Below are 55,982 nucleotides of genomic sequence, written 5' to 3' on the forward strand. Positions count from 1 at the left end.
TCTCTCTCTCTCCCCTCTCCCTCCTCTCTCTCTCTCCCCCCTCTCTCTCTCCCCCTCTCTCTCTCTCGCCCCCCCCTCTCTCGCGCCCCCCCCTCTCTCTCCCCCCTCTCTCTCTCTCGCTCCCTCTATATACAGTCTTACATTCTCCCTTTCACCTCACCCCACCCTCCCTCTCTTTCTCGCTCTCTCTCTCTCTCTTATGCAGTCTCACATCTGTCTCTCACTTCCCCACCCCACCCCACTCTCTCTCTCTCTCCCTGTCCTCTCTCTCTCTCTCTCTCTGTCACTTGCTGTGTCCCATCTGTTCGCTGCAGAGGGATCCCACTGAGAGCCCAGCTGGGTTTCGCGAGCTTCCCTGTGCAGTGCTTTGTGTTGTTAATGGCTGCTGTGAGTGTGTGATTGGCCTGATGGTTGTGCGGGGTGACAGATGTGTTCAGGGCGCCCGTCAGTTCCGCTGTCCCCCTGTACACAGCCCCTACAGCTCTGTGAGCCCCCTGAGCAGAGACGCCATTACAGAGGCTTTCTCACAGCCCAGACAAACCAACGTGGGCCCATTCCTCCTGCTTTACCCAGTCTCTTCATGTGGCTCTCATTCTAACCCAGCTCCTCTGCACGGCTGAACCAGGCTGGCTCAGAAACATAGAATCCAGAGTCCCTACAGTGCAGAAGACGGCCATTCGGCCATCGAGTCTGCACTGACTCTCTGAAAAAGCATCTTCTCCTGGATCCATCCATCTCTGCCCTGGCCCTATCCCCATAACCCTGTTCCTCTGGCATGGCCAATCCACCCTCATCTGCACATCTTTGGCTGTGCTAAATTGCCCGTAAGTATACAACCTGCCTCACCTGCACATCTTACGGGCAATTTAGCATGGTCAATCCACCTAACCTGCACATCTTTGGTCACTAAGGGGCAATTTAGTATGGTCAATCCACCTAACCTGCGCATCTTTGGACACTAAGGGGCAATTTAGCATGGCCAATCCACCTAACCTGCACATCTTTGGTCACTAAGGGGCAATTTAGCATGGCCAATCCCCCTAACCACATCTTTGGACACTAAGGGACAATTTAGCATGGCCAATCCACCTAACCCGCACATCTTTGGACACTAAGGGACAATTTAGCATGGCCAATCCACCTAACCCGCGCATCTTTGGACACTAAGGGACAATTTAGCATGGCCAATCCACCCTAACCTGCACATCTTTGGATACTAAGGGGCAATTTAGCACGGCCAATCCACCCAACCTGCACATCTTTGGACAATAAGGGACAATTTAACATGGCCAATCCACCTAACCTACACATCTTTGGACACTAAGGGACAATTTAACATGGCCAATCCACCTAACCTACACATCTTTGGACACTAAGGGACAATTTAACATGGCCAATCCACCTAACCTGCACATCTTTGGACACTAAGGGACAATTTAACATGGCCAATCCACCTATACATCTTTGGACATGAACCTTGACTTGTTTGAGTTGCTTATCAGTTACTCAACCGGATGTCCCCATTTTCTTTCCTGGCGGCACGGTGCTTAACACTGCTGCCTCACAGCACCAGGTACCCGGGTTCGACTCCCAGCCTCGTGTTGCTGTCTGTGTGGAGTCTGCACGCTCTCCCCCGTGTCTGTGCGTGGGTTTCCTCCGGTTTCCTCCCGCAGTCTGAAAGACGTGCTGGTTAGGGTGCATCGGCCGTGCTAAATTCTCCCTCAGTGTTACCCGAACAGGCGCCGGAGTGCGACGACCAGGGGATTTTCACAGTAACTTCATTGCGGTGTTAATGTCAGCCTACCCGTGACACTGATAAATAAAGTTTAAAACTTTAACCCCTTCATTCTCCTTCAAATTTCTCATGGCAGCTTTCCCTCCCTTGTGTGAATGATAGGTTATTGCTGGGTGGGATGTGGGTGCGGTTGTGTTGTATGTGATCTCTGTGTGTGTTATTTTTGCGCGTCGCCCTGGTGTAGGTTTGAGGAACCGCTGGTAAATATCCTAACCGAGCAACACCGGACGGTAAAGGCCCAGATCGAACAGCTCCGACAGCGGAAGGTCAAGCAGCAGGCGTTGGTGGCGGAGTCCAAGCCTGCCTGTGGGAGGAGCCCTCAGCCCGAGACCCTGACCCTGGACCAGAATCAGAAACGGCAACTTCAGCAACAGATGCAGCAGGTAGGTGCGGAGCCCTGAACATCCATCCCCCCCCCCCCCCCCCCCCCCCCCCCCGCCCCCCGCCCCTGCCCCCGCCCCGCCCCCACCCCGCCCCGGCCTGGGTCAAGCTGGGAAGGTGCCCTGAGCCCAACCGAGTCAACTTCCTTCTGGTGCAGTGACAGAAGAGTGATCTGACGGGAGATATTCGACTGTGGAGGGCATCGCAACGTCACCCGAAATCCCCCTCTGGGCGGCTCTCTGAGGATCGAGCATCCTGGGTGGTATGGCGAGAAAGCGGGAAGACGGCGCTGAGATCGAGCACCAGCCTCAGCATCCCGACCGGCCAGTCCAGTCTGCACAGACTCTGCAACAGAGCATTTTGCCCAGCCCTACTCTGCCCTATCCCCGTAATCCCATTTACCCCGCTAACCCCCCTAATTATACGCTGAGGGGCAATTTAGCATGGCCATTCCCCCTAACCTGCACATCTTTGGACACTAAGGGGCAATTTAGCACGGCCAATCCACCTAACCCGCACATCTTTGGACACTAAGCAATTTAGCATGGCCAATCCACCCTAACCTGCACATCTTTGGACACTAAGCAATTTAGCATGAACAATCCCCCTAACAGTCCCGCATGGGAGGTTAGTTAGGAAGGTTCAGTTGCGAGGTATACATGGGGAGGTAGTAAATTGGGTTAGACAGTGGCTCAATGGAAGCAGCCAGAGAGTGGTTGTGGAGGATTGCTTCTCTGAGTGGAGGCCTGTGACTAATGGTGTGCCGCAGGGATCGGTGTTGGGTCCATTGTTGTTTGTCATCTATATCAATGATCTGGATGATACTGTGGTAAATTGGATCAGCAAGTTTGCTGATGATACAAAGATTGGAGGTGTAGTGGACAGTGAGGAAGGTTTTCAAAGCTTGCAGAGGGATTTGGACCAACTAGAAAAATGGGCTGAAAAATGGCAGATGGAGTTTAAATGATGTGGAGATGCCGGCGTTGGACTGGGGTAAACAGAGTAAGAAGTCTAACAACACCAGGCTGAAGTCCAACAGGTTTATTTGGTAGCAAAAGTCACGAGTTTTCGGAACAGGCTGTCCCTTCGTCAGGTGGGTGGGAGTTCTGATTACAAACAAGGCACAAAGACACAAACTCAATTTACATGAATAATGATTGGAAGGTGATCCTTTACAGCTAATCAAGTCTTAAAGATGCAGACAATGTGAGTGGAGGGAGCATTAAGCACAGGTTAAAGAGATGTGTATTGTCTCCAGACAGGACAGCTAGTGAGATTTTGCACATCCAGGCAGGTTGTGGGGGTTACAGATAGTGTGACATGAACCCAATATCCCGGTTGAAGCCATCTTCATGTGTGCGGAACATGGAGTTTAATGCAGACAAGTGTGAGGTATTGCACATTGGAAGGACAAACCAAGGTAGAACATACAAGGTAAATGGTAGGACACTGAAGAGTGCAGTAGAACAGAGAGATCTGGGAATGCAGATACATAATTCCCTAAAAGTGGCGTCACAGGTCGATAGGGTCGTAAAGAGTGCTTTTGGTACATTGGCCTTTATAAATCAAAGGATTGAGTATAGGAGTTGGAATGCTATGGTGAGGTTGTAGGTTCCTGTTGGGGAGCACTTCAGCGGTCACGGGCATTCGGCCTCTGATATTCGGGTAAGCGTTTTCCAAGGCGGCCTTCGCGACACACGACAGCGCAGAGTCGCTGAGCAGAAACTGATAGCCAAGTTCCGCACACACGAGGACTGCCTCAACCGGGATATTGGGTTCATGTCACACTATTTGTAACTCCCACAGTTGCGTGGACCTGCAGAGTTTCACTGGCTGTCTTGTCTGGAGACAATACACATCTTTTTAGCCTGTCTTGATGCTCTCTCCACTCACATTGTTTCGTCTCTTAAAGACTTGATTAGTTGTAAGTATTTGCATTCCAACCATTATTCATGTAAATTGAGTCTGTGTCTTTATAAGCTCTGTTTGTGAACAGAATTCCCACTCACCTGAAGAAGGGGCTAAGAGCTCCGAAAGCTTGTATGGCTTTTGCTACCAAATAAACCTGTTGGACTTTAACCTGGTGTTGTTAAACTTCTTACGAGGTTGTATAAGACATTGGTGAGGCCGAATTTGGAGTATTGTGTGCAGTTTTGGTCACCTAGTTACAGGAAGGATGTGAATAAGGTTGAAAGAGTGCAGAGAAGGTTCACAAGGATGTTGCCGGGACTTGAGAAAGAGTTACAGAGAGAGATTGAATAGGTTAGAACTTTATTCCCTGGAGCGTAGAAGAATGAGGGGCGATTTGATAGAGGTGTATAAAATTATGATGGGTATAGATAGAGTGAATGCAAGCAGGCTTTTCCCACTGAGGCCAGGGGAGAAAATAACTAGAGGACATGGGTTAAGGGTGAGGGGGGAAAAGTTTAAAGGGAATATTAGGGGGGGCCTATCTTCACACAGAGAGTGGTGGGAGTGTGGAATGAGCTGCCGGATAAAGTGGTAAATGCGGGGTCACTTTTAACATTGAAGAAAAACTTGGACAGGTACATGGATGAGAGGGGTGTGGACGGATATGGTCCAGGTCAGTGGGACTAGGCACAAAAATGGTTCGGCACAGACAAGAAGGGCCAAAAGGCCTGTTTATGTGCTGTAATGTTCTATGGTTCCAACCCGCACATGTTTGGACACTAAGGGGCAATTTAGCATGGCCAATCCACCCTAACCTGCCGTGAACAGTTGGGGTCCACTTATCTAAAGGGAAGATATACTGGCAAGACAAGAAGGGCCAAAAGGCCTGTTTATGTGCTGTAATGTTCTATGGTTCCAACCCGCACATGTTTGGACACTAAGGGGCAATTTAGCATGGCCAATCCACCCTAACCTGCCGTGAACAGTTGGGGTCCACTTATCTAAAGGGAAGATATACTGGCATTGGAGGCAGTCAGGAGATGTTTGACCAGGTTGATCCTGGGTAGGGACGGATGAGGAGAGGTTGAGTAGGTTGGTCCTGTACTCATTGGAGTTGAGAAGACTGAGAGGTGACCTTATTGAGACGTATCAGATTCTGAGGGGGGGGTTTGACAGGGTCGATGCTGAGAGGCTGTTTCCCCTTGTGGGAGAGTCGAGAACCAGAGAGCAGAATCTCAGAGTAAAGGGGGGGTCTCCCATTGAAGAAACAAGGAGGAATTTCCTCTCAGAGGGGAGTGAATGTGTGGATTTCTTTCCCACAGAGAACTGTAGAGGCTGGATCCTTAACAATGGCCCAGGCTCAGATAGACAGATTATTAATCAGGAAGGGAATCGAGGGTTATGGGGATAAGGCGGGAAAGTGGAGTTAAGGAGTGTATCAGATCAGTCATGATCTCATTGAAGGGAAGAGCAGACTTGATGGGCCCAATGGCCTCCTCCTGCTCCTGTGTCTTCTGGTTTTCTCTTTGATCTGTCTCTCTGGTAACTGAGCCCCGTGGGAAGGTTCTGTTGATTTACTCTGCTGAATGGCTCGATGTAGTGACTGTGTTCTGTTTTGTTTCCCCCTTCCCCCCCACAGCACGTTCAGCTGCTCAGCCAGGTCCACCTGCTTACCAGCGTCAACCCGGGCCTCAGCCAAGAGGCAGACATGTCCCTACTGTTCCTGGTGAGTGTCGGCACCGAGCCCTGCGTTCGCAACGGCTGCTAAAGCATTGTGCTCAGGGAATCCTGGGAGTGACTGCAATCCTGCCTTGCTCCGCCCCCCACCCCCAGCCTCCCGCCGCGCGGTACAGACCCCCTCCCCTGGCCTCCTGCCTCATGGTACAGACCCCCCCGGCCTCGCGGTACAGACCCCCCCCCGGCCTCGCGGTACAGACCCCCTCCCCTGGCCTCCTGCCTCATGGTACAGACCCCCCCCGGCCTCACGGTACAGACCCTCCCCTCCGGCCTCCCGCCGCGCGGTACAGACCCCCCCGGCCTCGCGGTACAGACCCCCCCGGCCTCGCGGTGCAGACTCCCCCGGCCTCGCGGTACAGACCCCCCCGGCCTCGCGGTACAGACCCCACCCCGGCCTCCCGCCTCGCGGTACAGACTCGCCCGGCCTCGCGGTACAGACCCCACCCCACCCCGGCCTCCCGCCTCGCGGTACAGACCCTCCCCCCTCGCGGTGCAGACCCCTCCCCCCTCGCGGTGCAGACCCCTCCCCCCTCGCGGTACAGACCCCCCCCCTCGTGGTACAGACCCCCCCCCCCACGCGGTACAGACCCTCCCCCCTCGCGGTACAGCCCCTCGTGGTACAGACCCTCCCCCCTCGCGGTACAGACCCTCCCCCCTCGCGGTACAGACCCCTCCCCGCTCGCGGTACAGACCCCTCCCCCTCGCGGTACAGACCCCCCCTCCTCGCGGTACAGACCCCCCCCCTCGCGATACAGACCCTCCCCCCTCGCGGTACAGACCCTCCCCCCTCGCGGTACAGACCCCTCCCCCCTCGCGGTACAGACCCCCCCCCTCGCGGTACAGACCCTCCCCCCTCGCGGTACAGACCCTCCCCCCTCGCGGTACAGACCCTCCCCCCTCGCGGTACAGACCCTCCCCCCTCGCGGTACAGACCCTCCCCCCTCGCGGTACAGACCCCCCATCCTCGCGGTACAGACCCCCCCCCTCGCGGTACAGACCCTCCCCCCTCGCGGTACAGACCCCTCCCCCCTCGCGGTACAGACCCCCCCCTCGCGGTACAGACCCTCCCCCCTCGCGGTACAGACCCTCCCCCCTCGCGGTACAGACCCTCCCCCCTCGCGGTACAGACCCTCCCCCCTCGCGGTACAGACCCCTCCCCCCTCGCGGTACAGACCCTCCCCCCTCGCGGTACAGACCCCCCCCCTCGCGGTACAGACCCCTCCCCCCTCGCGGTACAGACCCCTCCCCCCTCGCGGTACAGACCCCTCCCCCCTCGCGGTACAGACCCCTCCCCCCTCGAGGTACAGACCCCTCCCCCCTCGCGGTACAGACCCCTCCCCCCTCGCGGTACAGACCCCTCCCCCCTCGCGGTACAGACCCCTCCCCCCTCGCGGTACAGACCCCTCCCCCCTCGCGGTACAGACCCCTCCCCCCTCGCGGTACAGACCCCTCCCCCCTCGCGGTACAGACCCCTCCCCCCTCGCGGTACAGACCCCTCCCCCCTCGCGGTACAGACCCCTCCCCCCTCGCGGTACAGACCCCTCCCCCCTCGCGGTACAGACCCCTCCCCCCTCGCGGTACAGACCCCTCCCCCCTCGCGGTACAGACCCCTCCCCCCTCGCGGTACAGACCCCTCCCCCCTCGCGGTACAGACCCCTCCCCCCTCGCGGTACAGACCCCTCCCCCCTCGCGGTACAGACCCCTCCCCCCTCGCGGTACAGACCCCTCCCCCCTCGCGGTACAGACCCCTCCCCCCTCGCGGTACAGACCCCTCCCCCCTCGCGGTACAGACCCCTCCCCCCTCGCGGTACAGACCCCTCCCCCCTCGCGGTACAGACCCCTCCCCCCTCGCGGTACAGACCCCTCCCCCCCCCTCGCGGTGCAGACCCCCCCCCCCTCGCGGTACAGACCCCCCCCCCCCCCCCTCGTGGTACAGACCCCCCCCCCTCGTGGTACAGACCCTCCCCCCTCGCGGTACAGCCCCTCGCGGTACAGACCCTCCCCCCCTCGCGGTACAGACCCTCCCCCCTCGCGGTACAGAACCCTCCCCCCTCGCGGTACAGACCCCCCCCCTCGCGGTACAGACCCCCCCCTCGCGGTACAGACCCTCCCCCCTCGCGGTACAGACCCCTCCCCCCTCGCGGTACAGACCCCCCCCCCTCGCGGTACAGACCCTCCCCCCTCGCGGTACAGACCCCTCCCCCCTCGCGGTACAGACCCCTCCCCCCTCGCGGTACAGACCCCTCCCCCCTCGCGGTACAGGCCCTCCCCCCCTCGCGGTACAGACCCTCCCCCCTCGCGGTACAGACCCCCTCCCTCGCGGTACAGACCCTCTCCCCTCGCGGTACAGACCCCTCCCCCCTCGCGGTACAGACCCCTCCGCCCTCGCGGTACAGACCCTCCCCCCTCGCGGTACAGACCCTCCCCCCTCGCGGTACAGACCCCTCCCCCCTCGCGGTACAGACCCCTCCCCCCTCGTGGTACAGACCCCTCCCCCCTCGCGGTACAGACCCCCCCCTCGCGGTACAGACCCTCCCCCCTCGCGGTACAGACCCCTCCCCCCTCGCGGTACAGACCCCTCCCCCCTCGCGGTACAGACCCCTCCCCCCTCGCGGTACAGACCCCTCCCCCCTCGCGGTACAGACCCCCCCCTCGCGGTACAGACCCTCCCCCCTCGCGGTACAGACCCTCCCCCTCGCGGTACAGACCCCTCCCCCCTCGCGGTACAGACCCTCCCCCCTCGCGGTACAGACCCCCCCCTCGCGGTACAGACCCTCCCCCCTCGCGGTACAGACCCCTCCCCCCTCGCAGTACAGACCCTCCCCCCTCGCGGTACAGACCCTCCCCCCTCGCGGTACAGACCCTCCCCCCTCGCGGTACAGACCCCCCCCTCCCTCGCGGTACAGACCCCTCCCCCCTCGCGGTACAGACCCTCCCCCCTCGCGGTACAGACCCTCCCCCCTCGCGGTACAGACCCTCCCCCCTCGCGGCACAGACCCTCCCCCCTCGCGGTACAGACCCTCCCCCCTCGCGGTACAGACCCTCCCCCCTCGCGGTACAGACCCTCCCCCCTCGCGGTACAGACCCTCCCCCCTCGCGGTACAGACCCTCCCCCCTCGCGGTACAGACCCTCCCCCCTCGCGGTACAGACCCTCCCCCCTCGCGGTACAGACCCCCCCCCCTCGCGGTACAGACCCCCCCCCCTCGCGGTACAGACCCCCCCCCTCGCGGTACAGACCCCCCCCCCTCGCGGTACAGACCCCCCCCCTCGCGGTACAGACCCTCCCCCCTCGCGGTACAGACCCTCCCCCCTCGCGGTACAGACCCCTCCCCCCTCGCGGTACAGACCCCCCCCTCGCGGTACAGACCCTCCCCCCTCGCGGTACAGACCCTCCCCCCTCGCGGTACAGACCCCCCCCCCTCGCGGTCCGGCCCCCCCCCCTCGCGGTACAGACCACCCCCCCTCGCGGTACAGACCCCCCCCCTCGCGGTACAGACCCTCCCCCCTCGCAGGACTGTCTCACTGAGGAGAATGGCTGAGGATTTTACAGTAACCAGACCTTAGGATGTATTTAAATGGGAGCGAGAGAGGGAGGTGCTGTGTACTGGAGAGAGGGTGGAGGTAACTGGAGGGTGTGGGGGAGGGTGTGGGGGAAGAGGGAATGTTTGGGATTTGGGGAAGGGGTGTCAGGGTACTGTTGTGTTTGAGAATTTGGGAGAATCTGCAGGGCCAATGGGGATTCCAGCGATGAGGACGAGAAGTTTGAGTCCAGTGCGTTGGACGCTAAAAGTTAAAGTTTTTAAAGTTTATTTATTAGTCACAAGTAAGGCTTACGTTAACACTGCAATGAAGTTACTGTGAAATTCCCCTCGTCGCCACACTCTGGCACCTGTTCGGGTCAATGCACCCTAACCAGCACGTCTTTCAGACTGTGGGAGGAAACCGGAGCACCCGGAGGAAACCCACGCAGACACGGGGAGAAGGTGCAGACTCCACACAGACAGTGACCCAAGCCGGGAATCGAACCTGGGTCCCTGGCGCTGTGAGGGAGCAGCGCTCACCCACCGTGCCACCCCATTGAAGGTCGAGGCAACAGATGTGGGATGACGGGAGTAGGGCCTGGGTGGGACTGTGGTCAGTGCAGACTCGATGGGCCGAATGGCCTCCTTCTGCACTGTAGGGATTCGATGACGAACAACTAATTGTATTTATATAGCGCCTTTGAGGCGAGGCGCTCCACAGGAAAGTTAGCCAAAGAATTGTGACACCGGACCACACGATATATTGTGGCACAGAGGTTTCCCAAGCAGCAAGTGTGAAGGAGCATCGAAGGAAGCGAGAGAGAGAGAGAGGTGGAGAGGTTTAGGGAGGGGATTCCAGAGCTTAGGGCCCACCCCAGGCAGCTGAAGGCACGGCCGCCATTGGCGGAGCGATGGGAGTCGGAGGGGGGAGGATGCTGAAGAGGCCGGGATTGGAGGAGCGCAGAGATTGCGGAGGGGTGTTGTGGTCTCCATGAAGCACAGGCCGTGTCTTTGGTCACCTGTCCCTCATGTCTCCCAGTGTGGCTCAGAGACACACTCTACCTGATTTATAAACCCCTGTGCAAGCACTGCAGTGAGTGAATCTGTACAGCTGGAGTATTGGCTCAGTGTTAATCTCCGTGTATGAATCAGTACTGAGGAGGTGATGGCCTAGTGGTATTATTGCCAGACTATTAACCCAGAAACTCAGCTAATGTCCTGGGGGGACCCGGGTTCGAATCCCGCCACGGCAGATGGCGGAATTTGAATTCAATAAAAAATATCTGGAATTAAGAATCTACTGATGACCCATTGTCGGAAAAACCCATCAAATCTGCCGTCCTTACCCCGGTCTGGCCTACATGTGACTCCAGAGCCACAGCAATGGGGTTGACTCTCAACTGCCCCTCCAAGGGCAACTAGGGATGGGCAATAAATGCTGGGCCAGCCAGCGACACCCATGTCCCACAAATGAATAACAAAAAAATATTGGGGGCGATACAGCAAAGGGCCACTAGATTGGTTCCTGCGATGAGGGGGTTGCCCTATGATGGGCGGCAGGGTGGCACAGTGGTTGGCACTGCTGCCTCACAGCACCAGGGACCCGGGTTCGATTCCCGGCTTGGGTCACTGTCTGTGTGGAGTCTGCACGTTCTCCCCGTGTCTGCGTGGGTTTCCTCCGGGTGCTCCGGTTTCCTCCCACAGTCCGAAAGACGTGCTGGTTAGGGTGCATTGGCCGTGCTAAATCCTCCCTCAGTGTAACCCGAACAGGCACCGGAGTGTGGCGACTAGGGGGATTTTCACAGTAACTTCATTGCAGTGTTAATGTAAACCTTACTTGTGACTAATAAATAAACTGGAGTTGAGAAGAATGAGAGGCGATCTCATTGAGACGTACAGGATTCTGAAGGGGTTTGATGCGGTGGACGCTGAGAAACTGTCCCCGCTTGTCGGGGGAATCTAAACTCCAGTTTATTCATTTATCAGTGTCACAAGTAAGGTTTACATTAACACTGCAATGAAGTTACTGTCTCAGGGTAAGGGGGGGCAGTCTCTGGGTAAGGGGGGACAGTCTCGGGAAGGGGTGCCACAGTCTCAGGGTAAAGGGGGCACAGTCTCAGGGTAAGGGGGGCACAGTCTCAGGGTAAGGGGGGGCACAGTCTCAGGGTAAGGGGGCCACAGTCTCAGGGTAAGGGGGGCATAGTCTCTGGGTAAGGGGGGCACAGTATCAGGTTAAGGGGGCACAGTCTCAGGGTAAGGGGGGGCACAGTCTCAGGGTAAGGGGGGGCACAGTCTCAGGGTAAGGGGGGCACAGTCTCAGGGTAAGGGGGGCACAGTCTCAGGGTAAGGGGGGCACAGTCTCAGGGTAAGGGGGGCACAGTCTCAGGGTAAGGGGGCACAGTCTCAGGGTAAGGGGGCACAGTCTCGGTAAGGGGGGCACAGTTTCAGGGTAAGGGGGCACAGTCTCAGGGTAAGGGGGGCCACAGTCTCAGTGTAAGGGGGGGGCACAGTCTCAGGGTAAGGGGGGCACAGTCTCCGGGTAAGGGGGGGCACAGTCTCAGGGTAAGGGGGGCACAGTCTCCGGGTAAAGGGTGGGGCACAGTCTCTGGGTAAGGGGGCACAGTCTCCGGGTAAAGGGTGGGGCACAGTCTCAGGGTAAGGGGGGGCACAGTCTCTGGGTAAGGGGGGGCACAGTCTCAGGGTAAGGGGGGGGCACAGTCTCCGGGTAAGGGGGGCACAGTGTCAGGGTAAGGGGGGGGCACAGTGTCAGGGTAAGGGGGGGCACAGTCTCCGGTGAGGGGCACAGTCTCAGGGTAAGGGGGGGCACGGTCTCAGGGTAAGGGGGGACACGGTCTCAGGGTAAGGGGGGCACAGTCTCAGGGTAAGGGGGGCACAGTCTCAGGGTAAGGGGGGACACAGTCTCAGGGTAAGGGGGGCACAGTCTCAGGGTAAGGGGGGACACGGTCTCAGGGTAAGGGGGCACAGTCTCAGGGTAAGGGGGGACAGTCTCTGGGTAAGGGGGGGGCACAGTCTCAGGGTAAGGGGGGGCACGGTCTCAGGGTAAGGGGGGCACAGTCTCAGGGTAAGGGGGGACACAGTCTCAGGGTAAGGGGGGCACAGTCTCTGGGTAAGGGGGGGCACAGTCTCAGGGTAAGGGGGGGCACGGTCTCAGGGTAAGGGGGGCACAGTCTCAGGGTAAGGGGGGACACAGTCTCAGGGTAAGGGGGGCACAGTCTCAGGGTAAGGGGGGCACAGTCTCAGGGTAAGGGGGGACACAGTCTCAGGGTAAGGGGGGACACAGTCTCAGGGTAAGGGGGGACACAGTCTCAGGCTAAGGGGGGGCACAGTCTCAGGGTCTGGGGGACACAGTCTCAGGGTAAGGGGGGACAGTCTCTGGGTAAGGGGGGGCACAGTCTCAGGGTAAGGGGGGCACAGTCTCAGGGTAAGGGGGGACACAGTCTCAGGGTAAGGGGGGCACAGTCTCAGGGTAAGGGGGGACACGGTCTCAGGGTAAGGGGGGCACAGTCTCAGGGTAAGGGGGGACAGTCTCTGGGTAAGGGGGGGCACAGTCTCAGGGTAAGGGGGGACACGGTCTCAGGGTAGAGGGGGTGATTGTTTAGGACTGAGATTGGGGAGAAATCGTTTCACTCAGAGGGTTTGTGACTCATTGGGATTCTCTCCCCCAGAGGCTGGTGGATGTTCCAGCATTGAATATATTTTTTAAAGATTATTTATTAGTGTCACAAGTCAGCTTACATTAACACCGCAATGAAGTTACTGTGAAAATCCCCGAATCTCCACACTCCGGCGCCTGTTCGGGTTACACTGAGGGAGAATTTAGCACGGCCAATCCACCCTAACCAGCACGTCTTCCGGACTGTGGGAGGAAACCGGAGCACCCGGAGGAAACCCACGCAGACACGGGGAGAAGGTGCAGACTCCACACAGACAGTGACCCGAGCTGGGAATCAAACCTGGGTCCCTGTGAGGCAGTAAGAAGTTTAACAACACCAGGTTACAGTCCAACAGGTTTATTTGGTAGCAAAAGCCACACAAGCTTTCGAGGCTCTGAGCCCCTTCTTCAGGTGAGTGGGAATTCTGTTCACAAACAGAACTTATAAAGACACAGACTCAATTTACATGAATAGGCCTCAACCGGGATATTGGGTTTATGTCACACTATTTCACATAAATATTTCTGCTTTTTTCCTCCTGAGTCTTTATCATGCGATCCTAGAATCAGAATTTATGTCACACTATTTGTAACTCCCACAGTTGCGTGGACCTGCAGAGTTTCACTGGCTGTCTTGTCTGGAGACAATACACATCTTTTTAGCCTGTCTTGATGCTCTCTCCACTCCCATTGTTTTGTTTCTTAAAGACTGGATTAGTTGTAAGTATTCGCATTCCAACCATTATTCATGTAAATTGAGTCTGTGTCTTTATAAGTTCTGTTTGTGAACAGAATTCCCACTCACCTGAAGAAGGGGCTCAGAGCCTCGAAAGCTTGTGTGGCTTTTGCTACCAAATAAACCTGTTGGACTGTAACCTGGTGTTGTTAAACTTCTTACTGTGTTTACCCCAGTCCAACGCCGGCATCTCCACACCCTGTGAGGCAGCAGTGCTAACCCACTGTGCTGCCTGTGATAGACTGATTTCTGGTCTGTCGGGGGAATGAAGGGATTTGGGGAGCGGGCGGGATAATGGATCTGTAGCCCAGGATCAGCCCTGATTGCATTGGGACGGCACAGTGGTTAGCGCTGCTGCCTCACAGCGCCAGGGACCCGGGTTCGATTCCCGGCTTGGGTCACTGTCTGCGCGGAGTCTGCACGTTCTCCCCGTGTCTGCGTGGGTTTCCTCCGGGTGCTCCCGTTTCCTCCCACAGTCCGAAAGACGTGCTGGTTAGGGTGCATTGACCGTGCTAAACTGATCCGAGTGTCAGAGGGTGTAGGTTAGAGAGATTAGCAGGGTAAAACGTGTGGGGTTAGGGCCTGGGGTGGGATTGTTGTTGGTACAGGCTCGATGGGCCAAATGGCCTCCTCCTGCAGTGTAGGGATTCTATAAATGGTGGAGCAGGCCTGACGGGCTGAATGGTCTCCTCCTCCTCCACTTGTTGTGTTTGTTTGTTAGACTGTGTGAGCGCCTGCAGTGAATTCCGTTGTGTTTTTCCCCCCACCTTTCAGAAAGAGCTGGCCAGCTTTGCGGAGAAGGCCAGTGAGCTTTACTCCACACAAGGGCCGGATTTCACCTCCAGCTTCGCCCCCTGCAACCTGACAGAGGCCCTGGCCCTTCTTGAGGAGTTTGACAAAACTGTGAAGCCCCGTGTGAAGATCCCGCCGCCAAAAGATGAGCAGAAGATGAACAGACAGTGTGAGTGGAGTGATTACTGTCTGGAGAAACACGTGTGTCGATACGGTACTCAACATATCCCCCTCCTCGCCACCCTCCCCATCTCTCAGACACTGTGTGTGTCTTGTCTGTGTGTGTCTTGTCTGTGTGTGTCTTGTCTGTGTGTGTCTTGTCTGTGTGTGTCTTGTCTGTGTGTGTCTTGTCTGTGTGTGTCTTGTCTGTGTGTGTCTTGTCTGCGTGTGTCTGTCTGCGTGTGTCTGTCTGCGTGTGTCTGTCTGCGTGTGTCTGTCTGCGTGTGTCTGTCTGCGTGTGTCTGTCTGCGTGTGTCTGTCTGCGTGTGTCTGTCTGCGTGTGTCTGTCTGCGTGTGTCTGTCTGCCTGTGTCTGTCTGCCTGTGTCTGCCTGCCTGTGTCTGCCTGCCTGTGTCTGCCTGCCTGTGTCTGCCTGCCTGTGTCTGCCTGCCTGTGTCTGCCTGCCTGTGTCTGCCTGCCTGTGTCTGCCTGCCCCTGTGTGTGCGTGCCCCTGTGTGTGCGTGCCCCTGTGTGTGCGTGCCCAAGGTTGCGGCCCCTGTGTGTGCGTGCCCCTGTGTGTGCGTGCCCCTGTGTGTGCGTGCCCCTGTGTGTGCGTGCCCCTGTGTGTGCGTGCCCCTGTGTGTGCGTGCCCCTGTGTGTGCGTGCCCCTGTGTGTGCGTGCCCCTGTGTGTGCGTGCCCCTGTGTGTGCGTGCCCCTGTGTGTGCGTGCCCCTGTGTGTGCGTGCCCCTGTGTGTGCGTGCCCCTGTGTGTGCGTGCCCCTGTGTGTGCGTGCCCCTGTGTGCTTTTTCGCTCTCTCGCGGGCCCTCGCTCCCCCTCTCTCCCTCTCTCTCTCTTGCGGACCCTCGCTCCCTCTCTCTCTCTTGCGGACCCTCGCTCCCTCTCTCTCTCTCCCTCTCGTGGACTCTCACTCGCTCCCTCCCCCTCTCTCTCTCTCTCTTGCAGACCCTTGCTCCCTCTCTCTCTCCCTCTCTCTCTCTCTCTCGCGGACCCTCGCTCCCTCTCTCTCTCTCCCTCTCGCGGACCCTTGCTCCCTCTCTCTCTCTCTCTCCCTCTCGTGGACCATCGCTCCCTCTCTCTCCCCCTCTCTCTCTCTCTCGTGGGCCCTCGCTCCCTCCCTCTCTCTCTCTCTCTCTCGTGGGCCCTCGGTCCCTCTCTCTCTCTCTCGTGGGCCCTCGGTCCCTCCCTCTCTCTCTCTCTCTCTCGTGGGCCCTCGCTCCCTCCCCCTCTCTCTCTCTTGCGGACCCTTGCTCCCTCTCTCTCTCTCTCTCGTGGGCCCTCGCTCCCTCCCTCTCTCTCTCTCTCTATCGTGGGCCCTCGGTCCCTCCCTCTCTCTCTCTCTCTCTCGTGGGCCCTCGCTCCCTCCCCCTCTCTCTCTCTTGCGGACCCTTGCTCCCTCTCTCTCTCTCTCTCTCATGGGCCCTCGCTCCCTCCCTCTCTCTCTCTCTCTCTCGTGGGCCCTCGGTCCCTCCCTCTCTCTCTCGTGGGCCCTCGCTCCCTCCCTCTCTCTCTCTCTCTCTCGTGGGCCCTCGGTCCCTCCCTCTCTCTCTCTCTCTCTCGTGGGCCCTCGCTCCCTCCCCCTCTCTCTCTCTTGCGGACCCTTGCTCCCTCTCTCTCTCTCTCTCGTGGGCCCTCGCTCCCTCCCTCTCTCTCTCTCGTGCGCCCTCGCTCCCTCCCTCCCTCCCTCTCTCGTGGGCCCTCGCTCCCTCCCTCTCTCGTGGGCCCTCGCTCCCTCCCTCTCTCTCGCTCTCGTGGGCCCTCGCTCCCTCCCTCTCTCTCGCTCTCGTGGGCCCTCGCTCCCTCCCTCTCTCTCTCTCTCTCTCGTGGGCCCTCGGTCCCTCCCTCTCTCTCTCTCTCTCTCGTGGGCCCTCGCTCCCTCCCTCTCTCTCTCTCTCTCTCGTGGGCCCTCGGTCCCTCCCTCTCTCTCTCTCTCTCTCGTGGGCCCTCGCTCCCTCCCCCTCTCTCTCTCTTGCGGACCCTTGCTCCCTCTCTCTCTCTCTCGTGGGCCCTCGCTCCCTCCCTCTCTCTCTCTCGTGCGCCCTCGCTCCCTCCCTCTCTCTGTCTCTCTCTCTCCTGGGCCCTCCCTCTCTCTCTCTCTCGTGGGCCCTTGCTCCCTCTCTCTCTCTCCCTCTCTCGTGGGCCTTCGCTCCCTCCCTCTCTCGTGGGCCCTCGCTCCCTCCCTCTCTCTCTCTCTCGTGGGCCCTCGCTCCCTCCCTCTCTCTCTCGTGGGCCCTCGCTCCCTCCCTCTCTCGTGGGCCCTCGCTCCCTCCCTCTCTCTCGCTCTCGTGGGCCCTCGCTCCCTCCCTCTCTCTCGCTCTCGTGGGCCCTCGCTCCCTCCCTCTCTCTCGCTCTCGTGGGCCCTCGCTCCCTCCCTCCCTCTCTCGTGGGCCCTCGCTCCCTCCCTCTCTCTCTCTCGTGCGCCCTCGCTCCCTCCCTCTCTCTCTCTCTCGTGGGCCCTCGCTCCCTCCCTCTCTCTCGCTCTCGTGGGCCCTCGCTCCCTCCCTCTCTCTCTCGTGGGCCCTCGCTCCCTCCCTCTCTCTCTCGTGGGCCCTCGCTCCCTCCCCCTCTCTCGCTCTCGTGGGCCCTCGCTCCCTCCCTCTCTCTCTCGTGGGCCCTTGCTCCCTCCCTCTCTCGCTCTCTCTCTCGTGGGCCCTCGCTCCCTCCCTCTCTCTCTCTCTCTCTCGTGGGCCCTCGCTCCCTCTCTCCCTCTCTCTCCCTCTCGTGGACCCCCGCTCCCTCTCTCTCCCTCTCTCTCTCTCTCTCTCGTGGGCCCTCGCTCCCTCCCTCTCTCGCTCTCTCTCTCGTGGGCCCTCGCTCCCTCTCTCCCTCTCGTGGGCCCTCGCTCCCTCTCTCCCTCTCTCTCTCTCGTGGGCCCTTGCTCCCTCTCTCTCTCCCTCTCTCGTGGACCCTAGCTCCCTCTCTCTCTCTCTCTCGTGGGCCCTTGCTCCCTCTCTCTCTCCCTCTCTCGTGGGCCCTCGCTCCCTCTCTCTCCCTCTCGTGGACCCGCGCTCCCTCTCTCTCTCCCTCTCTCTCTCTCTCGTGGGCCCTTGCTCCCTCGCTCCCTCTCTCCCTCTCTCTCCCTCTCGTGGACCCTCGCTCCCTCTCTCTCTCCCTCTCTCTCTCTCTCTCGTGGGCCCTTGCTCCCTCTCTCCCTCTCGTGGACCCTCGCTCCCTCTCTCTCTCCCTCTCTCTCTCTCGTGGGCCCCCTCTCCCTCTCTCTCTCTCTCTCTCTCTCTCGTGGGCCCTCGCTCCCTCTCTCTCTCTCGTGACCCTCGCTCCCTCCCTCTCTCTCCCCCCCCCCCCTCTCGAGTCTGATGCACACACTGCTCGGTTCGGATTGCCCGGGTGGTGTACCGGTACGCCTTGCCCTCTGCCTGTTGTCAGCTGCTGAGGGTGTTTCCTTTTGCCGCACAGTTGACGAATCCAATTATTTGCCGAGGGAAGTTGCTTGGATCCTGGCCACCAGGGACGTCTTCATGTACCCGGAGCTCCTGCCACACTGCGCCCTGCAGCCCAAACAGCCGAAGGATAAAGCTTCATTTAGCAAAGGCGAGGGCAAGTAAGTTCCTAGCGCGCGGTATTGGCTGGAATCGTAAGAAAGCTTACTGTTATCCGCGCACACAGGCACTTGAAGTTCACACACACACAAATCCAGAGTGGGGAGGTTATATTGGCCAAATTGGAGTCCATCAAAATTATGAAAGAGGATAGAATCTAGTTTGGGGACCTGGGGCGGCACGGTGGCACAGTGGGTTAGCACTGCTGCCTCACAGTGCCAGGGACCCGGGTTCGATTCCCGGCTTGGGTCACTGTCCGTGTGGAGTCTGCACGTTCTCCCCGTGCCTGCGTGGGTTTCCTCCGAGTGCTCCGGTTTCCTCCCACAGTCCAAAGATGTGCAGGTTAGGGTGGATTGGCCATGCTAAATTACCCCTTAGTGTCCAAAGATGTGTAGGTTAGGGGGATTGGCCATGCTAAATTACCCCTTAGTGTCCAAAGATGTGCGTGTTAGGGTGGATTGGCCATGCTAAATTGCCCCTTAGTGTCCAAAGATGTGTAGGTTAGGGGGATTGGCTGTGCTAAATTGTCCCTTAGTGTCCAAAGATGTGTAGGTTAGGGGGATTGGCTGTGCTAAATTGTCCCTTAGTGTCCAAAGATGTGCAGGTTAGGGGGATTGGCTGTGCTAAATTACCCCTTAGTGTCCAAAGATGTGCGGGTTAGGGTGGATTGGCCATGCTAAATTACCCCTTAGTGTCCAAAGATGTGTAGGTTAGGGGGATTGGCCATGCTAAATTACCCCTTAGTGTCCAAAGATGTGCAGGTTAGGGGGATTGGCCATGCTAAATTACCCCTTAGTGTCCAAAGATGTGCGGGTTAGGTGGATTGGCTGTGCTAAATTGCCCCTTAGTGTCCAAAGATGTGTAGGTTAGGGGGATTGGCCATGCTAAATTACCCCTTAGTGTCCAAAGATGTGCAGGTTAGGGGGATTGGCCATGCTAAATTACCCCTTAGTGTCCAAAGATGTGCGGGTTAGGTGGATTGGCTGTGCTAAATTGCCCCTTAGCATGATGGGACTAGCTAGGAAAAATGCATGGGGTTATGGGGATAGCGTGGGATTGTGGTCGGTGCTGACTCGATGGGCCGAATGGCCTCCTTCTGCGCTGTAGGGATTCTATGACGCAGCTGGCCTCAGGTTGAACTTTAATGCTCTTGAATCTTCCGGTTTGAAGATGCAGACGACTGAGTTTGTTGTTCCTCAGGGGATGGGCTTTGATTTGATTTGATTTATTATTGTCACAGGTATTGGGATACAGTGAAAAGTATTGTTTCTTGCACACTATACAGACAAAGCATACCGTTCATAGAGAAGGAAAGGAGAGGGTGCAGAATGTAGTGTTACAGTCATAGCTAGGGTGGAGAGAAAGATCAACTTAATGCGAGGTAGGTCCATTCAAAAGTCTGACAGCAGCAGCAGGGAAGAAGCTGTTCTTGAGTCGGTCGGTGCGTGACCTCAGACTTTTGTATCTTTTTCCCGACGGAAGAAGGTGGAAGAGAGAATGTCCGGGGTGCGTGGGGGGGGGTCCTTGATTATGCCGGCTGCTTTTCCCCGAGGCAGCGGGAAGTGTAGACAGAGTCAATGGATGGGAGGCTGGGTTTGCGTGATGGATTGGGCTACATTCACGCCTTTTGTAGTTCCTTGCGGGCTTGGGCAGAGCAGGAGCCCATACCGAGCTGTGATACAACCAGAGAGAATGCTGTCTATGGTGCATCTGTAAAAGTTGGTGAGAGTCGTAGCGGACATGCCAAATTTCCTTCGCCTCCTGAGAAAGTAGATTCACCAAAATCTTGTTGGGCTGGTACAAGAACAGAACTCGGCAGTGCAGCAAGGCTGAGGTTAAAGGGTTCGCTTACAAGGATAGGTTGCACAGCCTAGATGTGTATTCCTTTTAGTGTAGAAGGATTAGCGGTGGTCTAAGTGAACAGGCTAAAATTATTAAAGGGGGAATGGGGGGGGCAGAACCTTAAAATGAGAGCCAGGCCGTCTGGGGGTGCGGGGGAGAGGAGCATCAGGAAACACTCCCTCACACAGAGGTGTGGGGGGGGGGGGAGGAAATTCCCCAGAAAAGCTGGTGGGACAGGGAGCAATGAAATGGAGACGAATAGACTTATTATTTTTAGGTTTATTTATTTATTAGTGTCACAAGTCGGCTTACATTAACACTGCAATGAAGTTACTGTGAGAATCCCCTAGTCGCCACATTCCTGTTCGGGTAACACTGAGGGAGAATTTAGCACGGCCAATGCACCCTAACCAGCGTGTCTTTCCGACTGTGGGAGGAAACCGGAGCACCCGGAGGAAACCCACGCAGACACGGGGAGAAAGTGCAGACTCCACACAGACAGTGACCCGAGCCGGGAATCGAACCCGGGTCCCTGGCGCTGTGAGGCAGCAGTGCTAACCACTGTGCCGCCCTTGTTTCTTGCGTGCTATACATACAAAACATGCCGTTCATAGAGTACACGGGGGTGAAGGAAAGGAGAGGGTGCAGAATCGTAGAATCCCTACAGTGCAGAAGGAGGCCATTCGGCCCATCAAGTCTGCACCGACCACAATCCCACCCAGGCCTTATTCCCGTAACCCCTCATATTTACCCGAGCTAATCCCCCTGACACGAAGGAGCAATTTAGCATGGCCAATCCACCTAACCTGCACATCTTTGGACACTAAGGGGCAATTTAGCATGGCCAATCCACCTAACCTGCACATCTTTGGACACTAAGGGGCAATTTGGCATGGCCAATCCACCTAACCTGCACATCTTTGGACACTAAGGGGCAATTTGGCATGGCCAATCCACCTAACCTGCACATCTTTGGACACTAAGGGGCAATTTAGCATGGCCAATCACCCTAACCCGCACATCTTTCGGACTGTGGGAGGAAACCGGAGCACCCGGAGGAAACCCACGCAGACACGGGGAGAATGTGCAGACTCCGCACAGACGGTGACCCAAGCTAGGAATCGAACCCGGGTCCCTGGCGCTGTGAGGCAGCAGTGCTAACCACTGGGCCCCCCGTGGAGGGAGGGGGGTGGTGGGGGTCGAGTGAGGGTAAGGGCAGGGCTGGTTTTGAAGATGATTTGGGCCGAAGGAGCACATTCTAATCGCAATGGCGGAGGGGACTGAATGACCACCTGTGGCGATGTTCACTGATGCCTGTCTGCGGTCAGGGCCAGTCAGCTCCCCGTTCCATGGTTGTGATGGTCTCGGGTGAATTATACACCGCCCGCCTCCTGACCAGGAGCCACCTGTAACCAGCTCTGTCTCTCTCTCTCTCTCTCTCTCTCTCTGTCTCACTTATCTTGGGCCTCGCAGTTTGCTGGTCTTGGGTCTGAAGCACTTTGAGGGCACGGATTTCCCCAAGCCCCTGATCAGCCAGTACCTCATGCCCCCCAAGACCGACCATCAGCTCTCCGTCCGGATCAAGAACCTGAGTGTCAGCCGCGCCCCGGATAATGTGATCAAGGTGAGTGGGGCGGCGGGGGGGAGTGCTGTTTCCCTGTGTCTTACCCCCTCCAACCCCCACACTGACACCCAGGCTGGAGACTGACAGCAGAGCTTGCAGTGTGGGTGTGGAGGCAGGGTAGGATTGGTCGCTGCTGCGATGCGGCCTTCGCTTTATAGAATCATAGAATCCAATCCCGACAGTGCAGATGGAGGCTTTTCGACCCATCGAGCCTTCACTGACCACAATCCCACCCTGGCCCTACCCCGTAACCCCATGCATTTACCCTGCTAATCCCCTGGACACTAAGGCGCAATTTAGCAAGGCCAATCCACCTAACCCGCGCATCTTTGGACACTAAGGGGCAATTTAGCATGGCCAATCACCCTAACCTGCACATCTTTGGACACTAAGGGGCAATTTAGCATGGCCAATTCACCTATCCTGCACATCTTTGGACACTAAGGGGCAATTTAGCATGGCCAATCCACCTATCCTGCACATCTTTGGACACTAAGGGGCAATTTAGCATGGCCAATTCACCTAACCCGCACATCTTTGGACACTAAGGGGCAATTTAGCATGGCCAATCCACCTAACCTGCACATCTTTGGACACTAAGGGGCAATTTAGCATGGCCAATCCACCTAACCTGCACATCTTTGGACACTAAGGGGCAATTTAGCATGGCCAATCCACCTATCCTGCACATCTTTGGACACCAAGGGACAATTTAGCATGGCCAATCCACCTAACCCGCACATCTTTAGAGTGTGGGAGGAAACCGGAGCACCCGGACGAAACCCACGCAGACACGGGGAGAACATGCAGACTCCACACAGACAGTGACCCAAGCTGGGAATCGAACCTGGGTCCCTGGCGCTGTGAGGCAGCAGTGAACCCGGGTCCCTGGCGCTGTGAGGCAGCAGTGAACCCGGGTCCCTGGCACTGTGAGGCAGCAGTGCTAACCCACTGTGCCGTCCCAGTAGAGGTGGGAAAGCTCACAACCTATGAAAGATATCTGAACGAGCATTTGAAATATCAGAACATTCAAAGCTGTTGACCAAGTGCTGGAAAGTGGGATTAGTGCAGACTGAGTGTAGCATTGTCAGTACAAACCCGATGGGCCGAATGGCCTCTTCAGTACAGTATGACTGTAATTGCCCGTTGGAAAGGTGATGATGAGGCAGCACCTTGAATACAACTGAGTGTCTCGCTCGGGCCATTTCAGAGGGGCAGTTAAGATTCAATCACCTGCGTGCGCGTGTCAGCGTGTGCGGGGGAGGGTCTGGAGTCACATGTAGGCCAGACCAGGCAAGGACAGCAGATTTCCTTCCTTAAAGGGGACATTAGTGAACCAAATGGTTTTTTTTTTTATGACAATCTTTGATAATTGTCATGGTCACCGTTACCGAGACTAACTTGTTATTCCCGATTTATTTAATGATTGAATTTAAATTCTCTCCCATCTCCTATGTTGGGCTTTGAACTCCTGTGTTTGGATGATGAGTCTCAGTGTTTGGATGACTGCTTCAGTAAGGCCCCCCACCCCCACGTGCTAAAGGCTTGGCTGCCAGTGGTGGAGCGTTGGAATTGGGGGCAGTTGGAGGAGTGCGGATTCTCTGCTGGTTGTGGGGCTGGAGGAGACTGGGAGCGAGGGGGTGATGCCATGGTGGGTAATTAAAGCGAGGGCGGCGCTATCAGACTGGGGGCTGCCATACGTCAGCAAACACGGGGCAATCTGATTGTGCATCACAAGAACATAAGAACTAGGAGCGGGAGGGGGCCATCTGGCCCCTCGAGCCTGCTCCGCCATTCAATAAGATCATGGCTGATCTTTTCGTGGACTCAGCTCCACTTACCCGCCCGCTCACCATAACCCTTAATTCCTTTACTGTTCAAAAATTTATCCTTGAAAAATTCAATGAGGGAGCCTCAACTGGGCAGGGAATTCCACAGATTCACAACCCTTTGGGTGAAGAAGTTCCTCCTCGACTCAGTCCTAAATCTGCTTCCCCTTATTTTGAGACCATGCCCCCTAGTTCTAGTTTCACCCGCCAGTGGAAACAACCTCCCTGCTTCTATCTTATCTATTCCCTTCATAATCTTATATGTTTCTATAAGATCCCCCCTCATTCTTCTGAATTCCAATGAGTATAGCCCCAGTCTACTCAGTCTCTCCTCATAAGCCAACCCTCTCAACTCCGGAACCAACCGAGTGAATCTCCTCTGCACCCCCTCCAGTGCCAGTATATCCTTTCTCAAGTAAGGAGACCAAAACTGTACACAGAACTCCAAGTGTGGCCTCACCAGCACCTTATACAGCTGCAACATAACCTCGCTGTTTTTAAACTCCATCCCTCTAGCAATAAAGGACAATATTCCATTTGCCTTCTTAATTACCTGCTGCACCTGCAAACCAACTCCTTGTGATTCCTGCACAAGGACACCCAGGTCCCTCTGCACAGCAGCATGCTGCAATTTTTTACCATTTAAATAATAGTCCATTTTGCTGTTATTCCTACCAAAATGGATGACCTCACATTTATACGAGGGGGTCCCGGATTCGAACCATGATCTGGGCTGACAGAATAGAGTTTGGGAGCCCGACAATCAGTCGGACTGCCCCTGGTCTGGGGAGAGGAGGTCGGAGTCTGCTGGCCAACAGTTCTCCCCAATGACATTCACCAACAGTGGTTCGCACGACTGCCTCACAGCGCCAGGGAGTCTGCACGTTCTCCCCATGTCAGCGTGGGTTTCCTCCAGGTGCTCCGGTTTCCTCCCACAGTCCAAAAGACGTGCTGGTTACGTACTAAATTCTCCCTCAGTGTACCCGAACAGATAGCGGAGTGTGGCGACTGGGGATTTTTACAGTAACTTCATTGCGGTGTTAATGTCAGCCGACTTGTGACCCTAATAAAAAATAAATACACCCCCTGCTGCCAATCACACAGCGATACAGATCAATAAATATCCCCCTGCTGCCAATCACACAGCGACACAGATCAATAAAAACCCCCGTGCTGCCAATCACACAGCGACACAGATCAATAAATACCCCCCTGCTGCCAATCACACAGCGACACAGATCAATAAATACCCCCGCCCCCTGCTGCCAATCACACAGCGATACAGATCAATAAATACCCCCCGCCCCCTGCTGCCAATCACACAGCGACACAGATCAATAAATACCCCCCCTCCCCCTGCTGCCAATCACACAGCGACACAGATCAATAAATACCCCCCCTCCCCCTGCTGCCAATCACACAGCGACACAGATCAATAAATACCCCCCTGCTGCCAATCACACAGCGATACAGATCAATAAATACCCCCCTGCTGCCAATCACACAGCGATACAGATCAATAAATACCCCCCTGCTGCCAATCACACAGCGACACAGATCAATAAATACCCCCCTGCTGCCAATCACACAGCGACACAGATCAATAAATACCCCCCTGCTGCCAATCACACAGCGATACAGATCAATAAATACCCCCCTGCTGCCAATCACACAGCGACACAGATCAATAAATACCCCCCTGCTGCCAATCACACAGCGACACAGATCAATAAATACCCCCCTGCTGCCAATCACACAGCGACACAGATCAATAAATACCCCCGCCCCCTGCTGCCAATCACACAGCGACACAGATCAATAAATACCCCCGCCCCCTGCTGCCAATCACACAGCGACACAGATCAATAAATACCCCCCTGCTGCCAATCACACAGCGACACAGATCAATAAATACCCACCTGCTGCCAATCACACAGCGACACAGATCAATAAATACCCCCCTGCTGCCAATCTCACAGCGATACAGATCAATAAATACCCCCCTGCTGCCAATCACACAGCGACACAGATCAATAAATACCCCCGCCCCCTGCTGCCAATCACACAGCGACACAGATCAATAAGTACCCCCCTGCTGCCAATCACACAGCGACACAGATCAATAAATACCCCCGCCCCCTGCTTCCAATCACACAGCGATACAGATCAATAAATACCCCCGCCCCCTGCTGCCAATCACACAGCGACACAGATCAATAAATACCCCCGCCCCCTGCTTCCAATCACACAGCGATACAGATCAATAAATACCCCCGCCCCCTGCTGCCAATCACACAGCGACACAGATCAATAAATACCCCCCCGCCCCCTGCTGCCAATCACACAGCGACACAGATCAATACCCCCCGCCCCCTGCTGCCAATCACACAGCGACACAGATCAATAAATACCCCGGCCCCCTGCTGCCAATCACACAGCGATACAGATCAATAAATACCCCCCCTCCCCCTGCTGCCAATCACACAGCGACACAGATCAATAAATACCCCCGCCCCCTGCTGCCAATCACACAGCGACACAGATCAATAAATACCCCCCTGCTGCCAATCACACAGCGATACAGATCAATAAATACCCCCCTGCTGCCAATCACACAGCGATACAGATCAATAAATACCCCCCTGCTGCCAATCACACAGCGACACAGATCAATAAATACCCCCCTGCTGCCAATCACACAGCGACACAGATCAATAAATACCCCCCTGCTGCCAATCACACAGCGATACAGATCAATAAATACCCCCCTGCTACCAATCACACAGCGATACAGATCAATAAATACCCCCCTCCCCCTGCTGCCAATCACACAGCGACACAGATCAATAAATACCCCCGCCCCCTGCTGCCAATCACACAGCGATACAGATCAATAAATACCCCCCTGCTGCCAATCACACAGCGACACAGATCAATAAATACCCCCCTGCTGCCAATCACACAGCGACACAGATCAATAAATACCCCCCCGCTGCCAATCACACAGCGATACAGATCAATAAATACCCCCCGCTGCCAATCACACAGCGATACAGATCAATAAATACCCCCGCTCCCTGCTGCCAATCACACAGCGATACAGATCAATAAATACCCCCCTGCTGCCAATCACACAGCGACACAGATCAATAAATACCCCCCTGCTGCCAATCACACAGCGATACAGATCAATAAATACCCCCCTGCTGCCAATCACACAGCGATACAGATCAATAAATACCCCCGCTCCCTGCTGCCAATCACACAGCGATACAGATCAATAAATACCCCCCTGCTGCCAATCACACAACGACACAGATCAATAAATACCCCCCTGCTGCCAATCACACAGCGATACAGATCAATAAATACCCCCGCCCCCTGCTGCCAATCACACAGCGACACAGATCAATAAATACCCCCCTGCTGCCAATCACACAGCGATACAGATCAATAAATACCCCCCTGCTGCCAATCACACAGCGATACAGATCAATAAATACCCCCTCTGCTGCCAATCACACAGCGACACAGATCCACTTGACTGTGATGCCCATCATGGTCGATCGTCCTGCCCACAGTCACCGGCTTCTCCTGGGTTTGAGAGCCCAGGGGGTCGGAACGATGGCAATAGCACAGGGTCAGAATTAGAACTTGTGCCGTTGTCGGGGGGGAGTGGAGGGTGTTACGGTGATGATATAAGGTGGGGTTCAGTGCTGTCCACTGCCCGGTTTGCTGTCCTCTGGGATATCGCAGTGGGGAATCAGAAACTTCCCTTCTCTTCTCTGTCCGACAGCTATTCAAGAAGAAGAAGGTGGTGGAACCAATGCCAAGTCCGTTCACCGCCGTGGGACCTGAGGACAGACGGCCGGCCATCGAGAGAGAGGAGAACAAACTCCCATACTGGCTTCAGGTCAGCGCTGGGATCACCCTGACCTTCAGCTACCCGCAGCGCTCAGAGCCCCATCACACACTCCCCGCTACAGCACGGGGTTAGATACAGAGTAAAGCTCCCTCTACACTGTCCCCCATCAAACACTCCCAGGACAGGTACAGTACGGGGTTAGATACAGAGTAAAGCTCCCTCGACACTGTCCCCATCAAACACTCCCAGGACAGGTACAGCACGGGGTTAGATACAGAGTAAAGCTCCCTCTACACTGTCCCCCATCAAACACTCCCAGGACAGGTACAGCACGGGGTTCGATACAGAGTAAAGCTCCCTCTACACTGTCCCCCATCACACACTCCCCGCTACAGCCCAGGGTTAGATACAGAGTAAAGCTCCCTCTACACTGTCCCCCATCAAACACTCCCAGGACGGGTACAGCCCAGGGTTAGATACAGAGTAAAGCTCCCTCTACACTGTCCCCATCAAACACTCCCAGGACAGGTACAGCACGAGGTTTGATTCTCTCTCTAATCTGTGTAATTCTGTCCTTGTGTTTGCCGTTACAGAGGAGTTTGCCATCGATACGGCGCTGGTTGGAACAGAGTAAGGAGCCGGCCAGCTGCAGCGGTGAGGGAGCTGCGAGTGGGACCGACACGGACACCCCCTCCTTGGAGCCTGTGCCCCCCGAGGGTGCAGTGGGAGAGGGGCCGGAGGCCAGTGGGCAGTCAGCGGCCCCTCCCCTGCTGATCCCCCCGGCCCTGACACTGCTGCTGAAACCCAAACACAGCCACCTGGGCCAGAGGGAGGTGAGGTGGCGGAGACGCAGGCCGACGGCGGGCAAACCCGTCCTCATCCACCCAGCCGTCAAGAAGGCGCCCCCCAAGCAGCTGGCGCCCGTACTGCCCCTCAAGCAAGGTGCCCGACCCCCTCCCCGCCTGATCCAACCCGCCCCGCCCCCCGTCATCCCGCAGGCTCCCGGCCTGCCCCCCCTGGCCGTCACCAAGCCCCCCGCTTCCCCCTGGCTCCTCACCGTGCCCCCCGGCGTCCAGCTGGTCAGTCTGAGTGGCGGCTGCAACGTGATCGACGTCCCGGCTGGACAGACCCTGCGCGTGGCCACCATGGTGGTCAGGCCCGCCGCCTTCGCCTGTCCCGTCAGCGCCAGGCTGCCCAGCCCGGGGACGGCGAGCGGGGCACCGTCCAAGAGACCCCCGGCCCCCGGGGAGAGCCCGCTCCCCGGTGCAGAGGTGCCCGATCGCTGCGACCCGGAGAGGGGGGCGGCAGACCCACCCCGTCCTGGCGAGGGGGGGGCTGCAGACCGCCTCAGCGGCAGGGAGGGGGAGCAGGCAAAGGAAGCCCCCTGCCCTCAGTCCGAAAACGTGGGCCTGCCCCCCGAGGTGGAGGCGGGAAAGACTGAGCCGGCGGCTGACCCGGGCGACAGGCCAGGCAATTCCGAGCCCCCCGCCCCTGGACACAAGGAGCCTCCCGAGGACTCGGAACGACCACCTCCCGGGGGCAAGGAGGGGGAAGGGCCCCCCGGATCGGGGAGCCTGTCCGGAGCCCCGCAGCGACAGCCCCCAGCGGGTAAGCAGCAGCTCATCTTGGGCCTGGGTCAAGAGCTGGACATCGACGCAGCGCAGGAGACCCCCACCCAGCCACCACGACGGCAGCCTGGGCCCAGCGCTCCGGCTGGGAATCCCTCCCCGGAGGAGGAGGAACGGGAATCGGCCGCCCAGGGAGATGGAGAGGAACGGCCCCATTCCCCGGGGACGGCCGGGGCGGACACGGAGAGGCAGCCGGAGAAATCCCGCGAGAGCGTCAGCGCCGAGGAGCTGGCAGTCAGCCCGGAGGAGCTGGCAGCTCAGGCGGACAAGGCGGGGCAGGAGGAGGAGGACGACGAGGACTTCGATGACCTGACCCAGGACGAGGAGGACGAAGAGGTTTTGTCATCGGCCTCGGAGGAGTCTGCACTGTCTGTCCCCGAGCTCCAGGTGAGAGGGTCCGAGTGGCAGGACGGGAGGGAGTTCCGCCGTGGGGGCACGGGAGGGCCCTGAGGCCCCTGTCTGCCTGTATCTGGGTGGATCCTGCTTTCTGGAGGAGGCCCCCCCCCCTGCCCCCCTGGGGGTCTTGGTAACACAGACCACTGCACCACGGGAAACACTGGTCCCCCCAGTTTCACCTCTTGTGTGTGCATGCGTGTGTGTATGCGTGTGTGTATGCGTGTGCGTGCTCACCCAGTGTTTCAATGCTACATGATACAAAGACGTATAGAGGGACAGGGTGTTGACCAGGATGTTGCCTGGTCTGGAGGGCATTAGCTCTAAGCAGAGGTTAGAGAAACTCATAGAAACCCTACAGTGCAGAAAGAGGCCATTCGACCCATCGAGTCTGCACCGACCACAATCCCACCCAGGCCCTATCCCCATATCCCGACATATTTTACCCACTAATCCCTCTAACCTACGCATCTCGTAGGCGGCGCGGTAGCGCAGTGGTTAGCACTGCTGCTTCACAGCTCCAGGGTCCCGGGTTCGATTCCCGGCTCGCGTCACTGTCTGTGTGGAGTTTGCACTTTCTCCCCGTGTCTGCGTGGGTTTCCTCCCACAGTCCAAAGATGTGCGGGTTAGGGTGCATTGGCCAGGTTAAAAATTGCCCCCTAGAATCCTGAGATGCATAGGTTAGAGGGCTTAGCGGGTAAATATGTGGGGGTAGGGCCTGGGTGGGATTGTGGTCGGTGCAGATTCGATGGGCCGAATGGCCTCCTTCTGCACTGTAGGATTCTATGATGATCTCAGGACACTAAGGGGCAATTTTAGCATGGCCAATCAACCTAACCCGCACATCTTTGGACTGCGTTTGTTCTGACTGGAACGACGGAGATTGAGGGGAGACCTGATAGAAGTCTACAAGATTATGAGGGGCATGGACAGAGTGGATAGTCAGAAGCTTTTTCCCAGGGTGGAAGAGTCAATTACTAGAGGGCACAGGTTTAAGGTGCGAGGGGCAAGGTTTAAAGGAGATGTACGAGGCAGATGTTTTTTACACAGAGAGCAGTGGGTGCCTGGAACTCACTGCCGGGGGAGGGAGTGAAAGCAGATACGATAGTGAGTTTTATGGGGCATCTGGACAAATACATGAATGGGATGGGAATAGAGGGATACGGTCCCCGGAAGGGAGGGGGTTTTAGTTCAGTCGGGGCAGCATGGTCGGTGCAGGCTTGGGAGGGTCGAAGGGCCTGTTCCTGTGCTATAATTTTCTTTGTTCTTTGATAGGTAGTATTGAGGAAGCAGGGGGGTTGCAGAGGGACTTGGACAGGTTCGGAGAGTGGGCAAAGGAGTGGCAGATGGAATACAATGTGGAAAAGTGTGAGGTTCTGCACTTTGGAAGGAGGAACGGAGGCAGAGACTATTTTCTAAATGGGGAAATGCTTCGGAAATCAGAAACACAAAGGGACTTGGGAGACATTGTTCAAGATTCTCTGAAGGTTAACGTGCAGGTTCAGTCGGCAGTTAGGAAGGCAAACGCAATGTTAGCATTCATGTCGAGAGGGCTAGAATACAAGAGCAGGGATGGACTTCTGAGGCTGTATAAGGCTCTGGTCAGACCCCATTTGGAGTATTGTGAGCAGTTTTGGGCCCCGTATCTAAGGAAGGATGTGCCGGCCTTGGAAAGGATCCAGAGGAGGTTCACAAGAATGATCCCTGGAATGAAGAGCTTGTCGTATGAGGAACGGTTGAGGACTCTGGGTCTGTACTCGTTGGGAGTTGAGAAGGATATGGGGGGGATCTTATTGAAACTTACAGGATACTGCGAGGCCTGGATAGAGTGGACGTGGAGAGGATGTTTCCACTAGTGGGAAAAACTAGAACCAGAGGCACAACCTCAGGCTAAAGGGACGATCCTTTAAAACAGAGATGAGGAGGAATTTCTCCAGCCAGAGAGTGGTGAATGTGTGGAACTCTTTGCCGCAGAAGGCTGTGGAGGCCGGGTCATTGAGTGTCTTTAAGACAGAGATAGATAGGTTCTTGATTAATAAGGGGATCAGGGGTTATGGGGAAAAGGCAGGAGAATGGGGATGAGAAAAATATCAGCCATGATTGAATGGCGGAGCAGACTCGACGGGCCGAGTGGCCTCATTCTGCTCCTATGTCTTCGGGTCTAACGTGAGCTGTTTTGCAGCACACACTCTCACAGCAAGATGTTGAGTTCACCACGTTTATCCTGAGCATTCCCCTGCCCCGAGGCGGGAGGGGAATAATCCTCTTCTCATAGTTCCCAGCTGTGTCCCAGACATGGACGGCACAGTGGGTTAAGCACTGCTGCCTCACAGCGCCAGGGACCCGGGTTCAATTCCTCGGGCCACTGTCTGTGTGGAGTCTGCACATTCTCCCCGTGTCTGCGTGGGTTTCCTCCGGGTGCTCCGGTTTCATCCCACAGTCCAAAGATGTGCGGGTTCGGTGGATTGGCCGTGCGAAATGCGTGGGAGAGGGTCTGGGTAAGATGCTCTGTCGGAGAGTCGGTGCAGACTCGATGGGCCGAATGGGACTGCAGACGTTCTAGATTCTTCTGGAGTTGCCAGCGAGAGCGAGTGTTGTTTCAGATTGCGCGCAGAGAACCCGCATGATGACATTGATCACTGAAGCTGCCTGTCTGAAATTTATCACCACTGGAGTTTGGCCATTGCTGTGCTTCCCTGGATTAACCTGTGACCCCTGCCCTGATAGGGGGTGCCCGTGTGTCCTGATCCCTGGTGCGGACAGGGTCAGGCTGAACGGTGATGCTTCCCTTAGTCGAATATCCGCTGGCATGGTCTAGCCTGGCGGCTGGTCAAACCTCCTTCCTTGGGTTTGATTTTGGGGTGGGTGGGGAGGGCAGTGGAGGGGGGGGGGGGGGGGGGGGTTAATGCTTGCAGTAGGAGGGGGGGGTGGGAGGTGGGATGGTGGGGGGGGGGGGGGGAGGTGGGGAGGGGGGGCGGGCGGGGGGGTGGGGGTGGGGGGAGGCGCTGCTTGGCAGCTGCCTCTGTTGTCGGGCCCTCCTCACTGCCGCCTTCCCTCTCCCAGGAGACCATGGAGAAGCTGACCTGGCTGGCCTCGGAGCGCAGGCTGAGCCAGGAGGGCGACTCGGAGGAGGAGAACTCGCAGGAGGAGAACTCGGAGCCTGAGGAGGAGGAGGAGGCGGAGGGGCTGGACTTGCTGCAGAAGGAGACGGGCAGGGGGACCCGGGAGATGGCGGAGAAGGAGCGGCGGGACGCCGGATTTCCCACCGCGCGCCGGCAGATTAACACCAGCAGCTGCCTGCGAGGTAGGTTTCCCTGTGGGGTGGGAGGGGGGGTCCCCCTTGGGCAGAGCCCCCTCCCATCGCCCACCCCCCACCCTCATCCCCCACAGGGGAGGGGAGCGGTGAGATTGGGATCTTGCTGTTCTGATTCACTCGTACCTCTGTCCTGTGAGGGTGGTGAGAACATAGAACAGTACAGCACAGAACAGGCCCTTCGGCCCACGCTGTTGTGCCGAGCTTTATCTGAAACCAAGATCAAGCTATCCCACTCCCTATCATCCTGGTGTGCTCCATGTGCCTATCCAATAACCGCTTGACCCTCCAGGGGTAAGCCACGAGGACCAGATCGCCTCCACGGAGACAGGCTCAGGGGTCCGGAAGGGAAAGAAGGGGTTTAGGAGAGCGATAGTTGTGGGGGATGCAATGGTTAGAGGCACGGACAGGCGGTTCTGGGGGAGTGAACGAGAATCCAGGATGGTAGTCTGCCTCCCTGGTGCCGGGGTACTGGATGTCTCCGAGAGGGTAGGAAGCATATTTAAAAAGGAAGGTAGTCAAACGGATGTGATTGTACACATTGGGGGAAATGATGTAGGTAGGAAGAGCAGGGGGGTCATACGAGAGAAATTCAGGGAGTTGGGTGCTAGGCTAAAAAGTAAGACCTCCAGGGTAGCAATATCTGGACTGCTCCCGGTGCCTAGTGCAAGTGAGGCTCGGAACAGGGAGATTCTACAGTTGAACGCGTGGCTAAAGGACTGGTGCAAGAGGGAGGGTTTTAAATTCATAGATAACTGGGAAATCTTCAAGTCAGGATGGCAACTGTACAGAAAGGATGGGTTACACCTTAACTGGAAGGGAGCAAATATCCTGGCTGGGAGTTTTGCTAGAGTGTTTCGGCAGGATTTAAACTAGTGTGGCAGGGGGGTGGGGAACAAAACAGGAGGTCAGTAAATACTGAGGCTGGGGTCGAGCTGGGGGCCAGGGCAAGGCTAGCTAAGAAGAGGAGCACTCTGGAGGAGGAGGACCTGACTGGGCCTGGAGGTCTGGAGTGCATCTGCTTCAATGCGAGGAGTGTAACGGGTAAAACAGACGAACTTAGGGCCTTAATGCTTGTGCGGAATTTGGATGTGGTTGCGGTGACGGAAACTTGGTTAAAAGAAGGACAGGACTGGCAGCTGAATATTCCGGGGTATAAGTGTTTTAGGCGAGACAGAGGAGGGGCTAAAAAAGGTGGGGGAGTAGCGATATTAGTTAAGGAGCATATTACCGCGGTGCAGAGGGTAGACAACTTAGAGGGGTCATGTACTGAGTCGCTGTGGGTGGAACTCAGAAACAGGAAGGGTGCAGTCACTATGCTGGGGGTGTACTACAGACCACCCAACAGCCCACGGGAAGTGGAGGAAAGGATATGTCAGGAGATTCTGGATAGGTGCAGAAAACATAGGGTTGTTGTAGTGGGGGACTTTAATTTCCCTGGCACAGACTGGAAAGTGCTTAGAGCTGGGGGACCGGACGGGGAGGAATTTGTAAAATGCGTACTGGAAGGTTCTTTGGAACAGTATGTAGATAGCCCGACTAGAGAGGGGGCTATACTGGACCTAGTTCTGGGAAATGAGCCCGGTCAGGTCGTCAAAGTTTCGGTAGGGGAACATGTGGCAAATAGTGACCACAACTCTGTTAACTTTAGGATAGTAATGGACAAGGATGAGTGCTGTCCTACGGGCAGGGTGCTAAATTGGGGGAAGGCTGACTATAGCCGGAGTAGGCAGGAATTGGTGGATGTTGATTGGGAGAGGATGTTCGAGGGTAAGTCCGCGTCTGGCATGTGGGAGTCTTTTAAGGAACTATTGATAAGGCTGCAGGATAGGCATGTGCCTGTAAAAAGGAAAGATAGGAAAGGTAGGATTCGAGAGCCGTGGATAACCAGGGAAATTGAGGATCTGATTAAAATGAAAAGGGAGGCGTACGTTAAGTCCAGGCAACTGAAAACAGATGGAGCTCTGGAGGAATACAGAGAGAGTAGGAAAGATCTCAAACGGGGAGTTAGAAGGGCAAAAAGAGGGCACGAGATGTTCTTGGCAGGCAGGATTAAGGAGAATCCTAAGGCATTCTATTCATACGTTAGGAACAAAAGAGTTGTCAGGGAGAAAATCGGACCTCTCAGGGACAAAGGAGGGGAATTATGCTTAGAACCCAAGGGAATAGGGGAGATCCTAAATGAATACTTTGCATCGGTATTCACGAAGGAGAGGGGCGTGTTAACCGGGAGTGTCTCGGAGGGAGGTGTTGACCCGTTAGAGAAAATCTCCATTACAAGAGAGGAAGTGTTAGGTTTTTTAGGGAACATTAAAACTGACAAAGCCCCAGGGCCTGATGGCATCTATCCTCGACTGCTCAGGGAGACGAGAGGTGAAATTGCTGGGCCTCTGACGGAAATCTTTGTCGCTTCTTTGGACACGGGTGAAGTCCCTGAGGATTGGAGGATAGCGAATGTGGTCCCGTTGTTTAAGAAGGGTAGCAGGGATAACCCAGGAAATTATAGGCCGGTGAGCTTGACGTCCGTGGTAGGGAAGTTGTTGGAGAGGATTCTTAGAGACAGGATGTATGTGCATTTAGAACGGAACAATCTCATTAGTGACAGACAGCATGGTTTTGTAAGAGGGAGGTCGTGCCTTACAAATTTGGTGGAGTTTTTTGAGGAAGTGACAAAAACGGTTGATGAAGGAAGGGCCGTGGATGTCGTCTATATAGATTTCAGTAAGGCATTTGACAAAGTCCCACATGGCAGGTTGGTTAAGAAGGTTAAGGCTCATGGGATACAAGGAGAAGTGGCTAGATGGGTGGAGAACTGGCTTGGCCATAGGAGACAGAGGGTAGTGGTCGAAGGGTCTTTTTCCGGCTGGAGGTCTGTGACCAGTGGTGTTCCGCAGGGCTCTGTACTGGGACCTCTGCTATTTGTGATATATATAAATGATTTGGAAGAAGGTGTAACTGGTGTAATCAGCAAGTTTGCGGATGACACGAAGATGGCTGGAATTGCGGATAGCGAAGAGCATTGTCGGGCAATACAGCAGGATATAGATAGGCTGGAAAATTGGGCGGAGAGGTGGCAGATGGAGTTTAATCCGGATAAATGCGAAGTGATGCGTTTTGGAAGAAATAATGTAGGGAGGAGTTATACAATAAATGGCAGAGTCATCAGGAGTATAGAAACACAGAGGGACCTAGGTGTGCAAGTCCACAAATCCTTGAAGGTGGCAACACAGGTGGAGAAGGTGGTGAAGAAGGCATATGGTATGCTTGCCTTTATAGGACGGGGTATAGAGTATAAAAGCTGGAGTCTGATGATGCAGCTGTATAGAACGCTGGTTAGGCCACATTTGGAGTACTGCGTCCAGTTCTGGTCGCCGCACTACCAGAAGGACGTGGAGGCATTGGAGAGAGTGCAGAGAAGGTTTACCAGGATGTTGCCTGGTATGGAGGGTCTTAGCTATGAGGAGAGATTGGGTAGACTGGGGTTGTTCTCCTTGGAAAGACGGAGAATGAGGGGAGATCTAATAGAGGTATACAAGATTATGAAGGGGATAGATAGGGTGAACAGTGGGAAGCTTTTTCCCAGGTCGGAGGTGACGATCACGAGGGGTCACGGGCTCAAGCTGAGAGGGGCGAAGTATAACTCAGACATCAGAGGGACGTTTTTTACACAGAGGGTGGTGGGGGCCTGGAATGCGCTGCCAAGTAGGGTGGTGGAGGCAGGCACGCTGACATCGTTTAAGACTTACCTGGATAGTCACATGAGCAGCCTGGGAATGGAGGGATACAAACGATTGGTCTAGTTGGACCAAGGAGCGGCACAGGCTTGGAGGGCCGAAGGGCCTGTTTCCTGTGCTGTACTGTTCTTTGTTCTTTGTTCTTTAAATGTTCATAAAGTGTCTGACTCCACTATCACTGCAGGCAGTCCATTCCACACCCCAACCACTCTCTGCGTAAAGAACCTACCTCTGATATCCTTCCTATATCTCCCACCACGAACCCTATAGTTATGCCCCCTTGTAATAGCTCCATCCACCCGAGGAAATAGTCTTTGAACGTTCACTCTATCTATCCCCTTCATCATTTTATAAACCTCTATTAAGTCTCCCCTCAGCCTCCTCCGCTCCAGAGAGAACAGTCCTAGCTCCCGCAACCTTTCCTCATAAGACCTACCCTCCAAACCAGGCAGCATCTTGGTAAATCTCCTCTGCACTCTTTCCAGCGCTTCCACATCCTTCCTATAGTGAAGTGACCAGAACTGCACACAATACTCCAAATGTGGTCTCACCAAGGTCCTGTACAGTTGCAGCATAACCCCACGGCTCTTAAACTCCAACCCCCTGTTAATAAAAGCTAACACACTATAGGCCTTCTTCACAGCTCTATCCACTTGAGTGGCAACCTTTAGAGATCTGTGGATATGAACCCCAAGATCTCTCTGTTCCTCTACAGTCTTCAGAACACTACCTTTGACCCTGTAATCCACATTTAAATTAGTCCTACCAAAATGAATCACCTCACATTTATCAGGGTTAAACTCCATTTGCCATTTTTCAGCCCAGCTTTGCATCCTATCTATGTCTCTTTGCAGCCTACAACAGCCCTCCACCTCATCCACTACTCCACCAATCTTGGTGTCATCAGCAAATTTACTGATCCACCTTTCAGCCCCCTCCTCTAAGTAATTAATAAAAATCACAAAGAGCAGAGGACCAAGCACTGATCCCTGCGGCACTCCGCTAGCAACCTGCCTCCAATCCGAAAATTTTCCATCCACCACCACCCTCTGTCTTCGATCAGACAGCCAGTTACCTATCCAATCGGCCAACTTTCCCTCTATCCCACACCTCCTCAGTTTCATCATAAGCCGACCATGGGGGATCTTATCAAACGCCTTACTAAAATCCATGTATATGACATCAACTGCCCTACCTTCATCAACACACTTAGTTACCTCCTCAAAAAATTCTATCAAATTTGTGAGGCACGACTTGCCCTTCACAAATCCGTGCTGACTATCCCGGATTAATCCGCATCTTTCTAAATGGTCGTAAATCCCATCCCAAAGGACCTTTTCCATCAATTTACCAACCACCGAAGTAAGACTAACCGGTCTATAATTACCAGGGTCATTTCTATTCCCTTTCTTAAACAGAGGAACAACATTCGCCATTCTCCAGTCCTCTGGCACCATCCCCGTGGACAGCGAGGACCCAAAGATCAAAGCCAAAGGCTCTGCAATCTCATCCCTTGCCTCCCAAAGAATCCTAGGATACATTTCATCAGGCCCAGGGGACTTATCGACCTTCAGTTTATTCAAAACTGCCAGGACATCCTCCCTCCGAACATCTATTTCCTCCAGCCTATTAGCCTGTAACACCTTCTCTTCCTCAAAAACATGGCCCCTCTCCTTGGTGAACACTGAACACTTGGTGAGGCTTCCACTGGACGAATAGCCTCCACTGTGTCCAAGCCGATAATGTCCTCGGTCGCACCTCCTGTGTAACTCACCCAGGCAGGGGAGGCACGTGGATAAGGGACTGGAGTCTGGCTAAATTACCCCTTAGTGTCGAAAGATGTGCAGGTGAGGGGGATTGGCCGGGCCGAATGCGTGGGGGTTACGGGGACAGGGCCAGGGAAAGATGCTCTTGTGGAGAGTCGGTGCAGGCCCCAAGGGCCGAGTGGTCTCTTCACTGCAGGGATTCTATAATTCTGGTTTGTTCTCCATCAGTCGTGTTCCCTTCCACCACCTCTCCCTCTCCCTCCCGCCCGCCCTCCCTCCCTCCCTCCCGCCCTCCCGCCCTCCCGCCCTCCCGCCCTCCCTCCCGCCCTCCCGCCTCCCTCCCTCCCTCCGCCCTCTCCCTCCCTCCCTCCCTCCCTCCCTCCCCTCCCTCCCTCCCTCCCTCCCGCCCTCCCGGCCCTCCCGCCCTCCCGCCCTCCTCCCTCCCTCCCTCCCGCCCTCCCTCCCTCCCTCCCCCCGCCCTCCCCCTCCCTCCCTCCCTCCCTCCCTCCTCCCTCCCTCCCTCCCTCCCTCCCTCCTCCCTCTCCTCCCTCTCCTCCCTCTCCTCCCTCCCGCCCTCCCGCCTCCCGCCCTCCCGCCCGCCCGCCCGCCCGCCCTCCCGCCCGCCCGCCCGCCATCCCTCCCGCCCGCCCTCCTTCTCTCCTTCTCCCCTTCTCTCCCTCCCTCCCTCCCTCCCTCCCGCCCTCCCGCCCTCCCTCCCTCCCTCCCTCCCTCCCTCCCTCCCTCCCTCCCTCCCTCCCTCCCTCCCTCCTTCCCGCCCTCCCGCCCTCCCGCCCTCCCTCCCTCCCTCCCTCCCTCCCTCCCTCTTGCCCGCCCGCCCTCCCACCCACCCTCCCTCCCAGTTATAGCTGGGAAAAGGAAATTATGAAGCGATTAGCCGAGATTTAGCTGTCAGAGGTTAGGGAAGGAAACTGCAGGGGATGGGCACAATTGTCATGTGGAACTTGTTCAAGGAACAGCTGCTACGCGTCCTTGATAAATATGTACCTGTCAGGCAGGGAGGAAGCAGTCGTGTGAGGGAACCGTGGTTTAGTAAGGAGATTGAATCTCTTGTGAAGTGGTAGAAGGAGACTTATCTTCAGATGAGACGTGAAGGCTCAGTTAGGGCGCTTGAGAGTTACAAGTTAGCCAGGAAGGACCTAAAGAAAGAGTTAAGAAGAGCCAGGAGGGGGACATGAGAAGTCTTTGGCAGGTAGGATCAAGGAAAACCCTAAAGCTTTCTATAGGTATGTCAGGAATAAAAGAATGACGAGGGTAAGATTAGGGCCAGTCAAGGACAGGAGTGGGAAGTTGTGCGTGGAGTCTGAAGAGATAGGAGAGGCACTAAATGAATATTTTTCGTCGGTATTCACACTGGAGAGGGACAGTATTGTCGAGGGGAGTACTGAGATGCAGGCTGTTGGACTGGATGGGATTGATGTTCATAAGGAGGAGGTGTTAGCAATTCTGGAAAGGGTAAAAATAGATAAGTCCCCTGGGCCGGATGGGATTTATCCTCGGATTCTCTGGTAGGCTAGAGAGGAGATTGCAGAGCTTTTGGCTTTGATCTTTGTGTCGTCATTGTCTACAGGAACAGTGCCAGAAGACTGGAGGATAGCAAATGTTGTCCCCTTGTTCAAGAAGGGGAGTAGGGACAACCCTCGTAATTATAGACCGGTGAGCCTTACTTCTGTTGTGGGCAAAGTATGGAAAGGATTATAAGATATAGGATTTATAATCACCTAGAAAGGAAGAATTTGATTAGGGATAGTCAGCATGGTTTGTGAAGGGTAGGTCGTGCCTCACAAACCTTATTGAGTTCTTTGAGAAGGTGACCAAAGAGGTGGATGAGGGTAAAGCGGTTGATGTGGTGTATATGGATTTCAGCAAAGCGTTTGATAAGGTTCCCCATGGTAAGCTTTTGCAGAAAATACGGACACATGGGATTGAGGGTGATTGAGTGGTTTGGATCAGGAATTGGCTAGCTGTAAGAAAACAGAGGGTGGTGGTTGATGGGAAATATTCATCCTGGAGTTCAATTACTAGTGGTGTACCGCAAGGATCTGTTTTGGGGCCACTGCTGTTTGTCATTTTTATTAATGACCTGGATGAGGGCCTGGAAGGATGGATTAGTAAATTTGCGGATAACACTAAAGTCGGTGGAGTTGTAGACAGTGCGCAGGTTACAGGGGACATAGATAAGCTGCAGAGCTGGGCTGAGAGGTGGCAAATGGAGTTTAATGCGGAAAAGTGTGAGGTGATTCACTTTGGAAGGAGTAACAGGAATACAGAGTACTGGGCTAATGGTAAGATACTTGGTAGTGTGGATGAACAGGGGGATCTGGGTGTCCATGTGCATAGATCCCTGAAAGTTGGCACCCAGGTTGATAGGGTTGTTAAGAAGGCGTACGGTGTGTTAGCTTTTATTGGTAGAGGGATTGAGTTTCGGAGCCAGGAGGTCATGCTGCAACTGTACAAAACTCTGGTGCGGCCGCATTTGGGAGTATTGCGTACAGTTCTGGTCGCCGCATTATAGGAAAGATGTGGAAGTGTTGGAAAGGGTGCAGAGGAAATTTACCAGGATGTTGCCTGGTATGGTGGGAAAATCGTATGAGGAAAGGCTGAGGGGCTTGAGGTTGTTTTCATTAGAGAGAAGAAGGTTAAGAGGTGACTTAATAGAGGCATACAAGATGATCAGAGGATTAGATAGGGTGGAGAGTGAGAGCCTTTTTCCTCGGATGGTGTTGGCTAGCACGAGGGGACATAGCTTTAAATTGAGGGGTGAGAGATATAGGACAGATGTTAGAGGTAGGTTCTTTACTCAGAGAGTAGTAAGGCGTGGAATGCCCTGCCTGCAGCAGTAGTGGACTCGTCAACATTAAGAGCACTCAAATGGTTATTGGATAAACATATGGATGATATTGGAATAGTGTAGGTTAGAGGGAGTTTAGATTGGTTCCACTGGTCGGTGCAACATCGAGGGCCGAAGGGCCTGTACTGCGCTGTAATGTTCTATGTTCCCTCCCTCCTGCCCGCCCTCCCTCCCTCCCGCCCGCCCTCCCCCTCCCCCCGCCCTCCCTCCCTCCCCCCGCCCTCCCTCCCGCCCGCCCTCCCTCCCGCCCGCCCTCCCTCCCTCCCGCCCGCCCTCCCTCCCTCCCGCCCGCCCTCCCTCCCTCCCGCCGCCCTCCCTCCCTCCCGCCCGCCCGCCCTCCCTCCCTCCCGCCCGCCCTCCCTCCCTCCCGCCCGCCCTCCCTCCCTCCCGCCCGCCCTCCCTCCCTCCCGCCCGCCCGCCCTCCCTCCTCCCTCCCGCCCGCCCGCCCGCCCTCCCTCCCTCCCTCCCGCCCGGCCGCCCGCCCTCCCTCCCTCCCGCCCGCCCGCCCGCCCTCCCTCCCTCCCGCCCGCCGCCCGCCCTCCCTCCCTCCCGCCCCCCGCCCGCCCTCCCGCCCTCCCGCCCGCCCGCCCGCCCGCCCTCCCCCGCCCGCCCGCCCGCCCCTCCCTCCCTCCTCCCTCCCTCCCTCCCTCCCTCCCTCCCCCTCCTCCCTCCCTCCCTCCCTCCCTCCCTCCTCCTCTCCCTCCCTCCCTCCCTCCCCTCCCTCTCCTCTCCCTCTCCTCTCTCCCCTCTCCCTCTCCCTCTCCCTCTCCCTCCCTCTCCCTCTCTCTCTCTCTCCCCTCCCTCTCCTCTCTCCTCTCCCTCTCCCTCTCCCTCCCTCCCTCCTCCCTCTCCCTCTCCCTCCCTCTCCCCCTCCCTCCCTCCCCCGACCCTCTCCCTCCCTCCCTCGACCCTCTCCCTCCTCCCTCTCCCTCCCTCTCCCTCCCTCCCCTCCTCCCCTCCCCCTCCCTCCCTCTCCCTCCCCTCCCTCCCCTCCCTCCCTCCCCTCCCCCTCCCTCCCTCTCCCTCCCCTCCCTCCCTCTCCCTCCCCTCCCTCCCCTCTCCCTCCCTCTCCCTCCCTCTCTCCTCCCTCCCTCCCCCTCCCTCCCCTCCCTCCCTCCCTCCCTCCTCTCTCTCCCTCTCCCTCTCCCTCCCTCCCCCTCCCTCCCTCCCTCTCCCTCCCTCCCTCTCCCTCCCTCCCTCTCCCTCCCTCCCTCCCTCCCTCCTCTCCCTCTCTCTCTGTCCCTCCCTCTCTCTCTTTCCTCCCTCTCTCTCTGTCCCTCCCTCTCCCTCCTCCCTCTCCCTCCCTCTCCCTCTCTCTCTGTCCCTCCCTCTCTCTCTGTCCCTCCCTCTCCCTCCCCCTCCCTCCCTCCCTCTCCCTCCCTCCCTCCCTCTCCCTCCCTCCCCTCCCTCTCCCTCCCTCTCCCTCCCTCCCTCTCCCTCCCTCCCTCTCCCTCCCTCTCCCTCCCTCTCCCTCCCTCTCCCTCCCTCCCTCTCCCTCCCTCTCCCTCCCTCCCTCCCTCCTCCTCCCCTCCCTCCCTCTCCCTCCCTCTCCCTCCCTCTCCCTCCCTCTCCCTCCCTCCTCCCTCCCTCTCCCTCCCTCCCTCCCTCTCCCTCTCCTCCCTCTCCCTCCCTCTCCCTCTCCCTCCTCCCTCTCCCTCCCTCTCCCTCCCTCTCCCTTCCTCTCCCTCCCTCTCCCTCCCTCTCCCTCCCTCTCCTCCCCTCCCCTCCCTCCCTCTCCCTCCCTCTCCCTCCCTCCCTCTCCCTCCCCTCCCTCCCTCTCCCTCCCTCCCTCTCCCCCTCCCTCCCTCCCTCCCCCCCCTCCCTCCCCTCTCCCTCCCTCCTCCCTCTCCCTCTCTCTCTGTCCCTCCCTCTCTCTCTGTCCCTCCCTCTCTCTCTGTCCCTCCCTCTCTCTCTGTCCCTCTCCCTCCCTCTCCCTCCCTCCCTCTCCCTCCCTCTCCCTCCCTCTCCCTCCCTCTCCCTCCCTCTCCCTCCCTCTCCCTCCCTCTCCCTCCCTCTCCCTCCCTCTCCCTCCCTCTCCCTCCCTCTCCCTCCCTCTCCCTCCCTCTCCCTCCCTCCCTCCCCTCCCCTCCCTCCCCCTCCCTCCCCCTCCCTCCCTCTCCCTCCTCTCCCTCCCTCTCCCTCCCTCTCCCTCCCTCTCCCTCCCTCTCCCTCCCTCTCCCTCCCTCTCCCTCCTCTCCCTCCCTCTCCCTCCCTCTCCCTCCCTCTCCCTCCCTCTCCCTCCCTCTCCCTCCCTCCCTCTCCCTCCCTCTCCCTCCCTCTCCCTCCCTCCCTCTCCCTCCCTCTCCCTCCCTCTCCCTCCCTCCCTCTCCCTCTCCCTCTCTCTCTCTCTCTCCCTCCCTCCCTCTCCCTCTCTCTCTCTCCCTCCCTCCCTCCCTCCCCCTCTCTCCCTCCCTCTCTCCCTCTCTTTTATCTCTCCCCTCCCTCTTTTCTCCCCTCCCCCTCTCCCCCTTTTTCCTTCTCTCTCCCTCTGCTTCTAGTTCATTTTTGCTGTGGGATCACTAGTGTTAGTGCCCCTTCCCCGCCCCCAGCGCTGGGCTGCGCTGTGTTCCTGTGTGGAGAGGTTGGGGAATTATTTACACTCCCCTCCCTAATGGGTAAGGGACTGGACCAACACTTTGTAAGCGAATTGGCAGCCTAACTTTGCAGCTGGTGCCAGTTGTGGGTCACACGAGTACCAGTTACACTTGGAAAGCTTCAACAGGTACGGAATGGGTAGTCCAGTCGGTGTGAGAATCCTGACAGGATGTTTCTGCCTTTCTCCCACGTTGAGGTGAAGTCCGGAAGCTGTCGGGAAAAGGGAAGGCTGTGTGTCGGTCCCGGGCAAAGCGAGGGAGGAGACGTATCAGTAAAGACACGTCCAAACTTCTACTGCTTTACGATGAAGACATTCTCAACAACGACCCACTGCGGGAGCAGAAAGACATGGCGTTCGCACAGGCATACCTCAGCAAGGTGAGCGCGTACCTCAGCAAGGTGAGCGCGTACCTCAGCAAGGTGAGCGCGTACCTCAGCAAGGTGAGCGCGTACCTCAGCAAGGTGAGCGCGTACCTCAGCAAGGTGAGCCCGTACCTCAGCAAGGTGAGCCCGTACCTCAGCAAGGTGAGCGCGTACCTCTGCAAGGTGAGCGCGTACCTCTGCAAGGTGAGCGCGTACCTCAGCAAGGTGAGCGCGTACCTCAGCAAGGTGAGCGCGTACCTCAGCAAGGTGAGCGCGTACCTCAGCAAGGTGAGCGCGTACTTTGGGAAGGTGAGCGCGTATCTCAGCAAGGTGAGCGCATACTTTGGGAAGGTGAGCGCGTACCTCGGCAAGGTGAGCGCGTACTTTGGGAAGGTGAGCGCGTACCTCGGCGGGGCGAGCGGGTACCTCAGCAAGGTGAGCGGGTACCTCAGCAAGGTGAGTGCGTATCTCAGCAAGGTGAGCGCGTATCTCAGCAAGGTGAGCGCGTACCTCAGCAAGGTGAGTGCGTATCTCAGCAAGGTGAGTGCGTATCTCAGCAAGGTGAGTGCGTATCTCAGCAAGGTGAGTGCGTATCTCAGCAAGGTGAGTGCGTACCTCAGCAAGGTGAGTGCGTACCTCAGCAAGGTGAGTGCGTATCTCAGCAAGGTGAGCGCGTACCTCAGCAAGGTGAGCGCGTATCTCAGCAAGGTGAGTACGTACCTCAGCAAGGTGAGTGCGTACCTCAGCAAGGTGAGTGCGTATCTCAGCAAGGTGAGCGCGTACCTCAGCAAGGTGAGTGCGTATCTCAGCAAGGTGAGCGCGTACCTCAGCAAGGTGAGCGCGTACCTCGGGAAGGTGAGCGCGTATCTCAGCAAGGTGAGTACGTATCTCAGCAAGGTGAGCGCGTACCTCAGCAAGGTGAGCGCGTACTTCGGGAAGGTGAGCGCGTATCTCAGCAAGGTGAGCGCGTACTTTGGGAAGGTGAGCGCGTACCTCGGCAAGGTGAGCGCGTACTTTGGGAAGGTGAGCGCGTACCTCGGCAAGATGAGCGCGTATCTCAGCAAGGTGAGCGCGTATCTCAGCAAGGTGAGTGCGTACCTCGGCAAGGTGAGCGCGTACCTCGGCAAGGTGAGCGCGTATCTCAGCAAGGTGAGCGCGTATCTCAGCAAGGTGAGCGCGTATCTCAGCAAGGTGAGCGCGTACTTTGGGAAGGTGAGTGCGTACCTCGGCAAGGTGAGCGCATACCTCGGCGGGGCGAGCGGGTACCTCGGCGGGGCGAGCGGGTACCTCGGCGGGGCGAGCGAGTACCTCGGCGGGGCGAGCGGGTACCTCGGCGGGGCGAGCGGGTACCTCGGCGGGGCGAGCGGGTACCTCGGCGGGGCGAGCGGGTACCTCGGCGGGGCGAGCGGGTACCTCGGCGGGGTGAGCCGCGCACGCGTACCCGCCTATCCCCCCTCCATGTTGGCACTGTTGTTAGCACTGCTGCCTCACAGCGCCAGGGACCCGGGTTCGATTCCCGGCTCGGGTCACTGTCTGTGTGGAGTCTGCACGTTCTCCCCGTGTCTGCGTGGGTTTCCTCCGGGTGCTCCGGTTTCCCCCCACAGTCTGAAAGACGTGCTGGTTAGGGTGCATTGGCCGTACTAAATTCTCCCTCAGTGTAACCCGAACAGGCGCTGGAGTGCGGCAACTAGGGGGATTTCACAGTGACTTCATTGCAGTGTTAATGTAAGCCTTACTTGTGACACTAATGAATCACAGTTGGGTAGCTGCCCAGCTCCGTTACGGTCAGTGACTGGTCCCGTTTCCTCTAACTCTCCCCCCAGGTGCGCGAGGCTCTGCAGGACGTGCCGGGGAAGTACGAGGACTTCCTGCGGATCTTGTACGACTTTGAAACGAATCCCGATCAGCGCACGGCTGTGGACCTGTACGGGGACCTGTGCGACATCATCCAGGACTGGCCGCAGTTACTGAAGGATTTTGCTGCCTTCCTGCTCCCTGAGCAAGCTCTGCAGTGCGGCCTGGTGAGGTCATCGCTGGGGGGGGGGGGGCGGTGAGGTCATCGCTGGGGGGGGGGGGCGGTGAGGTCATCGCTGGGGGGGTGGTGAGGTCATCGCTGGGGGGGGCGGTGAGGTCATCGCTGGGGGGGGCGGTGAGGTCATCGCTGGGGGGGGGGCGGTGAGGTCATCGCTGGGGGGGGGGCGGTGAGGTCATCGCTGTGGGGGGGCGGTGAGGTCATCGCTGGGGGGGCGGTGAGGTCATCGCTGTGGGGGTCGGGGCGGTGAGATTATCGCTGGGGGGTCGGGGCGGTGAGGTCATCGCTGGGGGAGTCGGGGCGGTGAGGTCATCGCTGGGGGGGTCGGGGCGGTGAGGTCATCGCTGGGGGGGTCGGGGCAGTGAGGTCATCGCTGGGGGGGGCGGTGAGGTCATCGCTGTGGGGGTCGGGGCGGTGAGGTCATCGCTGTGGGGGTCGGGGCGGTGAGATTATCGCTGGGGGGGTCGGGGCGCTGAGGTCATCGCTGGGGGGGTCGGGGCGGTGAGATTATCGCTGGGGGGGTCGGGGCGCTGAGGTCATCGCTGGGGGGGTCGGGGCGGTGTGATTATCGCTGGGGGGGTCGGGGCGGTGAGGTCATCGCTGGGGGAGTCGGGGCGGTGAGGTCATCGCTGGGGGAGTCGGGGCGGTGAGGTCATCGCTGGGGGGGTCGGGGCGGTGAGGTCATCGCTGGGGGAGTCGGGGCGGTGAGGTCATCGCTGGGGGGGTCGGGGCGGTGAGGTCATCGCTGGGGGGGTCGGGGCGGTGAGGTCATCGCTGGGGGGGTCGGGGCGGTGAGGTCATCGCTGGGGGGGTCGGGGCGGTGAGGTCATCGCTGGGGGGGTCGGGGCGGTGAGGTCATCGCTGGGGGGGTCGGGGCGGTGAGGTCATCGCTGGGGAGGTCGGGGCGGTGAGGTCATCGCTGGGGGGGTCGGGGCGGTGAGATTATCGCTGGGGGGGGGCGGTGAGATTATCTGTGGGGGGGTGGGAATGGTGAGATTATCGCTGGGGGGGTCGGGGCGGTGAGGTCATCGCTGGGGGGGTCGGGGCGGTGAGGTCATCGCTGGGGGGGTACGCTCAGAGAGAGAGGGCGCAGTGAAGTGGGAGGCCGGAAGTGTTGCAGTGTTAAGAACACAAGAAGAATCTCTCAACACCAGGTTAAAGTCCAGCAGGTTTATATGGCACTAAGAGCTTTCGGAGCGCCGCTCCTTCAACAGGCGAGTGCTAGGTGCTAAATTCACTCACCTGATGAAGGAGCAGCGCTCCGAAAGCTCGTGATTCCAGATAAACCTGTTGGACTTTAACCTGGTGTTGTGAGACTTCTTACTGTGTTTACCCCAGTCCAACGCCGGCAACTCCACATCAAGAACATAAGAACCAGGAGCAGGAGTAGACCATCTGGCCCCTCGAGCCTGCTCCCCATTCAATAAGATCGTGGCTGATCTTTTCGTGGACTCAGCTCCACTTACCCGCCCGCTCACCATAACCCTTAATTCCTTTACTGATCAAAAATCTATCTATCCTTGCCTTAAAAACATTCAATGAGGGAGCCTCAACTGGGCAGGGAATTCCACAGATTCACAACCCTTTGTGAGAAGAAGTTCCTCCTCAACTCAGTCCTAAATCAGCTCCCCCTTATTTTGAGGCCATGCCCCCTAGTTCTAGTTTCACCCGCCAGTGGAAACAACTTCCCTGCTTCTATCTTATCCATTCCCTTCATAATCTTATATGTTTCTACAAGATCTCCCCTCATTCTTCTGAATTCCAATGAGTATAGCCCCAGTCTACTCAGTCTCTCCTCATAAGCCAACCCTCTCAACTCCGGAATCAACCTAGTGAATCTCCTCTGCACCCCCTCCAGTGCCAGTATATCCTTTCTCAAGTAAGCTGGAGTCAAGGTGCCCTGGGGCGCTGGTACCTCGGGGAGAGGGTCCTGACTTTGGAACAGGGGTGCAGCACAGATTGATGTGAATGAGACTGGGCCTGGGAGGGTTACATCTTGAGGCCAGGTTGCTTGGACCCGTACAGCGGTGATTTAACTGAGGTGTTGTTTAAAATGATTAAAGGATTTGATGGGGTCGATAGCTTCCTCGGGTCGGAGAGTCCTGATTAATATTACAGCTCAGGTTCAAAGCAAGAAGATCTTCACCCAGAGGGTAGGTGGGAGGTCTGGACCTCTCCCACCAAGATTCTTTAAAATCATAGAATCCTACAGTGCAGAAAGAGGCCATTCGGCCCATCGAGTCTGCGCCGACCACAATCCCACCCAGGCCCTATCCCCATAACCCTATGCATTTATCCTAGCTAGTCCCCCTGACACTGAGGGGCAATTTCGCACGGCCAATCCACCTAACCCGCACGTCTTTCGGACTGTGGGAGGAAACCGGAGCACCCGGAGGAAACCCACGGAGACACTGGGGAGAACGCAGACATGGGCGGCACGGTAGCACAGTGGGTTAGCACTGCTGCTTCACAGCTCCAGGGACCTGGGTTCGATTCCCGGCTTGGGTCACTGTCTGTGTGGAGTTTGCACATTCTCCTCGTGTCTGCGCGGGTTTCCTCCGGGTGCTCCGGTTTCCTCCCACAGTCCAAAGATGTGCGGGTTAGGTGGATTGGCCGTGCTAAAATTGCCCCTTAGTGTCCTGAGATAGGTTAGAGGGATTAGCGGGTAAATATGTTGGGATATGGGGGTAGGGCCTGGGTGGGATTGTGGTCGGTGCAGACTCGATGGGCCGAATGGCCTCTTTCTGCACTGTAGGGTTTCTATGATCTATGAACGTGCAGACTCCACACAGGCAGTGACCCAAACCGGGAATCGAACCCGGGTCCCTGGCGCTGTGAGGGCAGCAGCGGTAACCACACTGTGCCGCCCCTGAACTCAAACCAAATCTCTCTCCCGTCCCCCTCAAGACGTGGAGATTTGACTTCATTCTGACTTCCAGCAGCAGCAGTGGGTCGTTCGGCCCCTCGGTGCTGTTCCGCCACCCTGTGATGTACATGTGTCTCCTTCCCTCAGTTCGAGGAGCAGCAAGCGTTCGACAAGAGCCGCAAGTTCCTGCGTCAGCTGGAGATCTGCTTTGGTGAGAACCCATCGCACTACCAGAAAATCATTAAAGCCCTGCAGAGCTGCATGGTCTGCTCCCCACCGGACATGGCCGAGGTGAGCGGGCGGGGGGGAGGGGGGAGCCGGGGGCGGGGGTGGGGGAGGAGGAGGAGGAGCCGGGTGGGGAGAGCAGGGCCCCTCAGGAACCACTCTCAATCCCTCTCGGGGGGGGGGGGGGGGGGGAAATGTCGGCCAGGCGAGCTGCGCGCTGTCTCGACTCAGGAGAAGGAAGACTGGGTTGCAGCTTGGAGTGCTGTGCTGAGATAAGGAGACACGTCAGCTTCAAACTCCTGTTAAAGCATCGCTTAGAGAGGGAGCTTCACTCTGTATCTAACCCCGTGCTGTACCTGTCCTGGGAGTGTTTGATGGGGTCAGTGTAGAGGGAGCTTTACTCTGTATCTAACCCCGTGCTGTACCTGTCCTGGGAGCGTTTGATGGGGGACAGTGTAGAGGGAGCTTTACTCTGTATCTAACCCCGTGCTGTACCTGTCCTGGGAGCGTTTGATGGGGGACAGTGTAGACGGAGCTTCACTCTCTATCTAACCCCGTGCTGTACCTGTCCTGGGAGTGTTTGATGGGGGACAGTGTAGAGGGAGCTTCACTCTCTATCTAACCCCGTGCTGTACCTGTCCTGGGAGTGTTTGATGGGGGACAGTGTAGAGGGAGCTTCACTCTCTATCTAACTCCGTGCTGTACCTGTCCTGGGAGTGTTTGATGGGGGAGAGTGTAGAGGGAGCTTTACTCTGTATCTAACCCCGTGCTGTACCTGTCCTGGGAGTGTTTGATGGGGGAGAGTGTAGAGGGAGCTTTACTCTGTATCTAACCCCGTGCTGTCTCTGTCTCTCTGTCTGTACAGCTGAAGGTTCAGGTCTGGCAGCTGTTAAAGGGTCACCATCATCTCCAGGACGAGTTCTCTCTCTTCTTCGACAACCTGCGGCCACCAAGCAGCAGAATAAGCGACTTTGAGGAGGTGAACTGGATGGAGGACAAGGAATACGAGGTGAGCTATTCGACTGCAGAAGGCTGCACCCAGTGTCCTGTCACTTCCTGGGTGAGGGTTTTGCAGGGTGTGGCAGGGTTAAATAGGCCGGATCCCCCCCCATCTCCCAGTACAGAATAGAGGAGGGGATAGATTCCACTGCCCTGAGTTGTGATCGATCGACTGCCTGCCTTCAGGCACGGGCGGGATTTAATAATCACTGTCGAATTCATGTTTGACTAAACGCTCTCCGATCGCAGGGAACAGATACCTGGTCCAGTCCTGAGCAGCTTGGAAGCTGCATCCCCAGGTTAACCTGTCGCGTCACAGCCTTGCTGCAGTCACGGACAAGCAGCTGAATGCCCGGTGTGAGCTGCTGACAACCAGACAGAGTTCCACTGAGTCCAGACAGCCCCAGAGCCAGGGCTGGTGAGCAAGGCAGCAGCCTCAGTGAGTGGAGTCCCGCCCGTCGCAGAGGATGAGGGTGACGGTCTTGGCCAACTCTGGTCTCCACTCCCGATAATCCCTGCAGGAATTCCTCGGGATCGTGTTCCAGGCCCAACCACCTGTGGCTGCTTCATCAGCGACCTATCATCCCCCTCCCATTGAAGGGAGGAGCGGTGAGGGAGGTTCACTGTACCACAGACTGCAGTGAGTCACCGATAGAGCGAGGGGGGAGGGGGAGAGAGGGGGGAGGAGGGGAGGGGGGAGGAGAGAGAGTGGGGGTGGGGGAAGAAGAGAAATAGAGAGAGACTGCAGTGAGTCACCGATAGAGAGAGAGGGCTGTCTTTTTAAAAATTAATTCCTGGGACATAGACGTCGCTGGCTGGTCCAGCATTTATTGCCCATCCCTAGTTGCCCTTGGAGGGCAGTTGAGAGTCAACCACATTGCTGTGGCTCTGGAGTCACATGTAGGCCAGACCGGGGTAAGGACGGCAGATTTCCTTCCCTAAAGGGAACCAGATGGATTTTTCCGACAATGGGTCATCAGTAGATTCTTAATTCCAGATATTTTTTATTGAATTCAAATTCCACCATCTGCCGTGACGGGATTCGAACCCGGGTCCCCCAGATCATGAGCTGAGTTTCTGGATTAACAGTCTGGCGATAATCCCACTAGGCCATCACCTCCGTGTACCACAGATTCCAGTGGATCACAGAGAGATGGAGGGTCTCTGGCCGTATTCTCCGTGTGGTCACACTCTCGGCGGGTGAGAGCAGTCGGAGGAGCAGATCCCAGGGCTTGGCACCTGCTCCTGGAGCTGAACTCCATTTGGATGGAGATGTGTTCAGGGGCGTGCGTCCCTGTTGGAGTCACTGGACATTCGCACGCATTAAAGCATTTAACGTTGCTCCCTCAGCCTGGGCCCATACCTTCAGGGCAGCACGATAGCACAGTGGGTTAGCACTGCTGCCTCACAGCGCCAGGGACCCGGGTTCGATTCCCGGCTTGGGTCACTGTCTGTGCGGAGTCTGCACGTTCTCCCCGTGTCAGCGTGGGTTTCCTCCGGGTGCTCCGGTTTCCTCCCACAGTCTGAACGATGTGCAGGTTCGGTGGATTGGCCATGTAACCCGAACAGGCACCGGAGAGTGGCGACTCGGGGATTTTCACAGTAACTTCATTGCAGTGTTAATGTAAGACTACTTGTGACAATAAGAAATAAACTTTAAATTTTAACTTTCACATTCCTACCGGGGGGTCATAGTTTGAGGATAAGTTTGAGAATATTGCAAACCTTTTAGGACTGAGGTGAGGAGAGATTTCTTCACCCAGAGGGTGGTGAATGTGTGGAATTCACTCCCACAGAAAGTAGCTGAGGCCAAAACGTTGTGTGATTTCAAGAAGAGATTAGATATAGTTCTTGGGGCCAAAGGGATCGAGGGATATGGGATATGGGGTGGCACAGTGGTTAGGACTGCTGCCTCTCAGCGCCAGGGACCCAGTTTCGATTCCCGGCTCGGGTCACTGTCTGTGCGGAGTCTGCACGTTCTCCCCGTGATGTGGAGATGCCGGCGTTGGACTGGGGTAAACACAGTAAGAAGGCTCACAACACCAGGTTAAAGTCCAACAGGTTTATTTGGTAGCAAATACCATAAGCTTTCGGAGCGATGCCCCTTCGTCAGATGGAGTGGTCTCTGTTCTCCAACAGTGCACAGAGACACAGAAATCAAGTTACAGAATACTAATTAGAATGCAAATCTCTACAGCCAGCCAGGTCTTAAAGGTACAGATAATGTGGGTGGAGGGAGCATTCAACACAGGTTAAAGAGATGTGTATTGTCTCCAGACAATTCTCCCCGTGTCAGCCTGGGTTTCCTCCGGGTGCTCCAATTTCCTCCCACACTCCAAAGATGTGCCGGTTAGGGTGGATTGGCCGTGTTAAATTGCCCCTTAGTGTCCAAAGATGTGCGGGTTAGGTGGATTGGCCATGCTAAATTGCCCCTTAGTGTCCAAAGATGTGCGGGTTAGGTGGATTGGCCATGCTAAATTGCCCCTTAGTGTCCAAAGATGTGCGGGTTAGGTGGATTGGCCATGCTAAATTGCCCCTTAGTGTCCAAAGATGTGCGGGTTAGGTGGATTGGCCGTGCTAAATTAACCCTAGTATCAGGGAGATTAGCAGAGTAAATGTGGGGTTACAGGAATAGGGTCTGGGTGGGATTGTCGTCGGTGCAGACTCGATGGGCCGAATGGCCTCCTTCTGCACTGTAGGAATTCTATGATTCTACTAAGGGGTCATAGTTTGAGGATAAGGGGTAAACCTTTTGGGACTGAGGTGAGGGGAAATGTCTTCACCCAGAGGGTGGTGAATGTGTGGAATTCACTCCCACAGAAAGTAGTTGAGGCCAAAACGTTGTGTGATTTCAAGAAGGAATTAGATACCGCTCTTGGGGCTAAAGGGATCGAGGAAAATATTACTGTGTACAATTCTGGTCACCCTATTATAGAAAGGATATTATTAAACTAGAAAGAGTGCAGAAGAGATTTACTAGGATGCTACTGGGACTTGATGGATTGAGTTGTAAGGAGAGGCTGGATAGACTGGGACTTTTTTCTCTGGAGCGTAGGAGGCTGAGGGGTGATCTTATAGAGGTCTATAAAATAATGAGGGGCACAGATCAGCTAGATAGTCAATATCTTTTCCCAAAGGTAGGGGAGTCTAAAACTAGAGGATATAGGTTTAAGGTGAGAGGGGAGAGATACAAAAGGGTCCAGAGGGGAAATTTTTTCACACACAGGGTGGTGAGTGTCTGGAACGAGCTGCCAGAGGCAGTAGTAGAGGCGGGTACAATTTTGTCTTTTAAAAAGCATTTAGACAGTTACATGGGTAAGATGGGTATAGAGGGATATGGGGCAAATGCGGGCAATTGGGATTAGCGTAGGGGTTTAAAAAAAAGGGCGGCATGGACAAGTTGGGCCGAAGGGCCTGTTTCCATGCTGTAAACCTCTATGACTATGATATGGGGGGAAGGAGGGGGATCAGGATATTGAATTTGATGATCAGCCATGATCAAAATGAATGGCGGAACAGGCTGGAAGGGCAGAATGGCCTCCTCATGCTTCTAGTTTCTATAATGACAGAATATAAAGCAGAGTGAGGTGGGTGGGAGTGGGCTGCGATCGCAGCCCTGTCTCTGTGGGACAGCGAGCCACTGGCTCTGTACGGCCGCCCTCTAACCTGCTCGTTTGGTGTCACAGTTTGACGGATTCGAGGAGGTGGTTCTGCCGGATCTGGAGGAGGAAGAGGAGTTACAGAAAATGACCCCGCCCCCGAGGAGTAAGCGGCGGAGGGAGGGCCACACACACGAGAAGGTACAGAGCGCCAGGTCCAGACATCAGTCATTGCCAATCGGAGCAGGGGACAGTTCACTCAACATCAGGGACTCTCTGACACTGTCCCCGGGGGAGACTGATCTGACACACTCCCCCCGGGGGAGACTCACTCTGACGCACACTCCCCAGGGGAGACTGATCTGACACACTGTCCCCGGGGGAGACTGATCGGACACACTGTCCCCGGGGGAGACTGATCGGACACACTGTCCCCGGGGGAGACTGATCGGACACACTGTCCCCGGGGGAGACTGATCTGACACACTCTCCCCGGGGGAGACTGATCTGACACACTGTCCCCGGGGGAGACTGATCGGACACACTGTCCCCGGGGGAGACTGATCTGACACACTCTCCCCGGGGGAGACTGATCTGACACACTGTCCCCGGGGGAGACTCACTCTGACACACTGTCCCCGGGGGAGACTGATCTGACACACTGTCCCCGGGGGAGACTGATCGGACACACTGTCCCCGGGGGAGACTGATCTGACACACTCTCCCCGGGGGAGACTGATCTGACACACTGTCCCCGGGGGAGACTCACTCTGACACACTCTCCCCGGGGGGGGAGACTGATCGGACACACTGTCCCCGGGGGAGACTGATCTGACACACTGTCCCCGGGGGAGACTCACTCTGACACACTCTCCCCGGGGGGGGAGACTGATCTGACACACTGTCCCCGGGGGAGACTGATCTGACACACTGTCCCCGGGGGAGACTCACTCTGACACACTCTCCCCGGGGGAGACTGATCGGACACACTGTCCCCGGGGGAGACTGATCGGACACACTGTCCCCGGGGGAGACTGATCGGACACACTGTCCCCGGGGGAGACTGATCGGACACACTGTCCCCGGGGGAGACTGATCGGACACACTGTCCCCGGGGGAGACTGATCTGACACACTGTCCCCGGGGGAGACTCACTCTGACACACTCTCCCCGGGGGAGACTGATCGGACACACTGTCCCCGGGGGAGACTGATCGGACACACTGTCCCCGGGGGAGACTGATCGGACACACTGTCCCCGGGGGAGACTGATCTGACACACTGTCCCCGGGGGAGACTCACTCTGACATACTCTCCCCGGGGGGGAGACTGATCTGACACACTGTCCCCGGGGGAGACTCACTCTGACACACTGTCCCCGGGGGAGACTGATCTGACACACTCTCCCCGGGGGAGACTGATCGGACACACTCTCCCCGGGGGAGACTCACTCTGACACACTCTCCCCGGGGGAGACTGATCGGACACACTCTCCCCGGGGGAGACTGATCTGACACACTCTCCCCGGGGGAGACTGATCTGACACACTCCCCCCGGGGGAGACTGATCTGACACACTCTCCCCGGGGGAGACTCACTCTGACACACTCTACCCGGGGGGGAGACTGATCTGATACACTCCCCCCGGGGGAGACTGATCTGACACACTCTCCCCGGGGGAGACTGATCTGACACACTGTCCCCGGGGGAGACTCACTCTGACACACTCTCCCCGGGGGGGAGACTGATCTGACACACTGTCCCCGGGGGGAGACTGATCTGACACACTGTCCCCGGGGGAGACTCACTCTGACACACTCTCCCCGGGGGGGAGACTGATCTGACACACTCTCCCCGGGGGAGACTGATCGGACACACTGTCCCCGGGGGGAGACTGATCTGACACACTCTCCCCGGGGGGGAGACTGATCTGACACACTCCCCCGGGGGAGACTCACTCTGACACACTCTCCCCGGGGGGGAGACTGATCTGACACACTGTCCCCGGGGGAGACTCACTCTGACACACTGTCCCCGGGGGAGACTGATCTGACACACTCTCCCCGGGGGAGACTGATCGGACACACTCTCCCCGGGGGAGACTCACTCTGACACACTCTCCCCGGGGGAGACTGATCGGACACACTCTCCCCGGGGGAGA

The 55,982-nt window shown here is 56.9% G+C and overlaps 1 protein-coding gene across 1 annotated transcript; it reads left to right on the forward strand.

The window, feature by feature from the left end:
- Positions 1 to 1,979: 1,979 nt before the first annotated feature.
- Positions 1,980 to 54,352, forward strand: gon4lb (gon-4 like b; the record flags this gene model as incomplete). Its single annotated transcript, XM_078207538.1, has 13 exons — positions 1,980 to 2,178; positions 5,727 to 5,813; positions 14,530 to 14,716; positions 18,139 to 18,283; positions 21,597 to 21,747; positions 27,373 to 27,489; positions 28,035 to 29,456; positions 32,526 to 32,766; positions 43,936 to 44,117; positions 45,926 to 46,123; positions 49,148 to 49,291; positions 50,091 to 50,234; positions 53,911 to 54,352. Coding segments are annotated over 13 exons (3,496 nt in total), but the record flags the coding sequence as incomplete, so codon positions are not given.
- Positions 54,353 to 55,982: the final 1,630 nt, after the last annotated feature.

This window comes from Mustelus asterias, unplaced genomic scaffold (genome assembly GCF_964213995.1).
Source record: "Mustelus asterias unplaced genomic scaffold, sMusAst1.hap1.1 HAP1_SCAFFOLD_2435, whole genome shotgun sequence".
NCBI classification, from domain to species: Eukaryota; Metazoa; Chordata; class Chondrichthyes; order Carcharhiniformes; family Triakidae; genus Mustelus; species Mustelus asterias.